At 43.6% G+C, this 72,089-nt stretch overlaps 1 protein-coding gene across 1 annotated transcript; it reads right to left on the minus strand.

Moving 5' to 3' along the window:
• Positions 1–12,036: 12,036 nt before the first annotated feature.
• LOC123995931 (protein cornichon homolog 3-like) lies at positions 12,037–58,967 on the minus strand. Its single transcript, XM_046299590.1, has 6 exons — positions 58,486–58,967; positions 43,400–43,468; positions 36,396–36,443; positions 20,145–20,257; positions 15,850–15,993; positions 12,037–12,771 (listed from the first exon to the last, which is right to left on the minus strand). Exons 1-6 carry the CDS (start codon positions 58,561–58,563, stop codon positions 12,744–12,746), a joined length of 480 nt encoding a protein of 159 aa, XP_046155546.1. The 5' UTR covers positions 58,564–58,967; the 3' UTR covers positions 12,037–12,743.
• Between the last annotated feature and the right edge of the window lie 13,122 nt (positions 58,968–72,089).

Genomic DNA, 72,089 nt, shown 5'->3' on the forward strand with positions numbered 1-72,089 from the left:
TTTGTTAATAGATTTGCTTATGAGTAAACACAGCCCCCTCGGATTGGCTCCCCCAGTGCACAGTGTGTGTTAGTGGGCTAAGTTTTTAGTTTTTGTTAGTTTCTCTGCATGGGGAGTGTATTTGTGTGAGAGGCTGAGTATGTGTATAGGTGTGTGAGTGGGCCAACAATGTGTTTAACATATACATGTGTATGTGTGTGAGGTTATTGTATGGTGAACATCAAGGAGCCAAATATGTACAATATGTGTGTGTAACTTCATGGCCAGCCTTCAGTGGTGGTGGTGGAGCTCTGTATTGGCCAGCCTTCAGTGGCAGTGGTGGAGCTCTGTGTTGGCCAGCCTTCAGTGGCAGTGGTGGAGCTCTGTGTTGGCCAGCCTTCAGTGGCGGTGGTGGAGCTCTGTGTTGGCCAGCCTTCAGTGGCGGTGGTGGAGCTCTGTATTGGCCAGCCTTCAGTGGCGGTGGTGGAGCTCTGTGTTGGCCAGCCTTCAGTGGCGGTGGTGGAGCTCTGTGTTGGCCAGCCTTCAGTGGCGGTGGTGGAGCTCTGTGTTGGCCAATCTTCAGTGGCGGTGGTGGAGCTCTGTATTGGCCAGCCTTCAGTGGAGGTGGTGGAGCTCTGTGTTGGCCAACCTTCAGTGGCGGTGGTGGAGCTCTGTGTTGGCCAACCTTCAGTGGCGGTGGTGGAGCTCTGTGTTGGCCAGCCAGTGTCTTATTTTAAAGTTGCTGCTTTTCTTAGAACAGATCATCAGGAACAATGAGAATTGGCGTCTTCTTAGAAAGGAGTGGCTTTTGACTCACTGTGCTCCCACTGAGAGAAGCAGTGTGTATGTGTGTGTGAAGAAGTGTGATATCAGTGGTGTGCTTTGCACAGTATCATAGTGTGTGTGTTTGTGAATCAGATGGATACAGTAGCACTGGTTGAGGGAACAGTGCTGAAGGTCATCTCAGATCTGTGGTAATTAGCACTCTGACTGAGAGCCCAGCGTCTGTCTCAGCCAGCCACAATACACACACACACACACACAAACGCATGCACTTACACACACGTAGACAAGCACACACACACACACGTCCACCCAGGTGTCTCTTAGATTTGCCTCCACTCTAAAGGATGCTAATCTAGGCTTCTGCTGGCTACGGAACCAACACATGCCTTTCCCACCACTTCTTTCTCGGCATATCCACTTTCAGATCTATATGAACCATAAGAAGTGATATCCCATATTGTTGATCATCCATGGCCCAGAGATGTCTATGATAAGGATCAATAGAGGACATCTGCTCTGGTGACGAGCAGAACATTTTTGAAGTGGTTCTGTTGGAATGGCGTCACTACTGTCAAACAGTAGATACACTCCCTACGAGTCAGACAGTTCTATACAGGGATCCCTGGAGAGTCAAAAACCTAGACAGCCCTATTCTGCCTCTCTGTCGCTCTCTCTCTCACCCCCCCACCCCTCTCTCTCTCCCTCCCCCTCTCTCTCCCCTTACCCCCTCTCTCTCTCCTTCTCTCTCTCTCCCTCTCCCCCTCTCTCTTTTTCTCTCTCTCTCTCTCTCTCTCTCTCTCTCTCTCTCTCTCTCTCTCTCTCTCTCTCTCTCTGTGTGTTGGCACAGCAAGCCTGTCTCCTGACCTTAGATCATATGACAGAGGAGGGATCCAAAGCACACATCTGCATTAATTCAGCTGCAAATATGAACAACAACAGTTACAATGTTAACGTTACTAAGGGAGCCTCCACAGTGGCGCAGCGGTCTAAGGCGATGCTTTTCAGTGTTTGAGACGTCACTACAGATCCGGGTTCAATCCCGGGCTGTGTCACAGCCGGCCGCGACCGGGAGACCCATGAGGCGGCGCACAATTGGCCCAGCATTGTTAGGGGAGGGTTTGGGATGTCCTTGTCCCATTGCGCTCTAGCGACTCCCTGTTACTGCCGGGTGCACTCTGACTTTGGTTGCCAGCTGTATTGTGGTTCCTCCGACAAATTTGTGCGGCTGGCATCCGGCAGGCAGTGTGTCAAGAAGCAGTGCGGCTTGGTGGGGTCTTGACCTTCTCCTCTCCTGAATCCGTACGGGAGTTGGGACTAGACTGTGACGACCAAATGGGGGGAAATAAAAATACATTAGGCAGTGGAATGTTCTAGATACAGCAACGTTCTAGTTGACCATATCCATGTCAACTCAAAAAGTACACTGACAAGACAGCACATTACATCACAGACATTTCAATTTATTCAGGTCACAATGGAAAAGGACGTTACATCCCAACAGGCATTGTGTACGTGGGGGGCACATGTCTACATTGATACAAATTCAATTCAGAGTCCATTGAAGGAAATACAAATAAATCATATCACAAAATAGAATCATGATGATAAAATATGCTCAGTAAAGTGGGCCACATGGCCAGCTTCATTGTTTGCCTGTTGTGCTGCTCCGAGGTTGAAGGAATTGCTGCGCGCCGTAGACATCTATTCCCGTCAGGTTGGTGTAGCAGCTCATAACTCTGCAGTGGTACACTGAGCACAATGAGAGAGGCAGTGGAATGTTCTAGATAGCAGTTTGCTCTCTGTAGGTGATGGGAAGTAAATTGAGACGTTCTTGGCACACACAGTAGATTCATAGGCTGTTGTTTTAATCTGATGCCATCAAATACTCAAAGATGGACACTCCTACTGACTGTTGTGGCTGCTTTGCGTGTTGTATTATTGTCTCTACCTTTCTTGCCCTTTGTGCTGTTGTCTGTGCCCAATAGTGTTTGTACCCTGTTTTGCGCTGCTACCATGGTGTGCAGCTACTATGTTGTATTGCTACCATGTTGTTGTCATGTTGTGTTGCTACCATGCTGTGTTGTCATGTGTTGCTGCCATGCTATGTTGTTGTCTTAGGTCTCTCTTTATGTATTGTTGTGTTGCCTCTCTTGTCGTGATGTGTGTTTTGTCCTATATTTTTATTTAATAGATTTTTATTTCTAATCCCAGTCCCCCCCCCCACCACCGCGGGACGTCTTTTGCCTTTTAGTAGGCTGTCAATGTAAATAAAATAATAATAATAATAATAATAATAATAATTAAAAAAAAATGTTTTGCTCTGTGGAAAGGATCTGATTCAAACCAGCTGATCTGCAGTGAAAGGAAACCAAGCTCACTGGCTCTTCCTAGTGTCACGCCCTGACCATAGTTTGTTTTGTATGTTTATATGTTTTGTTTGGTCAGGGTCTGATCTGAGTGGGCATTCTATGTTGTATGTCTAGTTTGTCTGTTTCTGTGTTTGGCCTGATATGGTTCTGAATCAGAGACAGGTGTTAGCCGTTGTCTCTGATTGGGAACCATATTTAGGTAGCCTGTTTTGTCATTGTGGGTTGTGGGTGATTGTCTATGTGTAGTGTTTGTGTCAGCACGATTGTTCATTAGCGTAACATTGTTGTTTTGTAATGTTCAGACACCTAGCCTGGTTCCAGATCTGTCTGGTTGGGCTATAGTTATGTCTAACTTCTACTCTGGTCTAGGTCATGACAACAATAATGTGTGTAAATAATCACCTTATATTCTTATAGAGGTGTCTCCTTTTTGGGTTCATGAAATGCTCAACCTACATAGATGCACCAATGTGGTTCAGTATATATGAATGACCTCTGTGTCTATGCCACATCTAATAGACAGACAGTGAGAGCCTTGTGCCATTGGACAGGTACCTTACAGTATATTTGAGAGTCCGCTTCACCACTGACTGATAGGCTGTACACCACTGTGTGTTTGAGGAAACCACTTAGAGACAGGCCTGGGTGGTGTCACAGACAGACCAGACACTCATTCTGCTCATTAATGGAGAGAGAGACTGCACTTTAACTTTACCCAGTCTGGCTACAGCTCAGAAGACTTCATCATTACTGCTGGAAGAAACTACTGTATAGCTGAGAGTATAGGAGAGAAAAACATTTTGGTCATTTAGCTAATCCTGAACACTAAGCCAGAAAGTGTTGTAAAGTGATTAATGATAAGCCTCCCAACCGGTTCATATTATTTCCTAATTAATCCATCTTTTATGTCTCTGCATCCGGACTCTGTAGGCTCTTTTACTAGAAGGAAAAGTGATGTTACTGGAATGCTAATTCTCAGAACATTCAGAGGTTAATTAAAAGCATCAGGAAGAGTCTTAGCTGCATATTAATGTAGTCTTTGGTGTGATGATGATCATTTAAAGAGGCAACGAGACAATCACTTGTCATTATGGGATGACTCTTGTCTGACAGGTTTTCTATGTGATTTATTTTACAGCCTTCCTTAAAACTAACAGCGGTTATTACTGTATAACTTTCTGACAAGATGACTGCTGAAACTATTGAAGATGTCAGGTTTACCCAAATAGCAAACAATATGTCTGATTCCTGCTGATTTATATGCCTTTTAGTCAGATTTCAGTTTTGATCTAAGGCCAGGAGTTATGTTAGCATTTCAACTATTCTGCTATTTAAACTCCTTCTGAGAATGACAGCGTTATTACGTTGTTATGGACTACCATTTACTGTGTATCACATCCCATGTAAACCAAAGCCATCGGAGTGGACAGTACGAGACAGTTTCTGACCTGGACCGGGGGAGAAACTGTACAGGGTGTCACATGTGTTCAGATCCAGGGTTAGAGGGAGTGGAAGGAACAGGCAGGTGAAATTCTCTCTCCCAGGGGCTGCTGGGTAATGCGAGCTGACAGGATGGGCATCTAAAACAGCCAGGACAGGTTGTCCGTCTGCTGCAGCAGGGGGCACAACCACACACGTCAAGCCCCATAATGCTCAGCAACAGTCTCCCATCTAAGGATATTACAGGAGAGGACAGTAACACACATCGAGGGAAACGCAATGGAAGCAGGAAAGTGTAGAATTCACTTCACCAGGAAGATAGCATTTGGTTGGCTTTAGACTTTAGGGGGTATTTTCAGGTCAGTCTGGCTGTGTTGGTAGAAAACTGAAATCCAGACGTGATGAGGATTTAGAGAAAAGCTGTGATCTGGAATCTGTCACTGCTGCGGGAAGAGGTGAGACATTACTGAGTAACCAGACATGACACCATAACATCTCAGTCACCTGATCACTCTAAAATGAATATATCAAAATGAGATGTCCTGTACAGAGCCTCTTAACACACATAGCTAATCTACTGTACGAAACAGAAGCATCTCTTTCAGTGGGTAAGAGGTGTCTTCTGAGTGGGGCCGCGGAAGCAGGTTAAGAGAATTTCAGTTTGAGTGCCAGAGCCGTTTGACATGAGCTGAATGTCATTTCACGGCTTTAAGTGAGGAGCGTCAGATGCTGGCAAGGGGAGCAGAGAAGGAGGCGAGGTAGAAGAGAGGGATGCAAGGGAGAAGAGAGGAACGGCGAGGGGAACGGCAGTCTGAGTGCAGTTTAATTAAGAGGCATGTGGTAGTGATCAGGTGCCCCATGGGAAGACAGGCTGTCACCGATCTGTCACCGCCCGCAACATTGGGCACAGCTCTGACATACTGACATGGGCAAAGTGCTCAAACACACACATAAAAGCATGCATGAGAATTTCAGTGCCAGAGCCGTTTGACATGAGCTGAATGTCATTTCACGGCTTTAAGTGAGGAGGTATTTTATAGGTCCCAATAAACAAAGAGATCTTCTGTTAGTTCTAGGTCTGTAGAAACAAAGAGATCCTCTGACAATGAATCTTGATGGTTGTACAGTCGTATCAAATAAAACTGTGAAGGACCTCGGCGTTACTCTGGACTCTGATGTCTCTTTTGACTAACACATCAAGACTGTTTCAAGGACAGCTTTTTTCCATCTACACAACATTGCAAGAATCTGAAAGTTTCTGTCCAAAAATGATGCAGAAAAATGTATCCAAGCTTTTGTTACTTCTAGATTAGACTACTGCAATGCTCTACTTTCCGGCCACCCGGATAAAGCACTAAATAAACTTCAGTTAGTGCTAAACACGGCTGCTAGAATCTTGACTAGAACCAAAACATTTGATCATATTACTCCAGTGCTAGACTCTCTACACTGGCCTCCTGTTAAGGCTAGGGCTGATTTCAAGGTTTTACTGCTAACCTACAAAGCATTTCATGGGCTTGCTCCTACCTATCTCTCTGATTTGGTCCTGCCGTACATACCTACACGTACACTACGGTCACAAGACGGAGGCCTCCTAATTGTCCCTAGAATTTCTAAGCAAACAGCTGGAGTCAGGGCTTTCTCCTGTAGAGCTCAATTTTTATGGAATGGTCTGCCTATCCATGTGAGGGACGCAGACTCTGTCTTGACCTTTAAGTCTTTATTAAAGACTCGTCTCTTCAGTATGTCCTATGATTGAGTGTAGTCTGGCCCAGAGGTGTGAAGGTGAACTGAAAGGCACTGGAGCGACAAATCGCCCTTGCTGCCTCTGCCTGGCCGGTTCCCCTCTCTCCACTGGGATTCTCTGGCTCTAACCCTATTACAGGGGCTGAGTCACTGGCTTACTGATGCTCTTCCATGTCGTCCCTAGGAGGGGTGCGTCACTTGAGTGGGTTGAGTTACTGATGTGATCTTCCTGTCCAGGTTGGCTCCCCGCTCGGGTTCGTGCCGTGGAGGAGTAGTAAGTTGGTGGTTGGAAGACATCCTTCTAGTGGTGTGGGGGCTGTGTTTTGGCAAAGTACGTGGTGTTATATCCTGCCTGGTTGGGTCCTGTTCTGGGGTATAGCCTCCAGTATTTATGCTGCAATAGTTTGTGTCGGTAGGCTAGGGTCAGTCTGTTATATCTGGAGTATTTATCCTGTCTCATCTGGTGTCCTGTGTGAATTTAAGTATGCTCCCTCTAACTCTCTCTCTCTTTCTCTCTTCTCTCAGCAGACCTGAGCCCTAGGATCATGCCTCAGGACTACCTGGCGTAATGACACCATGCTGTCCCCAGTCTACGTGTTCGTGCTGATGCTCCAGTTTCAACTGGAACTCTGACCTGTTCACCGGACGTGCTACCTGTCCCTGACCTGATGTTTTCAACTGTCTCTCTCTCTCTACCGCACCTGTTGTCTCTAACTCTGAATGATCGGCTATGAAAAGCCAACTGACATTTACTCTTGAGGTGCTGACCTGTTGCACCAACTACAACCACTGTGATTATTATTATTTGACCCGGCTTGGCATCTGTGAACGTTTGAACATCTTGGCCACGTTCTGTTATAATATCCACCTGGTACAGCCAGAAGAGGACTGTCTACCCCTCAGAGCCTGGTTCCTCTCTAGGTTTGTCCCTAGGTTCCGGACGGTTTTCCTAGCCACCGTGCTTCTACATCAGCATTGCTTGCTGTTTTGGGTTTTAGGCTGGGTTTCTGTATAGCGCTTTGTGACATCAGCTGATGTAAAAAAAAAAGGCTTTATAAATACATTTGATTGATGAAAGCACGTATGCGCGCAAACCCACTATGCACACGAAAGCATGTTCGCAAGCCAGCAAGCACACACACGTGCACGCAGAGTTGTATAATCACACAGGTGAGGAGAACCAATGACATCAGCAGGAATCACAGCTTCTCTTGCTCTTCACACAAATCATCACAGAGAAGACAGACGGATTCTACATCTCTGTGACCACGTTAAGGAACTGATACAGATGCCAGACAGGTGGGCAGGATACAGCAGGAGACGGGAGACGTGGTAGTAGGGCAAAGTGAAGTAAGAACACTGCAGAATCTGACAGTGTTACTGTGCAGTGATGCCCTCATATCCACATCAGATATGGTTACCAGGATACAACTAGTCTCTCATGACAGATTTGGTTCCGGGTGATGAGATTAGCAAACAACAAATGAATGTGTGCTCACAGTGAATAGGTTATAGCGAACATAGTTGACTGTAATAGAGAGATCTTTGGGGAAATGGATTCTTTCTGCAGTTCTTTAGATCACCACATCATTTCTTCCCCCTGACAGTTATAGTCCTCCAGCCATTTCAAAACCTACATCATGACAGGAAAATCATTTCAGGAAAAGAGAGAAAAAAAAGAGACACACAGTTTAAAATAGTCATACTTTATTTCATAAACAATTATCTAAATGAATCCTGGATTGCGCATACAGAGTTTAAGACTGTGCTCTTACATCATATAACAAGACAGGCATTCCTTTCTAAACCTTGCTAAAGGTTGATGAAATACTTCTGAGCAAAGATACATATGACCTATGCAGCTAACTGACAGCATGGGTATAATGAATTATCTGACAGACAATACAATGAAAAAGCATTGCCAAAGGCTTTGAAGTCCATAGTTGTTTTCAGACAGTGTTTAGTTATTGCCAGCATCTGGTAATGGCAGTGGGACCACAGTTAGAACCTATATACTAGACATCTTGCAGTGGAGGCAGATATTCAATTCACTTATATTTATGATGACATTTTTGGGGGATAAAGTATGAAGGGTAGCAGTTAACAATTACATTTAAATTACCATGAATAAATGAAGTAAATCAGTCCAACATTTGGTACATTATGGAAATAGTGGCAAAAAGAGTCACGATTTCTCCCCATTTAAAAGAGGGTTTATTAAATCTTTATATACCGGAAGACCTTGACCCATTTGGGTAGACGACAGAGTATTTAAACTTAACGAAACATTCTAAACATTGTACAAAAAATAAAATACAAATAATTTTTGCTTTTCTAGTTCTCCGAAAAAAAATCTTTAATTTCTCCACCAAATAGCGTCACTAAACTACAGAGAATCCCACAATATTCCATTTGTATATAATGCTTTGTCAACCATATTTAATCTTGAATTGCTTTTGTTAAGAATACACAAAGTACACACACACATCACAAAAGCCATTCACATAGTCATGTAATGTTGTATATAAACACACAAGCCATGTAGTGTAATGCGGCGGGCAAAAATGCAACATTGGCTGACCTGGTTTCCCTGAGACAAGGATGTTCACCTTGTCTCTGTACAGGATGTTCACCTTGTCCCTGTACAGGATGTTCACCTTGTCCCTGTACAGGATGTTCACCTTGTCTCTGTACAGGATGTTCACCTTGTCCCTGTACAGGATGTTCACCTTGTCTCTGTACAGGATGTTCACCTTGTCCCTGTACAGGATGTTCACCTTGTCTCTGTACAGGATGTTCACCTTGTCTCTGTACAGGATGTTCACCTTGTCCCTGTACAGGATGTTCACCTTGTCTCTGTACAGGATGTTCACTTTGTCTCTGTACAGGATGTTCACCTTGTCCCTGTACAGGATGTTCACCTTGTCCCTGTACAGGATGTTCACCTTGTCCCTGTACAGGATGTTCACCTTGTCTCTGTACAGGATGTTCACCTTGTCTCTGTACAGGATGTTCACCGTGTCCCTGTACAGGATGTTCACCTTGTCTCTGTACAGGATGTTCACCTTGTCTCTGTACAGGATGTGTCATCTCCCCTTCCCACCAGTAAAGAAAAAGCTACTGTCAGTGAGACTCTAAGGGCAGATGGGTGAAGAAGAAGACCTGTTTGTCCCACTGACAACCACAACTGTGCTGTGTACAACTGTGCTGTGTCTGAGACAAACTGTGCAAAATCATGTAAAATATACTGTGTCTGTAAAAAAATGTACAGGTTCAGGACTTTTGTGAAACATAATTGCACAGTTGAAAAATACATGGCAAATAGAAATCAAAACTGGATTCTCTTCAGAGATAGATGGGAGGGGTTGAGTATGTAGAAGCTGGAAGTAAAAGCCTAAGTGTTGTTGTTCATCAGTTTACTCCAATTAGGGGAGGAATGGTAGGGTTAGGGGAAAATAATAAAGGAATACAAATAAAAAATTATATGCATTACCGTTCAAAGGTTTGGGGTCACTTAGAAATGTCTTTGTTTTTGAAAGAAAAGCACATTTTTTGAACATTAAAATAACAGAATTGATCAGAAATACAGTGTAGACATTGTTATTTTTTTATGGAATATCTACATAGGCGTACAGAGGCCCATTATCAGCAACCAACACTCCTGTGTTCCAATGGCACGTTGTGTTAGCTACTCCAAGTTTATCATTTTAAAAGGGTAATTGATCAGTTGAAAACACTTTTGCAATTATGTTAGCACAGCTGAAAACTGTTGTCCTGATTAAAGAAGCAATAAAACTGGCCTTCTTTAGACGAGTTGAGTATCTGGAGCGTCAGCATTTGTGGGTTCGATTACAGACTCAAACTGTACAGAAACAAAAGACTTTCTTCTGAAACTCGTCAGTCTATTCTTGTTCTGAGAAATGAAGGCTATTCCATGTGAGAAATTGCCAAGAAACTGAAGCTCTTGTACAACGCGGTGTACTACTCCCTTCATAGACCTGTGCCAACTGGCTCTAACCAGAATAGAAAGAGGAGTAGGAGGCCCCGGTGCACAACTGAGCAAGAGGACAAGTACATTAGAGGGTCTAGTTTGAGAAACAGACACCTCACAAGTCCTCAACTGGCAGCTTCATTAAATAGTAACCGCAAAACACCAGTCTCAACATCAACAGTGAAGAGGCGACTCCGGGATGCTGCAAAGAAAAAGCCATATCTCAGACTGGCCAATAAAAATAAAAGATTAAGATGGGCAAAAGAACACACACTGGACAGAGATATAGCTTTTTCTTTGCAACTCTGCCTAGAAGGCCAGCATCTTGGAGTCGCCTCTTCACTGTTGACGTTGAGACTGGTGTTTTGCGTGTACTATCTAATGAATATTTTTACTATTTTCTACACTGTAGAATAATAGTGAAGACATCAAAACTATGAAATAAAACATATGGAATCATGCAATAACCATAAAAGTTTTAAACAAATCAAAATATATTTTCTATTTTAGATTCTTCAAAGTAGCCACCCGTTGCCTTGATGACAGCTTTGCACACTCTTGGCATTCTCTCAACCAGCTTCACTTGGAATGCTTTCTTGAAGAAGTTCCCACATATTTACATTTACATTTATGCTGAGCACCTGTTGCTTTTCCTTCACTCTGCGGTCCAACTCATCCGAAACCATCTTAATTGGGTTGAGGTGGGGTGATTGTGGAACCCAGGTCATCTGATGCAGCACTCCATCACTCTCCTTATTGGTCAAATAGCCCTTACACAGCCTGAAGGTGTGTTGGGTCATTGTCCTGTTGAAAAGCAAATGATAGTCCCACTAAGTGCAAACCAGATGGGATTGCGTATTGCTGCAGAATGCTATGGTAGCCATGCTGGTTAAGTGTGCCTTGAATTCTAAACAACTCATGTTTATTTGTTTACCTGATACTAGGTGTCACCAGCAAAGCACCCCACACCGTCACAACTCCTCCATGCTTCACAGTGGGAACCACACATGCGGAGATAATCCGTTCACCTACTCTGCGTCTCTCAAAGACACGGCGGTTGGAACCAAAAATCTCAAATTTGGGCTCATCAGACCAAAGGACAGATTTCCACTGGTCTAATGTCCATTGCTCATGTTTCTTGGCCCAAGCAAGTCTATTTTCTTATTGGTGTCCTTTAGTAATGGTTTCTTTGCAGCAATTCGACCATGAAGGCCAAATTCACGCAGTCTCCTCTGAACAGTTGATGTTGAGATGTGTCTGTTACTTGAACTCTGTGAAGCATTTATTTGGGCTGCAATCTGAGGCTGTTAACTCGAATGAACTTATCCTCTGCAGCAGAGGTAACTCTTCCTTTCCTGTGGCGGTCCTCACGAGAGCCAGTTTCATTATAGCACTTGATGGTTTTTGCGACTGCACTTGAAGAAACTTTCAAAGTTATTGAAATTTTCCATATTGACTGACCTTAGCAATGATGGACTGTCATTTCACTTGGCTTATTTGAGCTGTTCTTGCCATAATATGGACTTGGTCTTTTACCAAATAGGGCTATCTTCTGTATACCACCCTTACCTTGTCACAGCACAATTGATTGTCTCAAATGCAATAAGAAGGAAAGAAATTCCACAAATTAATTTTTAACAAGGCACACCTGTTAATTGAAATACATTCCAGATGACTACCTCATGAAGCTGACTGAGAGAATGTCAAGAGTGTGCAAATTTGTCATCAAGGCAAAGGGTAGCTATTTTGATGAACACTTTTTTGTTTACTACATGACTATGTGTTATTTCATAGTTTTGATGTCTTCACTATTATGACACAATGTAGAACATTGTGCAAATAAATACATACCCTTGAATGAGTAGGTGTGTCCCAACGTTTGACTGGAACTGTATAAATATTAACCCCCAAAAATACATATTATCCCCCAAAAATATATGAGATATTGGCAACGACGCAGACAATTCCATTGATTAAAGCCTCAATCTATCTGCAATATTAAAGTGGATTCACCCCCTAAAAACAAAAACAAAAACACTACTGTGTCCTACCATGGTAGTGGTGGTGCTACTGTACTTCTCCAGGACAGGCTGTGAGTACAAACATTGGCCAGGGAGTGACAGACAAAAGTAGATATGGTGGTCGCTGTGACTCATCATGGGCTGTTGACCTACAGAGCACTGTAAACAGTACTGTAAGGTCTCGTCACACGAGGAGACGACTGGGACTGGTGCTGAAACCCTTCCTTTCCCCCCCAGACCAGACCAGCACAGCCCAGACTCAACAACTGTCCTTCTTCTCATGAAACAGAATAGCTGTGACACAAAGTGCTCTTTTTTTGCTCCAAAGTTGTTGTTTGCGCTAGCTAACTCATATTCCAGAAATCAGTCTCTGATATCCGGAGGATGGCTCAAATACAGAGAGTTCTGCTGTTATGAGGTTACCAAGGAGTAGACCATACTGGAAGAGAAGAGAGGAGGAAAAACACAAGATAACAAATCAATGACTGAGACTACATGATTGGACCAAACAGAAAAAAAAACCAACAACAACTACAAACAACATTGACAAAAACTATTCGATTATAAGCTGGTCCAAAGGAATTAATACGCATTCAAGAAAGGAGCATTCAAGTTAAAGTGTTTAAGAAACGTCTGATAAATCCATGCTTGGTTTAGTAGTGGTTGATGTGTTCAGGCTGGGTGTCTGGGTGGCTGCCAGATTCACTGAGACATTGTTTGTGTTTGTTTATTTGAAGTTGCAATTAAAATAGCTCTTTAACATTGTGCATATGGGCTTTTCAACTAGAAAGGATCCACATTTTGCCCGTTTAAAACACAAGCAACTAAAATAAGCAAGAAATATATGTCAGGCTGCGGTAAAGTTCTGCCTGAGTAATCTTATCGATAAATCAAACGTAAATATGAAATATTTATTTGACGAACTGGCCTCGAAATAAGAGGTGGGGCGACTGTATGTCCTAGCACACACAACACTTCTCATGAAATACACAATCTGATGGTTTATTCAAATGAGGACAGTTTTGTTCTTTACAAACCATGATTCATGTTAGCATAACAACATCTTGTGAACTGGTCAGACGAGCGTAGGTTTCCAAGAGGCCAACACCTAACATTTGTTCTTAGCATCAGGTGAACGAATAAACATCTTTGAAAATTAGATAGCCTCCTAGCTAACTCTACTACAACAGCACATTTAGTGCTTAAACTAAGCATGATCACCTAGCTACTCCAAAATGGAGACATTTGCATGAATCCTGCTATCTTCTGGCATGTGCGGCACTAATCCCTGCTGTGGTGAAGCCTGAACTCTCTTTGTCAGTCTGGGTTATCAATATCCATTTTTCCTAATGTAATGGAGGCACAATAAGTATGGTGGCCTGGAGGTGTCTTACACCCAGTGTTAGGAGAACCAGAGGCAGATTAGGCAGATGATGTCTCTCTAACAGCCAATCACCTCTCAGAGCTGTAGCTAGATGAATTAGTAGTCTTAGCCCAAAGCTACTTCTCCTCACCACGGCATCTACTTATTGTACCTCATCACAAGATCACTGTTCCTAATCTACTCTAAAAACATCTCCATTATGACTCAGCTGTTAGGTGAAAAAAGACTGGTTTAGTTCCCTGGTCATTTGATGAAGACCAAACCTAGTATCCAAACAGTGAGACAGCAAGCTGAACAACAGCTGAGGAGATGTGTGGAACAGGCACTCTCTAGCTATTGGATCTCCCACTTGCGGGTACTGTTAAACACCTTCAGTGTAACAAGCCCTGTACTTGGAATGTTGGCGAGAGTTACTATAACTGCACTAATATTCCATTGCCGTTAGATATTACATTACAGTATGAGATGTGAATTAGATCACATTTACTCTCCAGACTGTTCATCATGGTAGAGGGGACAGACATGCTTCATATGTCCTTGCTGTCAGCTAGTCATCTGTCTGAATGTCATTGAGGTTGTTTTAATTCACCCAGTAGTTTGGCTTCCATAGGCGAACACAGCATATTCCTCAGTGAGCTAATAAACTTGTATATTGAGCTCGGCTTCCTTATCAAAGCAACATAGTAATTTCTTGTTCCCTTATATTTAAACGGATGTTGGGCTAATGAGCCGAGGCCAACCTGGCCATTGTAATTGAGAGGGTTATGCCTCCAGAGTCTTTGATTTCCCATCAATCTGTGAGTGGGAGAGCATTATGCAGCTGATGCTCGATAGTTTCAGGCAGTGTGTGTGTGTGTGTGTGTGTGTGTGTGTGTGTGTGTGTGTGTGTGTGTGTGTGTGTGTGTGCGCGCGTGCGTGCGTGCGTGTGCGTGTGTGCGTGTGTGCGTGTGTGTGAGTGTGTGCCTCTGCATTTGTTTGTAAGTGTGTATGTATGTAAGGAAAGGTTTAGAGATCATGCCAAAGACAAGTGGAGATGTGAGTGAGAGTGGGTAGGCTTTGGAGCAGTATTACAGTAGTAGACAAAGAGGGAAACATTCATATACAGTAACGTAACATAACATCTCTAGCAGTGATTAAACATTAGGAAAAATCACACATCTCATCAAGGTTAAACAATAGAGGACTCCATATTATTATATTGCTATGTTATATTCCATATTAGACTCCACTAGAGTGATCGTCTCCCCTGTGACAAACACCAGCAGGTCAGGGGAGCGGGAGTAATGTAGGTCAGAGGTTAGGGGTTAAAGATGATCTCCTTCAGGAGGCTCATTCTCCAGGCAAGGTTGTGCATCAGTGCTACAGTATCGCTGAGGGGGGAGAAAGAGAGAGAGAAAAAGTGTGTGCAGGGGTCAGTGGGTCAGTGAGGGGGTCAGAATCACAAGGTGACAAACCCACTGAAGAGAGACTCACTAGTAGAAGGCCAGCGGAGCACCAAATGGCAGGTCAGGTCCAGTACACGCTACAACCGAGGGGAAGAGAGTCAAATGACCACATTCACCACTTCCGACTGGTCAATTACAAATTCACTGTGCCTCTGGTGAGATGTTACTACTACCAGGGGCTGTAGGGTCAATTCCATTTAGATTTGGTCAATATAAGTGACTGTTTAAAAGTTTTAGTTCAGGAATTGAAAATGTCCCAACCAGAACCTGAATTGGCTAAACTGAAAAGACAATTTACCCCTGCCCTTAGGGCTGCAGGGCCAATACATTGTGACTGGAGGATATACTATGTAATGGCTATGTAAACATCAACAAGAACTGAGCCTCCTAGATAAATGTGAAAAAGAACAGGTATCTAGGAGGCTCACTGCTGGCTGCATAGCATACTGAAAGGACATAATGTCCTTGTGAATTCAGATGCTGGTTGAGGACCAGTAGAAATCTACACTTGGGATCTTTAAACTTTAAACAGCCAATACAGCATGTATACATGTCTGAAAAGCATGTAACAGCCCTGAAAAGGAGTAACAACTATACTGTAGTTAGTCACTTTGAGGTGAAAGATGATCGTTGTCTGCATCTTAACACCTTACCAAAAAACACAGTGGAAAGTGCCTTTGTCACTCACCAGTAGAGATAGTAGAAGAAGGAGAGGACGAAGAAGGACATCTTGCACCAGGCCTCTTTTTGGCAGAACTTGAGCGTGTCCCCGTTCATGACCGAGGCTGGGTCGTAGAGGAGCTCCTTAGTGTCTGTGGGGCTGTGGAAGTACCTACCGAATAGGGACACGACACACGAGGGGTAGTTGACCCGTAGAGACAGAAGGTAAGATGAAAGGAAGAATGGAGAGATGGAGGATGAGTAGGGGGGGGGGCCTCTTTCCATGAAACATCTGACTGTTCATGATTAGTATGATTATGTTGTGCATGACTACAGGTAGTAGTAGTAGTTGTAATGCATGGTTTATAAACATAGGTCCATGTATTTACTTATGTAAATAGATACATGAACAGATGGTTTATAATGATTTACCAATAGTTTGCTAATGGGCAACAAACTATTCAATAATGGTTTATAAGTCATTTGTACTATAGACAGACTTAAAGAAATGATGACTGGGTTTTTGTGGAACAAGATTGCTACAGTATAAATGAGAATGTGCGTGAGAATGTGTTTTCAGTCAGCTTAATGTACCTGGTAAAATAAAGGTTAGTCAATAATAAACATTCCAGAATCACAACCATTCTGCCCATTCCATTAACACATCTGTACCTCTCCCATCGGGGGGGCTGTCTGTAACCTCAGCTCCACTACCTCTCACACTACCTGAAGAAGAGAGAGGTACAGGTACAGAGAGAGGGACTCAGGTGGAGGTTGATAGAGAGAGACACTGAGGGGGAAATGGTGGGGGCATAGTGGGGACAGGGGGGCAGCTGTCTATGTCTGTGTCTGCTACCAGGGTGAGTTCAGTCTCAACACAGAGAGACAGAGGGATCCCTTCTACTTTAGCAGTGCGCTTCCAGTGGACCCAGCTGGGGGGGGGGGGGGGGGGGGGGACCAGCTCAGTCTGACTAGTGAGGTGCTCTGCTGGGCACTAAGAGCCAGAGGGATTAGTTTCACTGGCACATTTTGGGGGCATTGGAAGCCAACCACACTTTTGGGAATGCGTAATGGTCCTCTTATGATGAGGCTATATGGAATTGGCCTTAAACTGAGACATTTTTCACAGAAATGTAGCCACCGCTTTTCATCTGCAGTACCCAAATCCAGATAGCTGATGTTCTGATAGAGCTGCAAAAACTGGACCCCTACAAATCACCTGGGCTAGTCAATCTGGACCCTCTCTTTCTAAAATGATCTGCTGCAATTGTTGCAACCCCTATTACTAGCCTGTTCAACCTCTCCTTCGTATCGTCTGAGATCCCCAAAGATTGGAAAGCTGCCGCAGTTATCCCCCTTTTCAAAGGGGGAGACACTAGACCCAAACTGCTACAGACCTATATCTATCCTACCTTGCCTTTCTAAGGTCTTCGAAAGCCAAGTGAACAAACAGATCACCGACCATTTCGAATCCCACCATACTTTCTCCGCTATGCAATCTGGTGTCCGAGCTGGTCATGGGTGCACCTCAGCCACGCTCAAGGTCCTAAACGATATCATAACCGCCATCGACAAAAGACAATACTGTGCAGCCGTATTCATCGACCTGGCCGAGGCTTTCGACTCTGTCAATCATCGCATTCTTATCAGCAGACTGGTTTCTCAAATGACTGCCTCGTCTGGTTCACCAACTACTTCTCAGACAGAGTTCAGTGTGTCAAATCGGAGGGCTTGTTGTCCGGACCTCTGGCAGTCTCTATGGGGGTGCCAGAGGGCTGACTCTTTTCTCTGTATACATCAATGATGTCGCTCTTGCTGCTGGTGATTCTCTGATCCACCTCTACGCAGACGACACCATTCTGTATATTTCTGGCCCTTCTTTGGACACTGTGTTAACTAACCTCCAGATGAGCTTCAATGCCATACAACTCTCCTTCCGTGGCCTCCAACTGCTCTTAAATGCAAATAAAACTAAATGCATGCTCTTCAACCGATCGCTGCCCGTACCTGCCCGCCCATCCAGCATCACTTCTCTGGATGGTTCTGACTTGTATGTGGACAACTACAAATACCTAGGTGCCTGGTTAGACTGTAAACTCTCCTTCCAGACCCACATCAAACATATCCAATCCAAAGTTAAATCTAGAATTGGCTTCCTATTTTGCAACAAAGCATCCTTCACTAATGCTGCCAAACATGCCCTCGTAAAACTGACTATCGTACCGATCCTTGACTTCGGCGATGTCATTGGCAAAATAGCCACCGACACTCTACTCAGCAAATTGGATGCAGTCTATCACAGTGCCATCCGTTTTGTCACCAAAGCCCGATATACTACCCACCACTGCGACCTGTATGCTCTCGTTGGCTGGCCCTCGCTTCATATTCGTCGCCAAACCCACTGGCACCAGGTCATCTATAAGTCTTTGCTAGGTAAAGTCCCACCTTATCTCAGCTCATTGGTCACCATAGTAGCACCCTCCCATAGCACGAGCTCCAGCGGGTATATTTCACTGGTCATCCCCAAAGCCAATTCCTACTTTGGCCGCCTTTCCTTCCAGTTCTCTGCTGCCTATTACTGGAACAAATTGCAAAAATCACTGAAGCTGGAGACACATATCTCCCTCGCTAACTTTAAGCATCAGTTGTCAGAGCAGCTTACAGATCATTGCACCTGTACATTGCCCATCTGTAAATAGCCCACCCAACTACCTCATCCCCATATTGTTATTTTTTTTCTTCTCCTTTGCACCCCAATATCTCTACTTGCAATTATTTCACCACTATGGCCTATTTATTGCCTTACCTCCCTAATCTTACCTCATTTGCACACACTGTATATAGACTTTTATATTGTGTTATTGACTGTACGTTTGTTGTTGTTTGTGTTGCACTGCTTTGCTTTATCTTGGCCAGGTCGCAGTTGTAAATGAGAACTTGTTCTCAACTAGTCTACCTGGTATGTGTCTGCTTTACATAGGTAGTGATGCTCTGTTCCACTGTGTTGCTGCTGCTAAACCTAAATCTAAAAATCTCCCCTGTTGATGTGGCTGTGTGTCACTGAGCCCCTTCTGCATGTGGGGGCTGATAAAGGAGGAGGGGGACGAGCTGAAGACATTAGGCATCAGCTGTACTCACTGGGAAGGAAATCAGACGGACAGATCTATAGCTGCTGTGCGTATCCCACCCCCATATCTCCACCTCTCTTTCGTTCACTCTTTCTTTCTTTATTTCTTGCTCTTTCTCTCGCTCTTGTGCGCGCTCTCTCTCTCTCTTTCCATCTCTTTCCAGCTCTCCCTGTCTCCTCTCAGCTGTGCAGAGAGAACAGCATCTGTAGCCACTGGGCATCTGGCAGTCTGCAATTAATGAGTCAGAGAGCACTGCTGCGTAACTTCAACCGGCTGAGCAAAACAATCACAGAGTTCTGCAAGTGATTCACATCAAATAACGAAGAACAAGTCAAAAGAAAATAAGAATATAACGTGTTAATGGGAGGGAGCCGTGACAGGTGACCCATTTTCAGGGTGTGATATTGTCACGTTCTGACCTTAGTTCTTTTATTATGTCTTTGTTTTAGTATGGTCAGGGCGTGAGTTGGGTGGGTTGTCTATGTTCTTTTTTTCTATTGATTTGGGATTGCTGTGTTTGGCCTGGTATGGTTCTCAATCAGAGGCAGCTGTTAATCGTTGCCCCTGATTGAGAATCATACTTAGGTAGCCTGGTTTCACTTTTGAGTTGTGGGTGTTTATTTTCCGTGTTAGTGTTGGTGCCACACGGGACTGTTTCGGTTTGATTTCTCACGTTTATTGTTTTGTTCATTGTTCATTACTTTATTAAAACACATGAACACTCATTAACACACTGCGCTTTGGTCCTCACCTTCTTCCACCACAGATGATCGTTACAGATATCAGATAATCATTACCAAAGTCACATACAGCCTGTCTGTCAAATTACAATTTCAACTTATTGAAGTGTTCAATTCATTTAAAAAATACAATATTTTTCTTTATTGCGGTAACTTTTGAAAAGCTCTATAGATTTTTACAAAGGATTTCTAACAAAAACGCAAGGTATTGAAAGACTGTTTGTCCCTTTGTTGCGCAGAGACAAAACAATCTGTTCATATTTACAATGACGGCAGACTCCACTAAACTCTACTTTGTCAGTCAAATTTATGTCCATGTTTTATGTTGGCCTCTGTCTATGAATGTCTCGTGAATATTTCAATATCATTGCTTATCTTATGGGCACCACACTGAATTCATGATATCTTACAAATGAGAGAAACACAAAGTAGACTGGTCCAGCTTCGATAGTTACCTCCATGTGTTGTAGAAGAGGAGGGGGATGTTGAGGCCTACTGTCAGCCACTCCTGGGCACACAGGAACATGATACAGAACAGCCCATGGATAGAGTACTCTGGAAGCACCAACTGGCAGGGAGAGAATGAGGGACAAGGGGTCATTATAGACAAGGGGTCATCGTAACGGTAACCTTGCGTGCTAGCCAGGCTTCTACAGCTTTTGAAAGACACTATCTCTTCGGCAATCACAGATAGCTTGAGACAATTACACGTAAGGCTTCATGAGGTTATGCATGGATAATGACTTATGTCAATACATTGGCAATTATCCTAAACTTAATTGTTATTGTGCCATGTCATGTGTCTAAGCATTACTGTATTTAGGTTTTATCAAATGTAATCAAAATGGCAAGATGTGACACAGCAACTTCATCATCAGGGTTTTGAAACCTTCAACATAAGCTACATCATGTATTGCTCAGTAAGACCAAATGTTGTATTTTAGATAGCAGAGAAGATTAGTGAGTGTGGTTCAACACAAGATGGCAAACCTCCATCAGTCACATGAATGAATCCAACAGCAGCCGATAGTCATTAGAGCAGAGCTCCAAACATGGTTAGAGTCTGGCAAAGAGTGAGCACCGATATTACAGAGTAGTCATTAGCGCTCGCGGCATCACATACAGCATCTCACTCCCCAAAGAGCCAGCGCTGAGCCGAGCCTCATCTTTCATGTGGTGAAATTAACGCTGTGTGAAATTAAGATTTTGGAAGCAGCTCGGAGCCTTCCCAAAGAAAGTTGCAAGTCAAAAATTAAAGCTGTGGTTTAAATTGAGTCTGCTCTGAAGAGATTTAAAGCACTTCGTGGGTATGATTATGACATGAATCACGCAAAATGTGTGGGCAGAACTGAAAAATTGTGTTCGAGCAAGGAGGCCTACAAACCTGACTCAGTTACATCAGCTCTGTCAGGAGGAATGGGCCAAAATTCACCTAACGTATTGTGGGAAGCTTGTGGAAGGCTACCCAAAACGTTTGGCCCAAGTTAAACAATTTAAAGGCAATGCTACCAAATACTAATTGAGTGTATGTAAACTTCTGACCCACTGGGAATGTGATGAAAGAAATAAAAGCTGAAATGAATCATTCTCTCTGCTATTATTCTGACATTTCACATTCTTAAAATAAAGTGGTGATCCTAACTGACCTAAGACAGGGAATTTTTACTAGGATTAAATGTCAGGTACTGTGAAAAACTGAGTTGAAATGTATTTGGCTAAGGTGTATGTATACTTCCGACTTCAACTGTATCTATGTTTAATGCTATTCCCGAAGCCCTTCAGAAGTTCATGAATATTTAACACACTACAGGCATAACTGGAGCCCTGTCTGAAACACCTGGACTACATTCTTCACAGCACTACATGCAGTACTTCCTAATAACATAAAAATATATTGGAGCACAGAGGAGGAGCTCTTTAACTACAGGTAATGGAGTAACTGCTCCTCAAACAGAACTATACACACACACACACACACACGCACACACACACACACACACACACACACACACACACACACACACACACACACACACACACACACACACACACACACACACACACACACACACACACACACACACAGACACACACACAGACACACACACACACACACACACACACACACACACACACACACACACACACACACACACACACACACACACACACACACACACACACAGACACACACACACACACACACACACACACACACACACACACACACACACACACACACACACACACACACACACACACACACACACACACACACACACACACACACGCTCATTAAAACACAAATAATCACGCTAACCTTTTAATTACCCCCGCTAATTCTCAGCCCCCATCCATCAAGTCCCTACCCTCGTTGTCGCTGGCTAAACTCCTGCTGAACGCAGACAAACATTATGAACCGCTCCCATGCTAATGTACCAGGCATAACGGAATTGAACCTACAACACAAAGTACATTATGAACACATAAACCAAAAAGAATCCAATAAAATAATATACATTTGATCAGAAATACAGTGTAGACATTGTTCATGTTGTAAATGACTATATTTACAGGTTTACTTGTAACCTGTGAGAAAGACGAGTTCACATGATGGAGCCGCAGCCCTCAGGGAGAAGGGCACAACGGCCACTGGCCACAAAAGGCATGGATTTTTTTAGGGTGCATTATGGCCACACAAAGGGGATGCTGTGTCACGTTCTGACCTTTATTTCCTCTGTTTTGTATTTATTTAATATGGTCAGGGCGTGAGTTGGGGTGAGTTGGGGTGGGCAGTCTATGTTTGTTTTTCTATGATTTGGGGATGTGTATGTTTCGGCCTAGTATGGTTCTCAATCAGAGGCAGGTGTCATTAGTTGTCTCTGATTGAGAATCATACTTAGGAAGCCTGGGTTTCACTGTTTGTTCGTGGGTGATTGTCTATGTTGATTGCTTGTGTCAGCACAGTTCTCATTTAGCTTCACGGTCGTTATTTCGTTTATTGTTTTTGTATAGTGTGTTTCAGTGTTCAGTGTTTTCTTTATTAAATATCAAGATGAACACAAACCACGCCGCATTTTGGTTCTCCTCTCCTTCCCAGGAAGAATCCCGTGACATGCTGCTGAGAAATTCTAGGCATTTTCAAGTGCTGATGTAGTGTGTACAGCCTGCGGAAAACATAAAGCAGCGCTCATGCCTTTCAAGCGACTTGTTTCAAACCATCATTAGAGTCGCATCATGCAGCCTTATAAATGTATTAATCAATCAAAATCAAAAGATATAGCTCAATGTTTGTAGAACAACTAATGTTACATTAATAACTCTAAATTAAGCATATAGGAATTCCTATTTCTTTGTTAGCTGCTCAACACAGAATAGCTGCATGTGTGCAAGATCCTTTATATTTTGTTTAGCTTTGTTCAATTGTATTCTTCATACTATAAAATAATGCCACGGAATTCTAAGCTAATCTTGTCTGCTAAATGAACTAGTGTAGCCCACAGACATATGGCTTACGGACATCAGGACTTAACGTAAGGACAACTCAGGGTATGCTATTCTGTTCTTCTGAAACAGACTACATTTTCTTCATATCATGATTCTTTAGACCTGTCTAAATTAAATAATGGATTTATTGTGAAGATGTAGGCTGTGTTACATAGATGTATTAGACTTTTTAATATGTAGATGTTCCAAAGGTCAGCACCTGTGGAAGCCAGGAGATGCTAAATGTGTTTATGTTAATTAACGGTCAATTACCGTGAGACCGGCTGACAGAATGTTGTGACAGCCACAGCCCTAGTAACAGCCCTAGTAAAAGGTAATTGAAATATGGAGTGGCAATATCGTACTCTATTACCTTCAGTCATTTTCCAACCAGGTTGTCAGACCCTGGTGGCTTGTCATTGTTGATAGACAACAATCTTTTTTTTTTCACTTCCTCACACTCACTTTACGGAATTCAAAACTACTCTGCTTGTCTTTCATAATTTGGTCAGATATACTTGGATGTGTAGTGTCAGCATTTGTTGCTGGCATACAGTATCATGCCTAAATTTGCTTAACTTGCCAATGAAAAAATAATGAAAGCAGTTTGCAATATCAGTGGGTTTTGTGATGAATGAGACATCTGATTCAATGAATGATGGAGCCGAGTTTGCCTTATTGTTTCATAGAATAGTTTTGTCTTCTTTTTATTTGCAGTACGTTTGCCAATCGGTTGTGCTGCCAGACTTATATACCATACCTTATCCCAAATCACTCTCAACAAAACACGTTTTAAATTCCTCACCAATCCAAGGGGATTTAACGTTTTTTTTTACAGTTATTTTCTTATTAGTACCTGGAATAGTGCAGCGCCTGGTTTCTCCTCATTACACACCACAGACCAGCAAATATTCTTTACATAATCAACATAAGAATCACTACAAAACTTTTTGTTTGTACACTATATTGGGCCCAGCCTTTGGCACTTTGGTTTTCCTAGATATGGCTATTATATTGTGATCACTACAGTACATCCTATGGATGTGGATACGGCTTTAAAGCACGTTTCTTTCTGCAGCATTCGTAAAGATGTGATAAATACATGTTGATGCTTTCATTCCTGTGCTGTTTGTAAACTACCCTGATATCCTGAACCAGGTTGCAGGCACTAGTTACCATTTGAAGCTTTTTCTTGAGTGGGCAGCTTGATGAAAGCCAGTCAATATGTCAATCACCCGGAAAATATATGTCACACATGCGAAGGAAAGTTTACTTTGTGCATCTTGTCTTTGTTGTCATAAACAATCCTTGGTTCCTGCCTGTGCCTGGTAAAGGTATGAGGGGCGGGGGGGGGGGGGGGGGAACGTGACTGCCCAGTGAGAGCTCCTGACAGACGTTCACGAGCCTCTCCAGCATGCTGACAATAAACAATGATTCATTTAGGATTGACAACGAGTGTCCCTGTGTAAGAATTTCCACGACACATTATCCCGATATTGACTGTTAGCACTTGGTGGTCTATAGCAGCTTCCCATCAGAATGGGCTTTAGGTGAGGCAGATGAACCTGTAGCCATATTACTTCAACAGTATTTAACATGAGATCCTCTCTAAGCTTTAAAGGAATGTGGTTCTGAATATAGAGGGTATAGGGTTGATCCAGCAGCTGTGTGGAGCTCGGGGCTCATCTGGGACGAACGAGGCTAGGATCAGGGCTCTGTGTCTGGGATTTGAGCCCTGAAGGGTTCCTCCCTCCCTGTCTTCCACATCTGACCACCCCGGGGTACATACATATTCTTATATCTCCACGACTCGACTCCTCGACGAGAAGTCAACTTGTAGCTATCTGTAAGAAGTAAGAACTAACTGAGGTCGTTTGTGCATCTCTCTCTCTCTATCTTTACTCCAAAAAGGAGAGGAACCCCAGAAGGTGACACATACACACCAGCAACACCTATTGTACATCTGCTGCAGAGCTACTGCGAGGTTTTTCTTTCTTCCAAAGATCACTCTTTACATTTACACCCCACACTACATACTATCTTTAATTCCATCTCATTCATTCTAATGCAATACAAACACCCACATTTCCCTCTAACATGCCAAGCCAATATTCCAATAACAGCCACTGCTGCAAGCCAGAGCCAATCCACTCCACAGCCCCAGACAGTGGCAAGGCAGGGTTTAACCTGTTGACCAATTCGAGCTGATGTCTGCAAGGGCCCCATTCAGCAACAGTTCAAGAGGTCAGAGTCCTTTTCAAGTGTGACTTTTAATGCGAACTGATGTCTGCAAGGGCCCCATTCAGCAACAGTTCAAGAGGTCAGAGTCCTTTTCAAGTGTGACTTTTGATGCGCCCCCCTGGGAGGGAGAGCAGAGCAACACGAGGAGGCAGGCTCTCTACAGCACACAGTTAATGAGAGAGCTGGCTGCTGCTGCTGCTGTGGACCGACTGCTGGTCCTCTACTCCACTCAGGCGATCTACAGAGCTAGCACCCACTCTCCTCTACTCCACTCTCATCCTCTTCTCCCTCTCCTTGACAGTCCTTCCCTCATTCTCTGCTTGCTGACTGTGAAGTTATTAGGCTGTGGAGTTATCGTCATGCCACTCGACGGCGGGTCGCTTGCAACAGCCAATTAGCACCACTTAACGGTGATTATACATCCCTCAACAGAACAAGGGCCCCTTATGATGTAGCCTTCAGTACGCTCCCAGTACAACGGAACCAGAGGATCATACGGTTCAAAAATACGTTTTAGACAGACTAAGAAGTTTCATTTTCAGAGATCATACCCCTTCTGCTCCTAAAATCCTGCCTGGGTTTGAACTGCTATCATAGCTGAGAGAGAAAGGCTAAAAACAGACCAAACATGAAATGGAAGAAACAGGGTTTACTAACTGAGGCCAAAGACAAAACCCAGCAAACTCATCTCGTGTCAAGGGCCATGACAGTGTGAGGTCCTTTATTCAGTGTTCATGTTCATAATTATACAGTAGCAGTATGTTCATTATGGAATGAATACAATCAATTCCTCTTGGTAACTTGATGTAGAAAAGGGGCTGAAACTAACTAAAGGTCATCTGGTAACAGATATACAATCATGTATGAAATATTGCTCTTCCTAGCTCCTTTACGCTCATGACTAACCTGGATATAGCTCCCATTTAAGCAGCAGAAAGTGTCTTCTGCTGTCGCCAGAGATCAAAAGAGCTCCTACTCTCCAATTACTGTCTCTCCCCTTACAACAGCAACGGTAATTAAGTGCGGCAAATAATTATACATATTTTCTCTTTAAAAGATACGTATTCCTCTGAGACCTGGGAGCAGATCAAGCCACAGTACATTTAGTTTGTCAAATTTTGCGGGTAGATGAAAAGTTGGCCACAAAGGCTAGACTGAAACGCCTCTGTAGCACATTAGTGTACACGTGCATACACGTCAAATCAAATCAACGTTTATTGGTCACCTTCACAGTTTAGCAGACGCTATGTATGTTACCAGCTCCTAAGACTGCAGTAAAATGTCAAACAGGTACACAAATAATACCTTAAATTTTTTTTTTTTAAACAGAAAGCATAACAAGAAATCAAAACATTTCTAAACGAATCCAATAACAACCCAAATAACAGTGTAACTGTAATCCAAATGCAATCTATACGAATTTACACCAGATATACTAGGAAGGGTATGTACAGCAGTAGATATACTAGGAAGGGTATGTACAGCAGTAGATATACTAGGAAGTGTATGTACAGCAGTAGATATACTAGGAAGGGTATGTACAGCAGTAGATATACTAGGAAGGGTATGTACAGCAGTAGATATACTAGGAAGGGTATGTACAGCAGTAGATATACTAGGAAGGGTATGTACAGCAGTAGATATACTAGGAAGGGTATGTACAGCAGTAGATATACTAGGAAGGGTATGTACAGCAGTAGATATACTAGGAAGTGTATGTACAGCAGTAGATATACTAGGAAGGGTATGTACAGCAGTAGATCTACTAGGAAGGGTATGTACAGCAGTAGATATACTAGGAAGTGTATGTACAGCAGTAGATCTACTAGGAAGGGTATGTACAGCAGTAGATATACTAGGAAGGGTATGTACAGCAGTAGATATACTAGGAAGGGTATGTACAGCAGTAGATATACTAGGAAGGGTATGTACAGCAGTAAATATACTAGGAAGGGTATGTACAGCAGTAGATATACTAGGAAGGGTATGTACAGCAGTAGATATACTAGGTAGGGCATGTACAGCAGTAGATATACTAGGAAGGGTATGTACAGCAGTAGATATACTAGGAAGGGTATGTACAGCAGTAGATATACTAGGTAAGGTATGTACAGCAGTAGATATACTAGGAAGGGTATGTACAGCAGTAGATATACTAGGAAGGGTATGTACAGCAGTAGATATACTAGGAAGGGTATGTACAGCAGTAGATATACTAGGTAGGGTATGTACAGCAGTAGATATACTAGGAAGGGTATGTACAGCAGTAGATATACTATACTATGCGGTGTGTATAAACAGCCTAGTAGAAATATTAGAATGATGAATAATGTCGATGAATAAATACAGAGCGCAAAACCTCATGGCAAAATTGATACAATTGCAAGAAATTAGTCTGATATATAAATAATATACAGTATATGTATGTGAGTGGTGTGTATAGACATTATGGACAGTATGTGAATAGAAAAAGAGTGAATAGCAGTAGTTAAAAAGGATGAGCCATGACTAGAATATAGTATACTGAACAAAAATATAAACTTGGAATGTAAAGTGTTGGTCCCATGTTTCTTGAGCTGAAATAAAAGATCCCAGAAATGTTCCATACGCACAAAAAGCTTAATTCTCTCAAATGTTGTGCACAAACGGGTTTACATCCCTGTTAGTGAGCATTTCTCATTTGCCAAGATAATCCATCCACCTGACAGGTGTGGCTTATCAAGAAGCTGATTAAACAGCATGCTCATTACACAGGTGCACCTTGTGCTGAGGACAATAAAAGGCCACTCTAAAATGTGCAGTTTTATCACACAAAACAATGCCACAGATGTCTCAAGTTTTGAGGTAGAGTGCAATGGCATGCTGACTACAGGGATGTTCACCAGAGCTGTTGCCAGATAGTTGAATGTTAATTTCTCTACCATACGCTGCCTCCAACGTTGTTTTAGAGAATTTGGCAGTACATCCAACTGGCCTCACAACCGCAGACCATGTATATGGCGTTGTGTGGGCGAGCGGTTTGCTGATGTCAACGTTGTGATCAGAGTGCCCCATGGTGGCGGTGGGGTAATGGTAAGGGCAGGCATAAGCTCAGACAATGAACACAATTGTATTTTATCGATGGCAATTTGAATAGACAGATATACTATGATGAGATTTTTACGCCCATTTTCGTGCCATTCATCTGCTGCCATCGCCCCATATTTCAGCATGGTAATGTTGCAAAGATCTGTACACAATTCCTGGAAGCTGAAAATGCCCCAGTTCTTCCATGACCTGCATACTCACCAGACATGTCACACATTTAGTATGTTTGGGAAGCTCTGGATCGATGTGCAACTTCGCCCAGCCATTGAAGAGGAGTAGGACAACATTCCTCAGGCCACATCCAACAGCCCGATCAACTCCATGTGAAGGAGATGTGTCGCGCTGCATAAGGTGGTCACAGGGGATTCGGACTGGTTTTCTGATCCACGCCCCTACCTTGTTTTAAGGTATCTGTGACCAACAGATGAATATCTGGATTCCCAGTCATGTGAAACCAATAGATTAGGGCCTAATTAATTTATTTCAATTGACTGATTTCCCTATATGAACTGTAACTCAGTAAAATCTTTGAAATTGTTGCATGTTGCATTTATATTTTTGTTCAGTATACATATAAAGTGGTAAAACTGTATGTTAACATTATTAAAGTGAGCAGTGTTCAATGACTCTATGTACATAGGGCAGCAGTCTCTAAGGTGCAGGGTAGAGTACTGGGTGATAGTCGGCTAGTAACAATGACTATGGTTCAGGGCAGGGTACTGGGTGGAGGCAGGCTAGTGGAGATAGAAGCTTTTTATCAGTCTCTCAGTCCCAGAATTCCTTGATGATCTTCTTGGCCTTCCTGCGACACTGGGTGCTGTAGCCCAACAGGATGCTCTCAATGGTGCATCTGTAGAAGTTCATGAGAGTCTTAGGGGCCAAGCCAAATTTCTTCACATACCTGCATTTCCAACTGATTTCACAGAAATGTATGTTTTCATTATAAAGATACAGAGTTGCCACTGCGTTGACAGTCCATCATACAGTAACTCCAAAGTCTTGTCTGACTTATTTTTTCTACTCAGCACCTCAGCGAATATTTTACATGCTTGAAGATAGAGTAAATCAGGAAAACCGGTTTCTAATCAGGTTAAACATTGTCCATGTTCTGATGACCAAAGTCTGCTGACCACTCTTGTTTTACAGTACGAAATGTCTTGGGTTTAGAATTCTATTGCAATCCATTCCGGTGAAAGCCATGACCACTATACCCCAGAGTAATAGGAATGAAACCGAATCCAAACTCTGTGTCTATATAGCATGAGCTAGCGTGACTTCAGATGGCACTTGACAATTAAGTAGCCGACTGGTATCTCTGCAATATTCTGCTACTAGACCTTTCATCCTAGAATATATCAGGAATATATCAACACTCTGAAGTGCAAATGTCTAGGCAGTATGCTGCTGCTAGCCCCTTTGGTCTGGTGTCCAGGGACAAAGCAGAAATATGCAGGGACCTGCTCTGCTCCTCACACCTCTTCTGGAAGAGTCATGGGATCATGAACACTAAGCTCAGACATGCCTTACTCACTCTTATAGACTACTAAGAGAGGAAGAACAAGATAAAATGACATAAAAAGTATGGGCAAAGTGTAGACTGATAATGTGAAGACTGACAATGTGCAGACTATGCTAGAGGATCATATTGATCAAGACAATAGTTGGAACAGAGGTGTAATGCCCATAGGGGGCACAGGGGCACGTGCCCCCTCAGATGTGTCCTGTAAAAAAACAATATATTTAGATATATATATTTTTTTGTTGTTGTTGTTGTTTCTCTGTAATACTACATGCTTCTACACCTGCATTGCTTGCTGTTTGGGGTTTTAGGCTGGGTTTCTGTACAGCACTTTGAGATATCAGCTGATCCAAGAAGGGCTATATAAATACATTTGATTTGATTTGAGTTACTAGCCACCTAGTAGTGATTTTATGAATTTGGCTTTAGCTTGCCCAGAAAGGGCAAGAGTTGCTTTCCAACGAGATATCCGGGATTGTAGCTCTGGAAACATGGCTAGCTGGGGACATGCTGTCGGAGTCTAAACGGCAAATAGGATTTTCAGTGCATCATGCCGACAGGAATAAACGTCTCTCCAGTAAGAAGAAGGGCGTGGTGTATGTTTCATGATTAACAGCTCATGGTGTAATTTTAACAACATACAGGAACTCAAGTATTTTTGTTCACCTGACCTAGAATTCCTCACAATCAAATATCTCCCAAGAGAACTCTCATTGGTTATCGTCACAACCGTGTATATCCTCTCGCAAGCGGATACCAAGACGGTCGTCAAGGAACTTTAATGGACTTTGTGCAAACTGGAAGCCATATATCCTGAGGCTGTATTTATTGTAGCTGGGGATTTTAACAAAGATAATTTGAGAACAAGGCTACCTAAATTCTATCGGCATGTCAATTGCTGCACACAAGCGAGTAACACAAATGAACATTGCTACTCTAACTTCCGCGATGCACACAAGGCCCTCCTCCACCCTCCTTTTGGCAAATCTGACCATGACTCCATCTTGTTGCTCCCCTCCTATAGGCAGAAACTAAAACAGGAAGCGCCCATGCTTAGGTCTATTGAATGCTGGTCTGACCCATCGGATTCAACGCTTCAAGATTGCTTCGATCACGTGGACTGGGATATTTACGGGTAGCCTCAGATATTAACATTGACATATACGCTGACTCGGTGAGCGAGTTTATAAGGAAGTGTATAGGAGATGTTGTATCCACTGTGACTACTAAAACCTTCCCCATTCGCACAAAGCTGAAAGCACGTATCACTGCATTTAATCATGGCAAGGCGAGAACATCCTTGCTTCATGGCCTGAGCTACAGGCAGCTAGATTTGGGTATGTCATTTCAGGCGAAAATTGAAAGAAATGCGCCCTGCTCATTCAAATCATGCACAGAGAAATGACAGTGAGATGAGCACTGATTTTATGCAGTTCACAATATCCACCAAAGTGAGTTAATGTGCTCAACAGTCTGAACCGATGATTTGGGGGATTTCCAGTACGACTGTCTCGCTCTGTCTAACTATGTCTGTGACTGTCTATCAGTACATTGTAAGTGAAGTATCCTAAGCATACTGTAGCATATATGCAGCCCGAGGTCCTCTACACAAACATATTTTTCTCAATCAGAGCACAGAAAAAATGTTATGCATGTATTTATAGTAACTCAAATTGGGCAAATATGTTAATATACTGTATATATATGAAGGAGATGATCGTGGACTAGAGGAAAAGGAGGGCCGAGCACATCCCCATTCTCATCGACGGGGCGGTAGTAGAGCAGGTTGAGAGCTTCAACTTCCTTGGTCTCCACATCACCAACGAACTGTCACGTTTTCCAAGACAGTTGTGAAAAGGGCACGACAATGCCTATTCCCCCTCAGGAGACTGAAAATATTTGGCATGGGTCCTCAGATCCTCAAAAAGTTCTACAGCTGCAACACTCCAGCCAACCCAGTCATAGACTGTTCTCTCTGCTACCGAGCGGTATCGGAGCGCCAAGTCCAGGTCCAAAAGGTTCTTTAACAGCTTCTACCCCCAAGCCATAAGACTGCTGAGCAATTAATCAAAATGGCTACCAGGACCATTTACACTGACCCCCCCATTTTTAAGCTGTTGCTACTCTCTGTTTATTATCTATGCATAGTCACTTTACCTCTACCTACATGTATATATTACCTCAATTACCACAACTAACCTGTGCATATTGACTCTGTCCCGGAACCCCCTTATATAGCCTCATAGTGTTATTTTATTGTTGCTATTTAATTATTTGTTATTTTTCTATTTTCTTATTTTTTAAATTAAATTTTTTATTTATTCAATGTTTAACACTTATTTTTTCTTAAAACTGCATTGTTGGTTAAGGGCTTGTAAGTAAGCATTTGACTGTAAGGTCTACACCTGTATTTGGCGCAGGGGCGACAGGTAAGCTAGTGGTTAGAGCGTTGGGCCAGTAACTGAACGTTTGCTGGATTGAATCCCCAAGCTGACAAGGTAAAAATCTGTCATTCTGACCCTAAACAAGGCAGTGTAGGAATATGTCGAAGATACACAACGCAGAGGATGAGAAGACTAAAAACTAGAGTATGAGCAGGATACTTGTTATTTGGCAATTGGCCAAGTTGTACTACAAGGACTTCTGATTGGTCAACCCCAGGCTAGAGTGGGGCATCCTGTTCCTTTGTTCGAGGGGGAAAAGCTGAGGACAGGGAAGAATGAACATCTGACAACATCTTGATTTGTCCTCTCTGAATAAACCTATTTTTCTCCCCCTGATTTGCTTTGGAGTTTGAGTTATTGAAGAATAACATAAATGGCTAACGACTTGAAATAACACACATAAGGTCCCAGTGTGACAAGAAAGCCCTGAATCACAGTAAGTATAGCCCCAGGTCCTCAGTGCAGTGTACCATGTTGTACTTCCTGCTCCACATCAACAGTCCTTACAGGGGCTTCGTCAAACCAGCAGCTCCTCTGTAGCTACATCATCTGATTACACCACAAGCCACTTGTGTCTGTACCCTGGTAAACATCTTCTTTCCCATCTAGCAGCACTCATCTCATCTGTCAAGCCAAACCCACCCTGCCTCCCCACTCCTCTACTAACTGAAAATCCTTTAGGGGGGGAGGAACCTTTGTACTTAAACATCAAAAGTAGCTCCTTGTTTGAAGAATAAACACGTAGCGCTACGGCAACCACCGGGGACAGTTCCGTGCTACTCCGCTCGCTGGGCACTGATTGGGTGTGAGGGAGATTCACCATGACACTCACATTGGAGAAGAAATAAAAAAACAAGGCTTCTTCATCCAGGAGGTTTTGTGTGACCAGGACATGAACCGTACTCCATTAGGGAGGAAAAGAGGACTGAACAAGGGATAAGAAGCAGAGACAGAGGTGTAATGGTATGTGCTGGAGAAGTCTTCCTGCTGGGGACGTTTCTATTCTTCAACAGCCCGAGCATCAAAGCAGAGCAGTAGAGTAGCACTAAAGCAGCGGCTCAATCAAAATACTGGAGGCTACAGGAGCAACACCTACACAAGTTACCCAAATCAATGAATGACTTGGAGAAATAATAAATGGAAACATGAGTGAATCGATCCAAGATTCAATGTGCAGTATTAAATTCATTAAATTAACGATTAGATAAATGCAAACCTCATTCATCCACTGGGTTGCAAGAAAACAACACCAACACCTATGTCCTGTACTCCTCAAATCCCGGTTCCATTTCCAACGCCCAACACAATGCGCTGGCATGATTATTATTCCTTTCAATTTCTTAAAGGTGGCTGTGAATTGCCAGTTGAGTGTTATTTCCCTCTCTGCCACTGACTGGGATCAGAGTAGCCGTTCTTTTGCATAAAAGCTCTGATTATTCTGGCGGGGGAGAAGTGCGCAATTTCACGCACCTGGGCGAGGGACAGAGGGAGGGTGTTGAGGAAACACTCAGTCCTATTCCTTATCAGTGCTGAGCTCACAAGGATTTGTTTGTTCTGTCAGTATGCTGCATTTCCACATGCAGGATTTGAGGAAGAGTCTTTAAAAAAATGTATTTACTTCTTTTTACATGTCCTACTGTAGTGTGATAATATGGCTCTGGGAACTGGGGAGACCTGCTAGAAACACAAGAGGACTATTCAAAATCAGTTCAAAATCCATTTTCAATATCCTGTGAAGACAGATCCACAAACACAGCTATCTTCCAATACTTTCTAATGCTAATCCATGGTAATCCTCTCCTCCTTGGTTGTGTCATAGATTTACATTAATATTTCATCATCATATCTGTGTGCAACATACAGTACCACCTTGCTCCATTAATAGCACAAACTGCAACATGCAGACACACACAAAGAGGATATATGCTTCTTTGACTAGTAATGGCACTACCTATCACTTTCTACCCCATTACATTAGGAAACAGCATAAGAGGAGAAGTGCGAACAGCTTGATGTGCTAAACTTCTGGTAACATAGTAGGACAGATTAGAAGGATTATGCTCCTTATCACTTTATAACTCCTTACATTGGGAAACAGCATTCGAAGTGTTCTGAGAACTCTCCATGAGCTGAACTTTGCTTGGGAGTAAAACAGTAGGTTAACATGACACTCCCCATCCATTTGCCAAAGAACCTGTTGAAGTGTTGTGAGAAGTCTAGTTTGCTGTGCTAAATAGTCTGTGGTAGAGCTGCCTGAAGGACTGGAGGCTGTCTGTTCAGTCTGTGGTAGCGCAGCCTGAAGGACTGGAGGCTGTCTGTTCAGTCTGTGGTAGCGCAGCCTGAAGGACTGGAGGCTGTCTGTTCAGTCTGTGGTAGCGCAGCCTGAAGGACTGGAGGCTGTCTGTTCAGTCTGTGGTAGCGCAGCCTGAAGGACTGGAGGCCGTCGGTACAGTCAGACATGGTGGCATGGCATGGGTCCAGCCAAGAGCTGTGGGAGGGAGTGGAATCCTCCATGACTCAACACCATACAGGCTCTCTGATGGTGTTGAATCACCAGAGCGCAGCAGCTCTCCCTCATCTCCCTCTCTCCCTTTCTCTTTCTACCCCCCTCTCTTCATCTCTATATCCTTCTCTCATCTACCTCCATTACTCTCTCCTTCTCTCTAGCGCATCTCCCTCCAACAAAAGAGGAGAGAGGAAACGGTCCTCCTGTGTATTTTAGGATCAGGACGAAGCGGTGATGCAAGTCCCAGAGCCTTGCTGCTGTGAGTCAACTTCAGTACTGGTATGTGTGGGGACTGGGGAGGGAGAATGAGACCAAAATAAAAAGAGAAAGATAGATGAGCAGCACTCTATGATTGGTTCTGCTGCTGTGACAACACCGCTGCTTCGCACCCTCAAACCAAACCGTGTGAAATAAAGGCACAAGCTAGTGCTTCTCTGAGACTGTATCGCAACGCACAGCACCTGCTGCCAAAAACAAGCCCATATAAAAAATAATCACCACAATCTATCAAAAACAAGATCAATATAGTATTTTATGTAATTTGGCTCAGATCGACAAATGCTGAAGGAATACATTTGGAACATACAAGGAGTAAACAATAACCATATCTTCAGTAACATTGTCCATTCAGTGCTGAAGAGCTTCTAGAAACGATGAACTCTCACAAATGAGCTCTATGATTCCAGGCAGGGAAGGACAATAAGAGTCAACCACTGTTCTGATGTAGTGTTGGTGTAGCTCCACACTGTAGTCTCCAGGGGTGACAGATGAGCCTCAGGCACAGTGTCCACAACAGAGATAAAGAACAACAACAGCGTCCACTTCATCAGCTCAAGGCACACACACACACACACACACACACACACACACACACACACACACACACACACACACACACACACACACACACACACACACACACACACACACACACACACACACACACACACACACACACACACACACACACACACACACACACACACACACACACACACACACACACACACTGACAGAGAGAGAGACAGAGAGAGCAGAGGTAGGGTGAAGCCTCACAGGCCACTGAAACAGATGTCACGCTGAGACTGAGCTGAAAGAATCCTTTTGTCTCTCAGTCCCAGACGGTAACCTCAGGCTCACAGACCCCGGGCACTGGACACACACTGTCTTTTTATAAAGACAAGGTAGCTGTCTGAAGGCAAGGGCAAGCTTTAATCTTCACCAAAAATGTTTCTCATTCATAATGTTGGTTGACTAAACAGGAATATGAATGTTTTGACATACAGTAAGTACAGCACTGTACTCACCCCTGTGCATAGTGTAGATATAGACTTTGGTGGCTCTAAAATGTAGGCTAAATGACATAATCATATGAAGTATGAAGGAAGTGTTTTAAATAGGACAGTGTTCAGTAACTATTTACCTTTCTCAGCAGGCAGCAGATTCTCTCAATGTTCCGGAGTCGCTCTCTCTGAAGAGGCCAAACAGGAAACAGGAAACAGTTACATCCCTACATTAAATATACATATGGAAACACAACAGGGTAGCATGGTTTGACTGGCCTGTGAGACTGGACTTGCACTGTGCAGGCCTACAGTGAGACATGGAGGAGGCTGGTTCCTTCCTCCCCACCTCTGCTGAGCTCTAAGCAGACGCTGCATTTTCCTGTGTCTGTCTGTGTGTGGTGCTGGGGCTTTGTCAAGCCAACCCAGCAATGCTTAAAGCACTTGTCTATCAAGGGCCATATTTAGAAAAAACAATGCCAGACGAGCCGAGGAGGCGGGCAATACTTATTGAATGGCGCATGTGAGCAGCATGGCATATGGCGATTACATAGAAACGGTTCCTCTTTTAGTCTCCAGCAGAGACTTGGTTGATGTGCTATCTGGAGGATGAATGGTATATGAATGTCGTCCAAACAGGCTTATCTTCCACTGCGGGGTATTCGTGAAAAGGCCTCCCAAACCGGGAGGGGGGGTTGAATATTATTCCCTAAAAGCTGTATTAATGAAGACTAAACATACACATTTGATTAGTATTTTTGAAAAATCCCCCCACTACAGAATAACCTCCTCTGATGGATATAATTCATCATGAGGCCCACTGTACGCCTCTAAATAATGTCATCTGAGGTAACACTACTGTAGAAGAGCCAGGCCAGCGTACGTTGGAACTCAGACCATTGTAGTGGTTCTACGGGCCCACTCTGTCGGGGAAATGTGCAGTCTGGTGGCTCATCTTCATTTGAGCATCAGACAGCTAGTCTCTGCCATTTTTATCTCTCATCTCAAAATCCGATAGGACACACTATCTACACTTCAGCCTGATTGAAATTGTTTTGGGTAAAGACGGTGGAACGTTTCTTAAATTACCTCCTGTTACTATACTGTTATTCAATTTTAAAAGTGCAAAGTATATTGATATGTTTTAAATTCACTTTAAATTTTCACTTTAACTTAAGTCCAATCCACTGTCTTTAAAGTGGAGAAAGGTGCTATTATATTAGGTAGAAGTATGAAAGAGGTTGGGGTTGAGGAGATATGAAATTGAGCTGCGGGTAGTCTCATATACATTCATGAACTCAATCTGCAGAGTACTTTCATGTTCTCCAAACAGATATTGCCCCCTCCCCCTGTCCTCTCACGACCCACTGCAGCACATCAACATAAGAAAACCACAACATCTATGAGAAGATACAGTGAATTAGTTCTATTATGAGACTGCAGCACCTTATTTGGGGCGAACCCGAATTAGCCTCTGACATGTTTTCCTCTCCTCTCTCCATCTCCAGGAGGAATATGAACGAGGCCTCGCTAATGTATTCCAGTGGCAGCCATGGAGGCGGCAGATAACTGACAAGGTATCAAACACTTCTCATTAGCAAGCAATTAGATTTGGGTTGGCGTTGAAATGTTACTCAGCAAGAATTTGCTTGACAACCAAGTGTGCCGGGGCACTGTAAATATGATAAACAAATGTAAACTGAGGCTGAGAAGGGAGAGGAGAGATGGGGAAGTCTGAAGGAACTTTTGAGAAGAGAAGAGGAGTGTTTGTCAGGTCAGAAGGCCTTCTCTGGAGTGTACCTTCACAGAGTACACTAAAGTACACACAGCGCTTTGTCGGAGGACTGAATGGTTATGGGCTAATTACTGGTTCACTTCCTGCAGGAGAGGAGAGGTGAAATTATGATCCAGTAATAGGGAGGTTGATGTATTGTCAGTGTTGTGCAGGTAGTTCGCTTCCTATTGTGACCGAGGACATGAGATCTGAGGTTTCCGTGCTTCTAACACCTCCAAAACAAGCCTTTATGAACCCTTTTCTCTAAGGGAGTAGGGTGAAGGCAGTGAGCCAACAACCCAAGTTCAGTATCCGGTCGATTACATGGGCCAGTGGTTACCTAACCTGTAAAGCTTTTGTAGTTTTCCTGTGTCCAAACAAGTGAAGAAACCCACTGATTCTAGCCAGGACCCAGTCGTACTGTAATCTAAACCACCAGGTCCTAATTCACCATTTGTGGAAACACTAATGTAGAATTTGACTAAAGAATGAATTCAAATGTAACCTGTACAGTAGTATGAGCAATTCCATGACCAGTCTAGGGTAATGAAATCATAGCACAAGAAACACTCCTCACTCTGCATGATAATGATACTCTGAGCACTTCTTCCCTGGAATTCATTTATTCATTGTTTTATCAGTCAGATTCATCAGTCAGATTTGAAAGCTGATAGAAAGTTAGTCCTGAGTCGGAGAAGCAACAGATGTAAATCAGCATCACAGAGGACAAGCAGGGCCGTGAGCGCTGTGGGGAATATTAAAGCATCATGTTTTCGCATCAGGCGCTGCACTGGTGTGTCGTCTGAGAGTCTCAGAAGAGATAGGTATTATTATAGGTAGCTAGGCACTGATCTCCTCAAAATAAACAGCATTGACAGGGCTGAAATACACCCGGGCCTAGAGTGTGTCCCCATATTCTACAAGACCCAGAGGATTTACTGTATATACTAACACGCACGCACGCACGCACGCACGCACACACACACACACACACACACACACACACACACACACACACACACACACACCAACTCTAGGAATTAACCTACTTTTTTTCAGTCCACTGTTCTCTGTGTTGGTGCTCCTACCTATTCTGGTCCCAATGAAACGAGGCCTTGCCTTCATACCTGTGCCTGTAGCCACAGAACCATAGAGACTCACAGCTGTATGTTTGTGTTTGTGGTTCGTGGTTTGTGTATTTGCCTCTGTGTGCTTGTGTTTGCCTGTGTGTGTATGTGTTTTCCTCTGTGTGCTTGTGTTTGCCTGTGTGTGTGTGTGTTTTCCTCTGTGTGTGTGTGTGTGTTTGCCTCTGTGTGTTTGTGTTTGCCTGTGTGTGTGTGTGTTTGCCTCTGTGTGTTTGTGTTTGCCTCTGTGTGTTTGTGTTTGCCTGTGTGTGTGTGTGTTTGCCTCTGTGTGTTTGTGTTTGCCTGTGTGTGTGTGTGTGTGTGTGTGTGTGTGTGTGTGTGTGTGTGTGTGTGTGTGTGTGTGTGTGTGTGTGTGTGTGTGTGTGTGTGTGTGTGTGTGTGTGTGTGTGTGTGTGTGTGTGTGTGTGTGTGTGTGTGTGTGTGTGTGTGTGTGTGTGTGTGTGTGTGTGTGTGTGTGTGTGTGTGTGTGTGTTTGTGTTTGCCTCTCTCTCTGTGTGTGTGTGTTGTGAGAGCCCGGTGGATCCTCCCTGCGGTTCCTCCAGGGTCAGCCCTGACTCCCAGAGTACCCCCTGGGGGAGGGGATGAAGACAGTCAGCCACTAATTAGCTTGCTGCCTGGGTGTGAGGCTGAGGTAGCAGAGGTGGCAAGGGTGGTGCCCAGGGAGGAAGACATCAATCTCCAACACTCCCCTCAGGACTCATGATGTGGTTGAGGTGGAGAGTGGGAAGGAGAGAGATGGAAGGAAGGAGAGAAAGAGGGAGGGTCGTATCCATGTCACAGTGGATAGGATGGAGGCCATGGGGAGAAAGACAAGTTGTGCAGTGGACTTCACTAAAGACCTTTCTATTTCAAAGTACAGTATTTAATGTTGCACAGTGATAAAGTATTTAAGTTGCACAGTGATAACGATGCATTTTGACTTACTGTTAGTCTCTCTCTCTGAGATCAGAGGGATTTGTATCAAGTGTAGCATCCAGATGCAGTTCATAATTACATGCAATGCAAATGAGGCAAAATCTGACAGTGTTGCTGTAATTTGAGATAATTTTCAAAGCTACGACAATAACTTCCAAGAAAAGTCATTCATAAATGTGCATTTGAAACTGCTCAGCAATCCCGTTCCATGAATACGTTGTCTCTCCATCCAACTTTTCTCTCTCGTCATCTCAAAGGACACACAACTGTCAAAATTCAAGTGCTGCGACAGTACAGTAAGTCAAAGTCACTTTCAAACTACAGTATGCTGTCACAGGGACATCATAGATAAACTGCTCAAATCACTAAGGGAGTAAGAAAGATTAAAAACCAAGAAACCCCAGAGGGAATCAAAGGAGAGGAACGATAATTGATTCAGAGTGTGCATCTGAAATGGCATGACATACTGTAGCGCATCACTTTCGACCATAGCCCTATGTGGGCCCTGGCAGCCTTATGTGGGCCCTGGGAGCCCTATGTGGGCATTGACAGCCCGGTGTGGGCCCTGGTAGCCCTATGTGGGCCCTGGTAGCCCTATGTAGGCCATGGTAGCCCTATGTGGTAGCCCTATACCTAATTGTCCCTAGAATTTCTCAGCAAACAGCTGGAGGCAGGGCTTTCTCCTAAAGAGCTCCATTTTTATGGAACGGTCTGCCTACCCATGTCAGAGACGCAAACTCGGTCTCAACCTTTAAGTCTTTACTGAAGACTCTTCAATCTCTTCAGTAGGTCATATGATTGAGTGTAGTCTGGCCCATGAGTGGGAAGGTGAACGGAAAGGCTCTGGAGTAACGAACCGCCCTTGCTGTCTCTGCCTGGCAGGTTCCCCTCTTTCCACTGGGATTCTCTGCCTCTAACCCTATTACAGGGGCTGAGTCACTGGCTTACTGGGGCTCTCTCATACCGTCCCTGGGAGGGGTGCGTCACCTGAGTGGGTTGAGTCACTGATGTGGTCATCCTGTCTGGGTTGGCGCCCCCCCTTGGGTTGTGCCATAACGGAGATCTTTGTGGGCTATACTCAGCCTTGTCTCAGGATGGTAAGTTGGTGGTTGAAGATATCTCTCTAGGGGTGTGGGGGCTGTGCTTTGGCAAAGTGGGTGGGGTTATATCCTTCCTGTTTGGCCCTGTCCGGGGGTGTCCTCGGATGGAGCCACAGTGTCTCCTGACCCCTCTTGTCTCAGCCTCCAGTATTTATGCTGCAGCAGTTTATGTGTCGGGGGCTAGGGTCAGTTTGTTATATATGGAGTACTTCTCCTGTCCTATTTGGTGTCCTGTGTGAATTTAAGTGTGCTCTCTCTAATTATCTCTTTCTCTCTTTCTTTCTCTCTCTCGGAGGACCTGAGCCCTAGGACCATGCCTCAGGACTACCTGACATGATGACTCCTTGCTGTCCCCTTGCTGTCCCCTGGTTGCCCTATGTGGGCCCTGGGAGCCCTGTGTGGGCCCTGGTTGCCCTATGTGGGCCCTGGTTGCCCTATGTGGGACCTGGGAGCCCTATGTGGGCCTGGTTAGCCTAATGTGGGCCATGGTTACCCTATATGGGACCTGGGAGCCCTATGTGGGCCCTGGTTGCCCTATGTGGGCCATGGTAACCCTATGTGGGACCTGGGAGCCCTATGTGGGCCCTGGTTGCCCTATGTAGGCCCTGGTTGCCCTATGTGGGCCCTGTTAGCCCAATGTGGGCCATGGTAACCCTATGTGGGACCTGGGAGCCCTATGTGGGCCCTGGGAGCCCTATGTGGGCCCTGGGAGCCCTGGGAGCCCTATGTGGGCCCTGGTTGCCCTATGTGGGCCCTGGTTGCCCTATGTGGGCCCTGTTAGCCCAATGTGGGCCATGGTAACCCTATGTGGGTCCTGTGAGCCCTATGTGGGCCCTGTTAGCACAATGTGGGCCATGGTAACCCTATGTGGGACCTGGGAGCCCTATGTTGGCCCTGGGAGCCCTATGTGGGCCCTGGTTGCCCTATGTGGGCCCTGGGAGCCCTGTGTGGGCCCTGGTTGCCCTATGTGGGCCCTGGTTGCCCTATGTGGGACCTGGGAGCCCTATGTGGGTCCGGTTAGCCCAATGTGGGCCATGGTAACCCTATGTGGGACCTGGGAGCCCTATGTGGGCCCTGGTTGCCCTATGTGGGCCATGGTAACCCTATGTGGGACCTGGGAGCCCTATGTGGGCCCTGGTTGCCCCATGTAGGCCCTGGTTGCCCTATGTGGGCCCTGGTAGCCCTATGTTGGTCCTGTTAGCCCTATGTGGGCCCTGGTTTCCCTATGTAGGCCCTGGTTGCCCTATGTGGGCCCTGGTAGCCCTATGTTGGTCCTGTTAGCCCTATGTGGGCCCTGGTCAAAAGTAGTACACTATAGAGGGAATAGAGTGCCATTTCAGATGCAACCAGGGAGTTGTGGCCTTTTAACCTGTGATGTGAGGTATCTACCAGTCAGTCAGTCCCAGTCCGGAGGAGGAGGTAAGGAGGAACAGAACAACATGCAGCCAACTGGTTCCTGTATTATTAATGCAGAGCTGCAGATCACACATCTCTGCCAAGCCCATACACACACACACACACACACACACACACACACACACACACACACACACACACACACACACACACACACACACACACACACACACACACACACACACGCACACACGCACACACGCACGCACGCACGCACGCACGCACGCACGCACACACACACACACACACACACACACACACACACACACACACGCACGCACGCACGCACGCACGCACGCAAACGCACACGCACACACACGCTCACACACACACACACACACACACACACACACACACACACACACACACACACACACACACACACACACACACACACACACACACACACACACACACACACACACACACACACACACACGCACACGCACGCAAACGCACACGCACACACACGCTCACACACACAACACAGTTGCACACATGCGCAGACCCACACACGTACGCACGCAGACACACACAGATGCAAACACACGCACCACATAATTCCCCAAAACAATCATCACACACACCCAAACTCACACTAACGCACAATAGATACGCTGCACACACACACATATTCCTGAAAATACACTCATGACACATCATACACTAATTCACAACACTTGTCACATGCTCACATATTCCACAAACATTCGCCACGCTGAACTGAGAGCATGTCTGACAGTAGTACATGAGTAACATGTGAGTGTACTACCACAGCAGAGAAACATACATACCGCATGGAGTGGATTGCCCTGATCGATGGGGACCTTAAAGTCTGCCTGCAGCTCATCAAAGGCTGTTATCTGAGAGAGAGTGAGAGCGGGAGAGAGGGGGGAGACGTGTTTTAGATCTCTGTTAACATCAGTCTTTCTCAGTCACAGTGGCGGTGTTAGTACCTGTGTCACTGTCTGTGTCAGTGGCTGTGTTAGTACCCGTGTCACTGCCTGTGTCAGTGGCTGTGTTAGTACCCGTGTCATTGTTTGTGTCACTGGCAGTGTTAGTACCCGTGTCATTGTTTGTGTCACTGGCTGTGTCAGTACCTGTGTCAGTTTGTGTCAGTGGCTGTGTCAGTACCTGTGTCACTGGCTGTGTTAGTACCTGTGTCACTGTTTGTGTCAGTGGCTGTGTCAGTACCTGTGTCACTGTTTGTGTCACTGGCTGTGTTAGTACCTGTGTCACTGTTTGTGTCAGTGGCTGTGTTAGTACCTGTGTCACTGTTTGTGTCACTGGCTGTGTCAGCACCTGTGTCACTATTTGTGTCAGTGGCTGTGTCAGTACCTGGTCACTGTCTGTGTCACTGTCTGTGTCAGTACCTGTGTCACTATTTGTGTCAGTGGCTGTGTCAGTACCTGGTCACTGTATGTGTCACTAGCTGTGTCAGTGGTTGTATGGGCCGTCTGAGAAATAGCACAGTGTTCACAACACAGAGTGACCAGCAGGATTAATTAGACAGACAGACAGAGCAGCAGTAGGACTCTATGGAGACAGTGGTTATTACAGTGTTATCCCTGTAGCCATACGGAGGCACAGCAGAGGCAGAGGCAGGGAGTCTACAGTATATGTTCGTGTGTGTATGTAGCTGAGTCCTCTGGGTCGTGTGTGTATGTATGCCTTTGTTGTGGGGTTATTGGCAAATATCTGTGCATAAGTACGTGGTAGAGGGGTTTTACTGAAGACAGAGAGCAGTTGGAACAGTAGCATGAAGCTGGGCTCCCACAACACACAGTAGAAGGAGCATTGATGTCAGACAGCATGGACGGACTGTTTGTAAACACCTGAGGCAGTGCGGCGTGATGAGTAGAGCTGTTGACTGTGACTGTATTACTGCCACATCGGCGGTCACGAGTCATGAAGGCAGTCAAATTCCTCATTACCATTTAGTCAGGGTAATTAGACTTCTCCAAGCTCTGATGCTGCTTCTGGTCATTAGTAGCCTACCAAACGTCCTAACTGCCTGGTACTCTATTGTCCCTCTAATCACTCTGACATCAATGCAAATGTATTCGAAAATATAATCGAACACTTCATGCGAGCCCATGAGCTCATGTTGCGCAACATTTCTATAAGCTATGCAATTGCGGGAGAAAATAAAAAGAGGAGGATCCCATCAGCTTTTTATAGGCTAGGCCTACTATATTTATTTATCAACCTTCCTAATATTAAGCACATTACTTAACTTTACAACAGGAGTATAGCCTACATGGTTGGCTTGAAAATAAACCACGGGGAAAAGTGTCCTCCATTCGCTATTTAAGTGCAAAGATTACATGCATTTTTTTTTACGATGACACTGTTGCAAGACAGGTGCATGATAATGGTCTATTCGAAATGATAACAAATGCCACACATATATTATTTAGTATATGTAAAGACAAGATTAACTCAAGAAAGTTTGATGGGTGACAATATTAGCCTATCATTTGTGAATTATATATTATCACTTGTGAATGATGACCAGCATAAGAAATAATGCCTTTTTTTGCTACTTTTTCTAATCATAGTCACGCACCTCATGTAGTCTAGCATATAGGCCTATATGTTTTAATATGGTTTGTATCACAACTAAAGTGGCCAAATAGCTTCTTAAAGTTAAGCACATTAATCATGAATCATGAATCCCCTTTCCAAGGGGTGTGGAGCCTAACTGGCATAAATAAGGGGTGTAGAGCCTAACTGGCATAAATAAGGGGTGTAGAGCCTAACTGGCATAAATAAGGGGTGTAGAGCCTAACTGGCATAAATAAGGGGTGTGGAGCCTAACTGGCATAAATAAGGGGTGTGGAGCCTAACTGGCATAAATAAGGGGTGTAGAGCCTAACTGGCATAAATAAGGGGTGAGCCTAACTGGCAGCCTAACTGGCATAAAATAAGGGGTGTGGAGCCTAACTGGCATAAATAAGGGGTGTAGAGCCTAACTGGCATAAATAAGGGGTGTAGAGCCTAACTGGCATAAATAAGGGGTGTAGAGCCTAACTGGCATAAATAAGGGGTGTAGAGCCTAACTGGCATAAATAAGGGGTGTAGAGCCTAACTGGCATAAATAAGGGGTGTAGAGCCTAACTGGCATAAATAAGGGGTGTAGAGCCTAACTGGCATAAATAAGGGGTGTAGAGCCTAACTGCCTAACTGGCATAAATAAGGGGTGTAGAGCCTAACTGGCATAAATAAGGGGTGTAGAGCCTAACTGGCATAAATAAGGGGTGTAGAGCCTAACTGGCATAAATAAGGGGTGTAGAGCCTAACTGGCATAAATAAGGGGTGTAGAGCCTAACTGGCATAAATAAGGGGTGTGGAGCCTAACTGGCATAAATATAAATAAGGGGTGTAGAGCCTAACTGGCATAAATAAATAAGGGTGTAGAGCCTAACTGGCATAAATAAGGGGTGTAGAGCCTAACTGGCATAAATAAGGGGTGTAGAGCCTAACTGGCATAAATAAGGGGTGTAGAGCCTAACTGGCATAAATAAGGGGTGTAGAGCCTAACTGGCATAAATAAGGGGTGTAGAGCCTAACTGGCATAAATAAGGGGTGTAGAGCCTAACTGGCATAAATAAGGGGTGTAGAGCCTAACTGGCATAAATAAGGGGTGTAGAGCCTAACTGGCATAAATAAGGGGCATAAATAAGTGGCATAAATAAGAGCCTAACTGGCATAAATAAGGGGTGTAGAGCCTAACTGGCATAAATAAGGGGTGTAGAGCCTAACTGGCATAAATAAGGGGTGTAGAGCCTAACTGGCATAAATAAGGGGTGTAGAGCCTAACTGGCATAAATAAGGGGTGTAGAGCCTAACTGGCATAAATAAGGGGTGTAGAGCCTAACTGGCATAAATAAGGGGTGTAGAGCCTAACTGGCATAAATAAGGGGTGTAGAGCCTAACTGGCATAAATAAGGGGTGTAGAGCCTAACTGGCATAAATAAGGGGTGTGGAGCCTAACTGGCATAAATAAGGGGTGTAGAGCCTAACTGGCATAAATAAGGGGTGTAGAGCCTAACTGGCATAAATAAGCAGCGAGTGACTTTCAAGTTTGGGGAAGATCATTTTTACCATAAAAATTCCATGTGAGAAATTGCCAAGAAACTGAAGATCTCGTACAACGCTGTGTACTACTCCCTTCACAGAACAGCACAAACTGGCTCTAACCAGAATAGCAAGAGGAGTGGGGAGGCCCTGGTGCACAACTGAGCAAGAAGACAAGTGTCTAGTTTGAGGAACAGACACCTCACAAGTCCTCAACTGGCAGCTTCATTAAATAGTACCCGCAAACCACCAGTCTCAAGGTCAATAGTTAAGAGGCGTCTCCAGGATGCTGGCAAAGAAAAGGCCATATCTCTGTCCAGTGTCTGTGTTCTTTTGCCCATCTTAATCTTTTCTTTTCATTGGGGAATAATATTTTTACCATAAAAATGCACTTTTATAATAAAAGCATTACATGCATGATTGCTGTGTGGTCACGTTTGAGGTCGAACCTTTGTACTAGGGGTGATAATCGATTGACATAGGCTAGTGCTTTTGTTGTTTGTTAGGCTTACTCATCTTGTTGACTGATGAAAAGTAAATGTGGACAGTTTTTCCAATATCTTCAATATGCACCTTGGAATTGGATAAGGATGCACACAGTTGTGTTTGTCTTCACCTGTAGCCTGTGAACAAAATGTGAATGAGAGACTATTGGAGTGTGTACATCCTGCTTAAAGAACAAAGCAGAGCTCGTTCCTTTCATGTCATCATGCATCCTTACAATGTATTAAAAGTGTAAACATATAGCCCAACATTTGTAGAACAACTAAAGTTACATGAATAAATTAATGTAAGGGTGCGTGCTGGTGGCAGGGAAGTCAGGCACAGGAGATTGAACTTGGTATAAAAAGGAGTAGTTTAATAAGTGCTCAAAAACTCTGAAAACCAAAATATACAAAATAATACAAGTGGGTACAAAACACCAGAACATATCTTGCACATATCTGACAAACAAACAATCACCGACAAGGACAATGAGGGGGAACAGAGGGTTAAATACACAACATATAATGATTGGGATTGGAACCAGGTGTGAAACAAGACAAGACAAAACCAAAGGAAAATGAAAAGAGGATCAGCGATGGCTAGAAGGTTGGCGACGTCTACCGCCGAACGCCACCCGAGCAAGGAGAGGGACCAACTTCGGCGGAAGTCGTGAGAATTAAGCATATAGGAATACCTATTTCTTTGTTAACCACTCAACACAGAAGAGCCGCATGTGCGCACTCCCTCAAATTGTTTGGAGAAAATATTTATATTTTATTCAGTTTTGTTCAATTGTATTCTTCATACTACAAAATAATATAAAATAATGCCACAGAATTATAAGCAAATCTTGTCTGCTAAATTAACTAGTGTAGCCCACAGCCATTTGGCTTACAGATATCAGGACCTAACATAAGGACCTAATGAAACAGTATAACTTTAGTCCGTCCCCTCGCCCATACCCGGGCTCGAACCAGGGACCCTCTGCACACATCAACAGTCACCCTCGAAGCATCGTTAACCATCGCTCCACAAAAGCCACGGCTCTTGCAGAGCAAGGGGAAACACTACTTCAGTGTCTCAGAGCGAGTGACGTTACCGATTGAAACGCTATTAGCACGCACCACCGCTAACTAGCTAGCCATTTCACATCCGTTACACTAACATAAGGACAACTCACGAGTATGCTATTATTTTCATCTGAAATACACTACAATTTCTTCATATCATGTTTCTTTTGACGGGTCTAAATTAAATAATCAATATATTGTGAAGGTGTAGGCTATATTACATGGATGTATTTGACTTTTTAAAATGGCTTGTAGGCTATGTGTGTAAGCCAAGAGATGCTAAATGTGTTTATCTTAATTAAAGGTCAATTACCGTGAGACCGACAGTTATTTGCTTGACAATCACCAGCTGACAAAATGTTGTGACCGCCACAGCCCTAGTGATGAGAGGATGAAATATTCTGTAACTACACACCATATACAGTATTCATGCTTATCATCCTCGTCATATGAGGAGACATCTTGGATGCACACAGTTGACATCAGGTGTATGTGTACGTTACATCCATTCATGTGCATGACTGGCCACAGACTATGGTTGACTGGCAACTCAACTGTTGTTGTCTGCTTGTTTGTGGGAGACCCTGGCCCTCTTTGAACACATCCCCTACCTTATGTCACTGCCATACTGCTTGAGGCATTTATATAGAAAATAATTACATTAAAAATAACCCCTCAAACATGATGCAGAGAACATCAATTCCGATGCAAAGACTACAAGTTTCGTGTTCATAATATTAAGCAGCTTGAGATGGGTTCATTTTCTCAAGGTACATTTTTAATCAACCCTGAGCAGAATACAATTGAAACGGTTTGATGACTGGGTGCAGTACATCTCTAAAACTGGAAATGTCATCATGGACTGAAAGGTCTGTTCTGGACTGCACACAGTCACTGCAGGCTGATGCTCTACATGTGTGACATGTGCCCAGTGCAACCACTTGGAAGCCTCACAAACGTTTCCTCGGTGAGTGGAGATTGCCCATTTGGGGATTGCTGCTCTTTTTGAAGTGGCAGCCGGTAGCAGTAGCAGTGCTACATGAGGGGAATGGACTTTATACTGTGTTTTGATTTATTTTGCGTTTACTGAAGCTTTCTATCCAAAATGATTTAAATGACATTGTGCCATATGTGGAGAGGGATGGTTCAGCTTCCTCATGATTGACTGGCCTTATTAAACATGCTCACATCTGTGTAGGCCTACAGTATATCTCCAAAGACCAGCAGGGCAATGTTGTTCTTTCCCCCAGATCAGAATAACAAAATCCCTACCTCCTTTTGCCAGAAAAATAAAATAGAATAAAACTGTATTGTCCATTCAGGATGGGACATTTTTCTATGGCATCACCTTATATTTCAACGATCACATACACATACAGTACCAGTTAAACATTTGGACACACCTACAGTACTCATTCAAAGGTTTTTCTTTATTTGGACTATTTTCTACATTGTAGAACAATAGTGAAGAAATCAAAACTATAAAATAACACATATGGAATAATTTAGCAACCAAAAAAGTGTTAAATCAAAATATATTTTATATTTGTGATTCTTCAAAGTAGACACCCTTTGCCTTGGTGATAGTTTTGCACACTCATGGCAATCTATCAACCAGCAGCGTGAGGTAGTCACCTGGAATGTATTTCAATTAATAAGTGTGCCTTGTTAAAAGTACATTTGTGGAATTTCTTTACTTCTTTAATGTGTTTGAGCCAATCAGTCGTGTTGTGACAAGATAGGGGTGGTATACAAAAGATAGCCCTATTTGGTAAAAGACCAAGTCCATATTATGTCAAGAACAGCTCAAAGAGAAAGAGAGACGACTGCTATCTATCAACCAGCAGCGTGAGGTAGTCACCTGGAATGTATTTCAATTAATAAGTGTGCCTTGACGACTGCTATCTATCAACCAGCAGCGTGAGGTAGTCACCTGGAATGTATTTCAATTAATAAGTGTGCCTTGTTAAAAGTACATTTGTGGAATTTCTTTACTTCTTAATGTGTTTGAGCCAATCAGTCGTGTTGTGACAAGATAGGGGTGGTATACAAAAGATAGCCCTATTTGGTAAAAGACCAAGTCCATATTATGTCAAGAACAGCTCAAAGAGAAAGAGAGACGACTGCCCATCATTACTTTAAGACATGAAGGTCAGTCAATCTGGAACATTTCAAGAACTTTGAAAGATTCTACAAGTCCAGTTGCAAAAACCATCAAGCGCTATAATGAAACTGGCTCTCATGAGGACCGTCACAGGAAAGGAAGACACAGTTCTCTGCTACAGACAATATGTTTATTAGAGTTAACTGCTCCTCAGATTGCAGCCCAAACAAATGCTTCACAGAGTGCAAGTAACAGGCATATCTCAACATCAACTGTTACGGATGATCTTCACATATGTGGTTCGCACTGTGAAGCATGGAGGAGGAGGTGCGATGGTGTGGGGATGCATTGCTGGTGACACTGTAAATAAATCTGTGATTTATTTAGAATTCAAGGCATACTTAACCAGCATGGCTACCACAGCATTCTGCATCGAAATGCCATCCCATCTGGTTTTGCACTTAGTGGGACAATAGTATAATTTGTTCTTCAACATGACAATGACCAAACACACCTCCAGGCTGTGTAAGGACTATTTGACTAGTAAGGAGAGTGATGGAGTGCTGCATCAGATGACCTGGCCACAATCTCCCGACCTAAACCCAAGAGATGATTTGGGATGAGTTGGACCACAGAGTGAAGGTAAAGCAGCCAACAGGTGCTCAGCATATGGAAACTCCAGTTGGAAAAGCATTCCAGGTTGAGAGAATGCCAAGAGTGTGCAAAGGGCAAAGGGTGGCTACTTTGAAGGATCTATAATCTAAAATATATTGAGATTTTTAAAACACTTTTGTGGTTACGACATGATTCCATATGTGTTATTTCATAGTTATGATGTCTTCACTATTATTCTACAATGGAGAAAATAGTAAAAATAAAGAAAACCCTTGAATGAGTATGTGTCCAAACTTTTGACTGGTACTGTATTTTCTCACATCATACACGTTTAAATGGGTTTCATGATGACAACTATTTCATACAGTTGAAGTCGGAAGTTTACATACACTTAGGATGGAGTCATTAAAACTCATTTTTCAACCACTCCACAAATGTCTTGTTAACAAACTATAGTTCTAGCAAGTCGATTAGGACATCTACTTTGTTCATGACACAAGTAATTTTTCCAACAATTATTTACAGACAGATTATTTCACTTATATTTCACTGCATCCCGATTCCAGTGGGTCAGAATTCTACATACACATGACTGTGCCAATAAACAGCTTGGAAAATTACAGAAAATGGTGTCATTGCTTTAGAAGCTTCTGATAGGCTAATTGACATAATTTGAGTCAATTGGATGTGTACCTGTGGATGTATTTCAAGGCCTACCTTCAACTCAGTGCCTCTTTCCTTGACATCATGGAAAAATCTAAATAAATCAGCCACGACTTCAGAAAATAAATTGTAGACCTCCACATGTCTGGTTCATCCTTGGGAGCAATTTCCAAACGCCAGAAGTTACCACATTCATCTGTACAAATAATAGTACGCAAGTATAAACACCATGGTACTAGTCTGATGAACCAAAAACAGAACTGTTGGCCATAATGACCATCGTTATATTTGAAGGAAAAAGGGGGAGGCTTGCAAGCCGAAGAACACCATCCCAACTGTGAAGCACGGGGGTGGCAGTATCATGATGTGGGGGTGCTTTGCTGAAGGAGGGACTGGTGCACTTCACAAAATAGATGGCATCATGAGGCAGCAAAATTATGTGGATATATTGAAGCAACATCTCAAGACATCAGTCAGGAAGTTAAAGCTTGGTCTCAAATGGGTCTTCCAAATGGACAATGGACAAAGTTGTGGCAAAATGGCTTAAGGACAACAAAGTCAAGGTATTGGAGTGGCCATCACAAAGCCCTGACCTCAATCCCATAGAAAATTTGTGGGCAGAACTGAAAAAGCGTGTGCGAGCAAGGAGGCCTACAAACCTGACTCAGTTACACCAGCTCTGTCAGGAGGAATGGGCCAAAATCCACCCAACTTATTGTGGGAAGCTTGTGGAAGGCTACCCGAAACGTTTGGCCCAAGTTAAACCATTTAAAGGCAATGCTAGCAAATACTAATCGACTGTATACAGTGTGTAACGGTTTTCTAGGTGTGAAGGAGAGTCGGACCAAAATGCGGCGTGGCTATTGAGATTCATGTTTAATAAAAACAAAGTAAACACGAATCAATACAAAAAACAATAAACGTAATGAAAACCGAAACAGCCTAAACTGGTGCAAACTAACACTAGACAGTTACAAGGACACTAAGGACAATCACCCAGAACACAACCAAAGAATATGGCTGCCTAAATATGGTTCCCAATCAGAGACAACGATAAACACCTGCCTCTGATTGAGAACCACTTCAGACAGCCATAGACTTACCTAGAACACCCCACTAAGCTACAATCCCACTACATACACACCACATACAAAAACCCATGTCACACCCTGGCCTGACCAAATAAATGAAGATAAACACAGAATACTTCGACCAGGGCGTGAGAGAACTCCCCCTTAAGGTGCGGACTCCCGAGCGCACCTCAAAACAATAGGGAGGGTCCGGGTGGGCGTCTGTCCATGGTGGCGGCTCCGGCATGGGACGTGGACTCCACTCAAACACTGTCTTAGTCCCTCCTCCTCGCGTCCTTGGATAGTCCACCCTCGCCACCGACCATGGCCTAGTAGTCCTCACCCAGAACCCCACTGGACTGAGGAGCAGATCGGGACTGAGGGGCAGCTCGGGACTGAGGCAGCTCGGGACTGAGGGGAAGCTCAGGGGTGAAAGGAAGCTCAGGAGTGAAAGGAAGCTCAGGAGTAAGAGGAAACTCAGGAGTGAGAGGAAGCTCAGGAGTGAGAGGAAGCTCAGGAGTGAGAGGAAGCTCAGGAGTGAGAGGAAGCTCAGGCAGGTAGATAGCTCTACCAGATCCTGGCTGGCTGGTGGTCTCAGCAGATCCTGGCTGACTGGCAGATCCTGGCTGACTGGCAGATCCTGGCTGACTGGCGGATCTGGCGGATTCTGGCAGACTGGCGGATCCTGGCAGACTGAAAGATCTGGCTGCTCCATGCTGACTGGCGGCTCTGACTGCTCCACGCTGACTGGCGGCTCTGGCTGCTCCATGTAGGCTGACAGCTCTGGCGGCTTCTTACAGACTAGCAGCTCTGGCGGCTCCATGCAGACTGGCAGCTCCTTGCAGACTGGCAACTCCTTGCAGACTGGCAGCTCCTTGCAGACTGGCAGCTCCTTGCAGACTGACAGCTCTGGCTGCTTCATGCAGACTGACAGCTCTGGCTGCTTCATGCAGACTGACAGCTCTGACTGCTCCATGCAGGCTGGCATCTCTGGCTGCTCCATGCAGACTGACAGCTCTGGCTGCTCCCTGTAGACTGACAGCTCTGGCTGCTCCATGCAGACCGACAGCTCTGGCTGCGCTGAACAGGCAGGAGACTCCAGCAGCGCTGTAGAGGAGGAAGGCTCTGGCTTCGCTGAACAGGCGGGAGACTCTGACAGCGCTGGAGAGGCGGGAGACTCCGACAGCGCAGGAGAGGCGAGGCGCACTGTAGGCCTGATGCGTGGTGCTGGCACTGGTGGTACTGAACCGAGGACACGCACAGGAAGCCTGGTGCGGGGAGCTGCTACCGGAGGGCTGGGGTGTGGAGGTGGTACTGGATAGACCGGACCGTGCAGGCGCACTGGAGCTCTTGAGCACCGAGCCTGCCCAACCTTACCTGGTTAAATACTCTCGGTCGCCCTGCCAGTGCGGCGAGGTGGAATAGCCCGCACTGGGCTATGCAGGCGAACCGGAGACACCGAGCGTAAGGCTGGTGCCATGTAAGCCGGCCCAAGGAGACGCACTGGGGACCAGATGCGTAGAGCCGGCTTCATGGCATTTGGCTCAACGCTCAATCTAGCCCGGCCGATACGCGGAGCTGGAATATACCGCACCGGGCTATGCACCCGCACTGGGGACACCGTGCGCACCACTGCATAACCCGGTGCCTGCCAGGTCTCTCTAGCCCCCCGGTAAGCACAGGGAGTTTGCGCAGGTCTCCTACCTGGCATAGCCATACTCCCTGTGAGCCTCCTCCCAATACATTTTTGGGGCTGACTCTCAGGCTTCCATCCGCGTCCCTGTGCTGCCTCCTCATACCAGCGCCTCTCCCCTTTTCCTCCTCCAGTTCTTCCTTGGGGCGGCGATATTCTCCAGGCTGAGCCCAGGGTCCTTTTCCGTCCAGTTCGTCCTCCCATGTCCATTTCTCCAGGTAGTGCAGCCTCTCCCACTGCAGCTGCTGCTGCTCCTGCTGCGGCTGCCTCTGTTGCCTCTCCTGTGGCTCCTGCCTGTTGACACGCTGCTTGGTCCGTTTGTGGTGGGAGATTCTGTAACGGTTTTCTAGGTGTGAAGGAGAGTCGGACCAAAATGCGGCGTGGCTATTGAGATTCATGTTTTTTTTTAAACAAAGTAAATACGAATCAATACAAAAAAAAACGTGGCAAAAGGTCGCAAAGTTCAAGGGGGCCGAATACTTTCGCAAGGCACTGTATAAACATCTGACCTACTGGCAATGTGAAGAAATAAATAAAAGCTGAAATAAATAATTCTCTCTACTATTATTCTGATATTTCACATTCTTAAAATAAAGTGGTGATCCTAACTGACCTAAGACTTTTTACTAGGATTAAATGTCAGGAATGGTGAAAAACTGAGTTTAAATCTATTTCGCTAAGGTGTATGTAAACTTCCAACTTCAGATTGAGCTGGATTAAAAAAAATTTTTTTTTTTATAACCTTTATTTAACCAGGCAAGTCAGTTAAGAACAAATTCTTATTTTCAATGACGGCCTAGGAACAGTGGGTTAACTGCCTGTTCAGGGGCAGAAGGACAGATTTGTACCTTGTCAGCTCGGGGATTTGAACTTGCAACCTTCCGGTTACAAGTCCAAAGCTCTGACCACTAGGCTACCCTGCCATGTTGTGGGAATGAGAATTTCAGCAGAAAATGCAATAAAATACAAAAATAATTCATTCCTAAATTGAAATGACTGTTTGTGCAAGGTAGAGAACACTATAATCTTTATTATAATATTTTGTTACATTACTAAATGACATGTTTTTTATTTAAAATCATTACTGCCATGGTTTTTAATGGTTTCATGAGAATGACCCTTATGTTTTGTACACTCACAGCCTGCAAGATTAAGATAAATGTTATTACACTGCACATAGATCAAAATTATAAGCAATATTTCCTTCCCACATAACACCATGCTCAGAGGCCAGTAGCATTGAGTGGAGGAGTCAGTGTGAGGGTTCGTTAGACTTGTGAATGTCCTGTACTTGCTAGAGGCTCCAGTATGAGGCACACATTGAATCAGCAGGAGGGAAACCACTAATACATATGACTCCTTCACAGTTCCCACCTACGCTTACTTACCGGCATCCATTAAATGTCAGAAAAACAAAAACAACATATGGCCACCATGAGATTGAATGATGTTAACTTAACGTATGCCTTCTTCGCCAATGGGGCTTAACACATCATATGGGTATGGGGTGGGGGGGGGGGTTCCCATAATTTACTGGTTCCACAAGAGACGTTCACATGGACCTGTTAATGGACACTCATACTGCATCATGACAGACCTGGATGACATGGACAAAAATACATTGACTGAATAATCATGATAACAATCAATTGAACGATACGTTTATAACATTAATGTGCATCATTTACTTTTTTATACCACTCTTAAAACTACTACGACTACTACTATGTTATGGCTATTATTGGCCCGTTTCATTTCAAACTTCACATTCTAGTAAAGGTTACTTTTCGTTATTATCGATATCAGTAAATTGTCCTCGATAAATGATCGGGATCGATCATTTTCGGTTTATTGTCACCCAGCTCTACATTAGGGGCTCTAGTACACCGAGGGAAATCACTCAAGCATTTTGTGACTGTGCGTTTCGGAGCAGTGTGGAGTTTAGGAGAACACAGTTAACCTTGTATGTTAATTAAAACACCCTCTAATCTGTTACAAGCAGTCCCAGTAGTGATGGTGTAACTGGGATCACATGATTGACTAACGATATTTCAATTTGGACAGAACCTAGCTAACTAACCAGTGAGGAGTGACTTGTAGGAGCGTTGATCAACCTTGAGCTAGTTTGCCATGAATTAATCGATTAGGATTCATCTAAAGTGCATCCGTTACAACACGTTAAAGTACATAGATTCAAGGGTTTCAGATCATTCAAAGAACTTGACGACTGAACGTCAGCTTGTCTTTGGCACTAACATAAAAATGTTATGTGTGGTCTGGACTTGTGAAGAAGTGTCATCACCGAGACTGAAATGATAGTTTCTTGGACACGACATCTCAACAAATCATAGACATCAGTCAATGTCGTGTCTGACAGGGTTCTCATCAGTCATCCCCCAGTATAGTACATGCCCTGTGAGAGATGAGGCTGCTTGTTAACAGGCAGTGATTAATAACAAGACATGTCCTGATATTCCAAACGTCCTTCCTTCTGAGTACCTTTCCCTCTGTAAATATGAGAGCTCAGACAGAGGAGTTTAGAGCATGTCAGGAGAGGACAGAGGAGGATGTATAGGCCATGTTAAACCTGCCAGGTCCACTTAAAAACAAGCAGAACTATAGTAAAACTGTCAAGTAGAGGGATAAGATAATGGGCAGGACACTTAGATGACAGACTGTTAAAAAATATTGTTTCTCACTGTAACACGTATGGGCACATTTCACTGTCAAACTGCATGGGACCATGTATTGCAATCACTTAGATGGTGTCTAGATGATAGCCATGCTGTAATGTGAAAAGGGCTGGTCATATAAAACCTTTTTTTCTCTATAAATGTGATAGTAGACTGCATAACAGGCTATTCCCATTATGCTCACTTACTGTACAGTGAATACTATAGCTTTGTCTGTAGCTTATGCCCGTGTTTGTGAATGAGAATCAGGTTGCTAGAGATATCTCCACCCTGCCATCATAAGCATTGTGGTTCCCATATGTCTCAGTTTGGTTTGGAACATGGTGCTTTAAGAGACCACGTTTGTGGGTCTGATTCCCGCATGGCCAGAATACATTGAAATGTGTATGAGTTGTAAAGTCATTTCGGAAGACACTGTGTTAAATGACCACAATACAGTATATAACAGTGATATAAACCTAATGAAAACAGCTATGTGGGAGAATAATGTTCTAGGTATAAACTGTATAACTGTAATGTGTTCTTCAAATCGTGAGTTGCAGACAGTCTCATTATATGCTAGATGGGATTTGTCCACTGCTCTGTAGTCCTACATGGGCCTGACAGACAGACAGATGCCATGCCTCCTCCTGTAATTGCTGGGGCTCAGTAGAACACCTGAAGCTCTTCAATCTCAGGTCTGTTGCTATGCAAAGGCACGACGGGGGCCAAGGGCATTGCGACCTGACCCAAATCTGCCGTCACATAAAACGCCGCAGGAGGGCGCGAAGGCTTTGAGAGTAAATATTTCGATTATTAAAATATTGTAATGCATTCATATTGGAGTTTCTGTATTGCAGGGATTTTAACAAAGACAATAACAAACAGATACAAATATGAGGGAGGTAATTTGTCTCAGTGGGTTAGAACAGCGTGTCCAACGTCTCCAACAGCTTTCCCCAAAATTTCAGAGCGGTGCGTAATGCCTGAGTCAAGCTAATTATTGTAAAACCTTTTGATAAAACTATATTTAACAAAATTTGCAATAACAGAATAAAACCGATATGACCATCATGTAAGTAGAATGAAGTGAAAATGCAAGCCAAGAATTCTGTGTTGGGCTGAACGTCCGAGATATGGGTGCACACCTGTCAATTTTGTGATTTTCTTCCCCCTGCCCGTTAGAGATGGTGGATTTACAAAGGAAGGTTGGGCATTGAAACTGCACCTTTCGAAACATCAAAATACGTATTCATTATCTTGAGCAAGGCACTGGGGATGTGAGCAGGTAAATACATACATTAGCCTACGCACTATTACGCAATATTATCCATAACCATTCAAAATCCCCAAAAAGGCTGTGAATGTATTTTTTTAAAACTCATAACACAAATCATAATTATATAGCAATAAAAAATTCCACTTACATGCCATATCGCAAAGAAGATCAGAGAAGCACAGAGGACCAGCGACAGCATATAGCAGAAGGCAGCGAAAGTGAACATAATTGAACACCACGAGAAATATCACCCAAAAGAGAACTCGGCTGAATTTTTTTTTTTAAAGGATTATGATGCCATGGCAAACCGAAGTGATAACGACACCATCACTTTGCCCCAAATGTTGCAACAAATTGTTGCAGAACGTCCAACGAAACGCTCGTCCGCGGTCTCACTTTGAAGTCCAAACGTGTTGCCGCCAAATGTTTTAATTGGAAATTAGACCAGTGGACTCGATGTGGTGAAAACGGACAGACATTGTTACACAATAGGAAAGTCCAAGCGATGTCTTGAAATTGATATCAAGAGATTCAAAATATGCACAAAAGCATCCAGGAATACTGCTTTTGACAGGTAAATGTTATCCATACAGTGACTAAAGAGAATCTTGTCGGCTACTATGTGATGGTATCTCCCCAACAATCCTGGCACTAGGCATAATAAACAGCGTCTTCAAACCACAGTTAACCTATAGCTCCACCACACCGTAGGCGCAGAGTCTGGCGCCCCAACAGGTGGATTTAAAGGGCCAGCGTTCAAGCTGTAGGGTTTATCAACTGTATCTTCCCAATTCCCATCCAAAAGCACATGCTTTTTAAGCTTTTTTTCAACTATAGGCTACTCTAGGCAATATGGTTGTCATGTGAATAGTAGACGGAGCATCCCAAATAAGCCACACATTCACACAGACAGGGTTTAAAAATCAAAGAACGCCTAAAATGATTCCACAGATGATTTAAATGTTGAGTATGGTTTGGATGGATATATTGTGATGGAGTTACAAATTGTGATTGACTCTGCCAAAGCCTTTGCCAATTTACGGACATTTGACAGGGCACCATTATGAGAAAGTCAAGTTGTAGGTCTTGACTATAAAAAAGGTTTAATAGCCTACCACTATTATACACTATATATACAAAAGTGTTAGTGGATTCGGCTATTTCAGCCACTCCCGTTGCTGACAGGTGTATAAAATTGAGCACAAAGCCATGCAATCTCCATATGCAAACATAGGCAGTAGAATGGTCTTACTGAAAAGCTCAGTGACTTTTTAACGTGGCATTGTCACATGATGCCACCTTTCCAACAAGTCAGTTCGTCGAATCTCTGCCTTGCTAGAGCTGCCTCGGTCAACTGTATGTCCTGTTATTGTGAAATGGAAACTTCTAAGTGCAACAACGGCTCAGCTGTAAAGTGGTAGGCCACACAAGCTCACGGAACGGTATTGCCGAAACATGTAAAAATCTTCTGTTGTCGGTTGCAACACTCACTACCGAGTTCCAAACTGCCTCTGGAAGCAACTTCAGCACAAGAACTGTTCATCGGGAGCTTCATGAAATGGGTTTCCATGGCCGAGCAGCTGCACACAAGTCTAAGTTTACCATGCGCAATGCCAAGCGTTGGCTGGAGTGGTATAAAGCTCGCCACAATTGGACTCTGGAGCAGTGGAAACACATTCTCTGGAGCTTCACCATCTGCCAGTCTGAAGGAGGAATCTGGGTTTGGCGAATGCCAGGAGAACGCTATCTGCCCCAATGCATAGTGCCAACTGTAAAGTTTGGTGGAGGAGAAATAATAGTCTGGGCAGTCTTTCATGTCCCGGGCTAGGCTCCTTAGTTCCAGTGAAGGGAAATCAAATCAAATCAAATCAAATCAAATCAAATCAAATTTATTTATATAGCCCTTCGTACATCAGCTGATATCTCAAAGTGCTGTACAGAAACCCAGCCTAAAACCCCAAACAGCAAACAATGCAGGTGTAAAAGCACAGTGGCTAAAAAACTCCCTAGAAAGGCCAAAACCTAGGAAGAAACCTAGAGAGGAACCGGGCTAACCAGTCCTCTTCTGGCTGTGCCGGGTAGAGATTATAACAGAAAATGACCAAGATGTTCAAATGTTCATAAATGACCAGCATGGTCAAATAATAATACAGTTGAAACTGGAGCAGCAGCACAGTCAGGTGGACTGGGGACAGCAAGGAGCCATCATGTTTCCTGGGGCACGGTCCTAGGGCTCAGGTCCACATGGTTGAATAATAGTAAGGCAGAACAGTTGAAACTGGAGCAGGAGCATGGCCAGGTGGACTGGGGACAGCAAGGAGTCCTCATGTCAGGTAGTCCTGGGACATGGTCCTAGGGCCCAGGCCAGTAAACTGGAGCAGCAGCATGGCCAGGTGGACTGGGGACAGCAAGGAGTCATCATGTCAGGTTCCTGGGGCATGGTTCTAGGGCTCAGGTCCTCCGAGAGAGAGAAAGAAGGAGAGAAGGAGAGAATTAGAGAACTTTAGATTTACACAGGACACCGAATAGGACAGGAGAAGTACTCCAGATAAACAAACTGACCCTAGCCCCCCGACAGCAATAAATACTGGAGGCTGAGACAGGAAATCTTAACGTTACAATGACATTCTACAATGAACTTTGTGGCAACAGTTTGGGGAAGGCCCTTTTCTGTTTCAGCATAATTTTTTATTTATTTAACCTTTACTTAAGTAGGCAGGTCCGTTAAGAACACATTGTTATTTACAAACTGACCCTAGCCCCTCCATCAAAAACTATGACAACGCCCCCGGCGAATGACTTTCTAGACAATTTCGTGCTTCCAACTTTGATGGCAACAGTTTGGGAAGGCCCTTTAACTCTTGTTTAGTGGTTGTGACAGCATAACTTTTTTTTTATTTAACAAAATTCACCATGTTAAGTGCACAAAGCGAGGTCCATACAGAAATGGTTTGTTGAGATCAGTGTGGAAGAACTTGACTGGCCTGCACAGACCACTGAACTCAACCCCGTCGAAAACCTTTGGGATGAATTTCGAATGCCGACTGCGAGCCAGGCATAATCGCCCAACATCAGTGCCTGACCTCACTAATGCTCGTGTGGCTCAATGGAAGCAAGTCCCCGCAGCAATGTTCCAACATCGAGTGGAAAGCCTTAGCAGAAATGTGGAGGCTGTTATAGCAGCAAAGAGGGAACAACTCTATATTAATGGCGATGATTTTTGAATGAAATGTTCGACGAGTAGGTCGTCCACATACTTTTGGTCATGTAGTGTATATATGCCTAGTAATTTGTCGGTTGGCGCCATCTAGTGATTATTGTCTGACCATACAAACTGATGGTCAGACACTGATGTTCAGACCATAGAATTAGGAATTAGAATAATTCTAGTAAAAAACTAGTAATAGTGATCTCTATGGTTGTGACACATAAGACAATTATAACGTTTTTAATTAGTACAAAATATCTCCATGATTGAAGCCTTTATAAACCCTTTGAAATACCAACATTGATGCTTCACAAATATTGAGCAAATTCATAATCAAAGCTGTTATGACAGGTCATACATCTGCCACTTAGCAACGTAGCATAGGCCTAACCCTTCCATGCTTTGCACAAGTAACCCTTTTCATACCTCTCAGAGAAGTTTGTAATTTTCCCAGAGCAACAGCTTGTAACTTGCATGTGACTGGAGTTCTTTTATCCTAGGTTACAAGCTTTTCTTACAGGCCTATTGTCAGTGCCACCTTTAGCCTTTTTGCAGTTTTAAAGCTGATTTCCTGCAAATCTTCACATTTTATCACAACTTATGCCATGTTCAACTTCTATCTGAGTGACAGTGACTAACAAAAGGCCCTTGGAGGTCAGGGCCCCTGAGCACATGCCCTGTGCGCCTGGATGGTAATTTGGTGATGATTACTACAAGGTTTAGATAGCTGGCTGGACTAACTTACCTAGAAATCTACATTTCTAAATGGAACCTTGTGTATTCTACTTTTCTAACTCTTAACAGTAAGTTGAGACCCCGACTGAGTTTTTGTTTGGCCATGTTCCCCTATGTAGAAGAGCTCTGATACCCGACCCAAGCCCGACAGGCCCCAACATTATACAACGAGTTCGGGTTGGGTAGGGCCTGTTTTTTCATCAATAACTAGGGTACGGGCAGGGCTTGGATAACCATACATTGATCATTAATATTTTGAGGCTCGTGCTCTGCTGAGCATTACATTCACAGCTGACTAAAACCATAACATGGTATCAGAAGTGCTTTAACCTCGTCAAATATAAGACAGGAGAGTTTAGATTGATGAAAAGTAGCTAACAGCTGCTGACTGCTCTCTCACATCTTTTCACTGAGCAGAGCAGCCCAAGTAGAGCCGTTGCTATGGATACTCACAGACTCAGAGCAGAGAGCATGCAGAGTGAGCAGCGCTCAGGGAGCGAGTGACAGACAGGAGCAGCTAATGGATTTACTAATGGAGGAAGTTAGGGCAGGGTCGGACAGGTCCTTAAATTTGGCAGAAACAATCGGGCCTGGATAGGGTAGGGCCTGAATGTCGCCGGCATAGGTAGGTCCCGGGCTTAAAATACATGCCCGTGCAGGGCTCTAGCGAATAGTCTATGGAATTACTTTTGTGCCTTTAATATCAAGCAAACCTGAATTAGATAACTAAATTCTTAGTACTGCAGACAAAAATAATGATATTGATAGCAAACATTATTCCAAAAGAGAGCAAAATAAATACAATTGCAAGGAACCAATTTGGAAAATCAAGAAATCAAGAACAAATGAACCCCCCTCATTATGTGAATCCTTTTCAATGATAGTGTGTTTGCATTGAAACGCTTCCCTCTTTGCCTGCACACTTTGGTTACATTACCCTGCCCTTTGCTTTCCCTACCTTTTTTGTGGTTGCAACGTTTTGGTGCATTCATTCCATGTAGGCAGGGTTAAGAGGGAGCCTAAGATGATGTGCTTGTATTTGTTATTTGTTATTTGTGACAGTTTAGCCCAGGGTCGCCATGTCCAGTTTTTCTGCAAATTGTGCAACTTTGAAAACGATGTTGCGGTACCTCTAAATTGCATTGGCAGCGGCCACCATGGCATTTCTCTTTAAAAAAATTGATAATTTCACTGTGACCTGCTACTGCTGACGATCAGGGAGTGAGGCAGACTGCTGCTGGGTGAGTGAGTGAGTGAATCAGTGAGTGGTAGGGAGGGAGAGAAAGGCTCCGGGCTGTGCGTGTGTTGACACAGTCGTTGGTGTTGAAAGACGCCTCAGCAGGCAGTCATCACAAATGATGTGAGAACAACAATTTAATTAACTAGCACTAGCTGGCTACATACTAGTCCCTCATAATTCTAGTTTTCCGTGTTCGCTGTATCCTGACCGCCCCCCCCACACTCTTACCAATCATTACTAGAGCCAACACAGCAAGGAAGAGAAACTGATAAATGATCATCCAACAGTCAGAGAGAGGGAAAGATGTGCTTTCTCTCTGGGTAGCCTATGTAGCCAGAGTTCGAAATTAAGGTCGTCCTGTCGTCCTGCGGATACAAAATAAATACATGCCACCTGCTGGAGGAGACAGATTTTGGGTTGAGTTACCCCTCTCACTTCGTCTCTTCCTCTCTGATTCAATTCACTTTTGCGTATAGTCAATTATAATTAATGACAGAGGTACATATTGTCATAAAGGATTGTATACGTACAAATCGGTCAGAGTTAAAACGTAGGCAACAGTAAAAAATAAAAAAAGATTGATTTGGAAACTGTTGGAATACCCGCCCATTTATCATAGTCCAAAACGTGTACAGAGATTAGGACAGAGAGGATCTGATAAACTCCATTACTAATTATCAAATTATAATAGTAGTGATTGATTGATTTATAGTAGAATACAACTCTCTTGATGTACTGGACTCATGATGGAGCTCCTCTCTTTCCTTTCCATCTTGCTTTAAATATTCTCTAATGCAGCAGTGGCAATTTATACCACTAGAGGTTCTCATACACAAGTGAACAGCAGAGTTGTAAAAGACAGGAGAGCAAAGGAGAGCAAAATCGAATGAAAAACCCCAAAACCCAAAACCCAAACGTGCAACAAGCATAAAAAACATTTATGTAAGGAATTGGAAACTCGTTCTCATTCTGAGAAATAAGGTAGGCCACTTAATAACAACATCTGAACAAAGTGGACAGGCTAGCATGCTGTTCAAACTGAGACGGACAGAAGGGTGTGTTCATAACAATGATACTGTTCTACCTTGTTAGCTAGCGAATAGAATAAAAAGTACACTTTTTCTATCAGCATGTAGTCATAAAAATCCCCCAAATGGGCATTGGCAAATATATTAACCCCATAGTGAATTTTACCATTTGATAGTATATTGACACCTCTATAGCCAACAGAAACACTATTTGATGGCCCATTTATCCATCTGTATGGTTTTCACTTTGTAGATCAACATGAAAATCACCCAAAATGGTCTCGGAGACATTTATCAACCATAGAGAACCGTTGAATGATATCCACTATTTGATTCAGAGGCGTTGGGTTAAATACAGAAGACACGTTTCAGTTGAATGTATTCAGTTGTATTATTGACTAGACATCTGTAGCCAACAGAAACACTATCTGATAGGTCCTTTATCCATCAGTATGGGTTTCACATTATAGATAAACATGAAAATCACCGCAAAAAGGTTTTGGACACATTTATCAACCCTATAGTGAGCTGTTGAATGACATTTCATAATTTGATAGTGTATAGACCTACAGTGCCTTCAGAAAGTATTTGATTTATAGTCTTGTTTAGTAATCTCAAATTAGATCATGCAAAATGTATAGAAGATGTGCAATTACCATTTTATTACGGTATATATGGTATACGGTATATATTTTGAACTGGGTGATCATAAAGTCATAATAACATCATAAAACACAATACTGTATCGATGTAAAATAATTTCTCAATAAATAGTTTGACCGTTTATCAATTTGAATCCAGAAAAACGGATGGCTTATCAATAAAAATACATATTTCTAATCAAGGAATTCACTAATAATGTCTATCACGGCTCAGGATATGACCCAGATGCAGATATAGGGGGCGGATAGATTGATTCTCAGAATATTTATTATGACAAAGGGGCAGGCAAAGGGCAGGTCGAGGGCAGGCAGAGGTTCGTAATCCAAGGCAGAGTCAATCAGGGACTGGACGACAGGCAGGCTCAGGGTCAAGACAGGCAGAAAATTCAGAACCGTGAAGACTGGAAAACAGGAACTTGAGAACAGGAGAAACGGGAAACACGCTGGTAAGACCTGACAAAACAAGACGAACTGGCAACTGACAAACAGAAAACGCAGCTAAGGCCACCAGAGACTCTGGGTTCGCGCCCAGGCTCTGTCGTAACCGGCCGCGACCGGGAGGTCCGTGGCCCAGCGTCGTCCGGGTTAGAGAGGGTTTGGCCGGTAGGGATGTCCTTGTCTCATCGCGCACCAGCGACTCCTATGGCAGTCCGGGCGCAGTGCACGCTAAACAAGGTTGCCAGGTGCACGGTGTTTCCTCCGACACATTGGTGCGTCTGGCTTCCAGCTATAACTGCACAGGGGATAATGGAGAAAAATAGGAGACACCTGGTGGGCGGTGGAGACAAGCCCAAGACATGTGAAACAGATCAGGGTAAGACAAATGGCAGTGATACAAAAAAAGTTATTAATGCAAAACAACATGTCATTTCATTCAAATAGGGAAATTGTTTCTCAGTAAGCCTTTGAAATACAAAGACAAAGACAATGTTCAATGTATTTTCAATCAAGCAAGAATGTATTTTCAACTTTGATAGAAAGAACAGGGAAAAAGAAAAAGTGTCAAACTGACTGAAGCATGTAGCGCAAATAAGGGTGTTTCGTCATGAGAGCGACCAGTATATCGAGCGAGCTGATTTCAGATCTCCAGCAGGCACTGATGAAATCAATATTTGGACAGAGTTTCTAGGGCAGAGGTACTCAACTCTTACCCTACGAGGTCTGGAGACTGCTGGTTTTCTGCTCTACCTAATAAATAATTGCATACACCTGGTGTCCCAGGTCTAAATCAGTCCATAATTAGAGGGGAACGATGACAAAATGTAGTGGAACTGGCTTCGAGGTCCCGAGTTGAGTTTGAGGGCTCTAGGGGAACATTCCTTGACAAGGTAACACAGGCTGACACTGCCTATTGTCTCCAACAGATTTTTAGATTACATGCAATAAACTTGATCTAGATAACACAAATGACCACTACTACATACAGTGTATTCGGAAAGTATTCAGACCCCTTCCCCTTTTACACATTTTATTCTAAAATTGATTAAATAAAAAAAATCCTCATCAATCTACACACAATACTCCATAATGACAAAGCGAAAACATATTTATATAAGTATTCAGACCCTTTGCTTTGAGACTCGAAATTGAGCTCCGGTGCATCCTGTTTCCATTCATCATCCTTGAGATGTTTCTGCAACTTGATTGGAGTCCACCTGTGGAAGATTCAATTGATTGTACATGATTTGGAAAGGCACACACCTGTCTATATAAGGTCCCACAGTTGATATGTCATAGTGTATGTCATAGTGTAACTCTGCGTTGTGTGTGGTTGATTGAAACTATAAACGTGGACTTTGGAGATCAGGTAGTTTTAATTAAGCAGAATTCACTCTGCATCCTGCATCTGCATCCAAAAGAAAATAAAACATTTGTAGAGCCACATATGTTCTGCGAACGAATCGTCACCTCTTTCTCTCATAGTGCATCAAAATGATTTTCGAATACAAAAATGAGTACAGCCTCTCCTTATTATACATAACATATTTTACATATATAAAACCACATACCTGCATCCAAAGGAAATAAAACATTTGTAGAGCACATATGTTCTGAGAATCGTCACCTTGAGGACACAGTGGTAGATTGACACATGGTGGCCTTCCTGTGGCGTTCATGTTCATAGAATCTCTCCTGTACTTCCCTCGCAGTCCATTTCTCAGCAGACTTGTATTGGAATAGTGCTGCCAGTTTGGGGTCAGGGCAGAATGTTACAAACATCCTAACCACATCGGAGTTGGAGCTGTCAATCTTCTTACCTTGTCTCTTAAGGCCCTCGTCAGCGACATTTACGACCTTGTTCAATCGAACCCAATACTCCATAACAGCCTCTCCTGGTACAGGTTTAATATTGTACAAATCAGCCAAAGGCATGCATGAATAGGCAAATTCGCTGAAATTCTGTTTCAGAATGTCCAATACAATCTCTGGCTTCTCTGTAGGATCAACTGTTGTCTCATTGTGTAAATGTATCTTTACCATGTCTCTTGCTTTGCCAGATAATTGACTAATCATCTCATCTGATTGTTCCCCAACAGGACATCCCTTCCTCCTCAAGTATATTCTCATCAACTCCTCCCATTCATAATATATAATAATAATAATATATGCCATTTAGCAGACGCTTTTATCCAAAGCGACTTACAGTCATGTGTGCATACATTCTACGTATGGGTGATCCCAGGAATCAAACCCACTACCCTAGCGTTACAAGCGCCATGCTCTACCAACTGAGCTACAGAAGGACCACTATTCATGACTGGAGCATTTGTCTGTACCATCTCCTCTATATGTAGGAGGCTCCTTTATGTTTGATTGCATGATGAACTTCATTTTACTGAGGTCTACATATCCTACCGACTCTGAATGATGATCACTTATCTTTTCTGTACTTACTAGTGGCTCATAAGTACTGGACCTGCCACTCTGTAGTTCTTCCCTAATGGGTTCCCTATTCCGCAGGCTGGCTGAGTGACCAGCTCAGCTAGACCATCTACAGGGGTGTTTGGATTAACACTAGATGAAGGGCTTTCATCCACATTTTTTAGTGGAGCAAAACATGGGGGGAACCTCCTGCACCTACAGCTTTACAGGGGTTTGATCAGAGTAAGAGAAAAACCTCCTCTTCCCAGCCGTGAATTTGGGTTCATCACCATTATAAGATGCCATGCCACTAAACCACTAATGCTACGTTAAAATGTCTGTTGATGAACACACTTCTATGTCAGTTAACTATAAACACCGCTCTCAGTACATCGTTGTCAGAAAAAAATAAACAGGAAAGAAAAGTTACGCAGTTACGCTTTTTGCCACAAGGCGGCAAGAGTACCTCAATGATGTAATTAGTCTCTGGAGCAGCAGCGCCGCGGTGATTGAGCTGACGTCGATCAACGACGAATCCGGGTCGAGAAGGCACCAATGTAACCGGTGCTGTACTGCACCGCTGTAACTCTGCGTTGTGTGTGGTTGATTGAGACTATAAACGTGGACGTTGGAGATCAGGTAGTTTTAATTAAGCAGAATTCACTCTCTGCATCCTGCATCTGCATCCAAAATAAAATAAAACATTTGTAGAGCCACATATGTTCTGCGAATCGTCGCCTCTTTCTCTCATAGTGCATCAAAATTATTTTCGAATACAAAAATTAGTACAGCCTCTCCTTATTATACATAACATATTTGACATAGATAAAACCACATACGTGCATCCAAAGGAAATACAACATTTGTAGAGCACATATGTTCTGAGAATCGTCGCCTCTTTCTACAACAGATGCACAATAGGGGTAGACTCGGATAATTCGAGGAGCTAGCCATCATTCACACATACAATAGCCTGCTAATACCTTAGCTAGTTATTAACCACATGTTGAATTCAGAATGTTGATATCATCCTAAAAAGTACAATTACAAGTGCATCTTAACAATACCATCCACTTATGAGTAACCTATAATATACGCCATTATTCATGAACAAAACACTGTGTGACTTTGTGATTAAAAGAATCAAACTTCTGAAGAGGACAGAAAAAGCATGCCTTCCTCTCATAGTGCATCAAAATGATTTGAGCACGCAGGGCAAAACGTAAGTACACACTCCCCTACTCCCAGGATGCAGGCATGCATAATAACAAATCAACATGACATATTGATATATGAACCTGGTGAAATTCACATAGTACTTTAACAACTGTTACAATAGCAAAAACCAAGCCATGAGGTCAAAGGAATTGTCCATAGAGCTCCGGGACAGGATTGTGTCGAGGCACAGATCTGGGGAAGGGTACCAAAACATTTCCGCAGCATTGAAGGTCCCCAAGAACACATTGACCTCCATAATTCTTAAATGGAAGAAGTTTGAAACCACCAAGACTCTTCCTAGAGCTGACCGACAAACGTCTGTATACTCTGAACAGAAGAGTATCCATGTGGTTAGACTGTACTTTGTCCTGATAGTGGGCCTACCCCTAACCTGATTCTATCCTGTTTTGGATTGACTTCAATTAGATTTCTATTTTTGTTCATTGTTTGTTTTTGACCAGTCCTTTCCCCTATTATTCACTACTTCCACTAGCCTATTCCATTATGTTTATGGATAAAACCAGAAAGGTTGAACCCATCCTTTTTAACATTTATAGGCAATAGATCAGCTTTAATAGCTTTAATTGCCAATCCCTCATATATACAAATACATATAAAAAATATATATACATATATACTGTATATATGCTATTTTAAATATATTTTACTTGATTATTTTCCCTTAACCCTACCATCCCTCCCCTAATTGGATTAAACTAATGGACAACAACACTTCAAATCAAATATTTTTGGTCACTTACACATGGTTAGCAGATGTTAATGCGAGTGTAGCGAAATTCTTGTGCTTCTAGTTCCGACTGCAGTAATATCTAACAAGTAATCTAACAATTTCACAGCAACTACCTTATACACAAGTGTAAAGGAATGAATAAGAATATGTACATATAATATATGGATGAGTGATGGCCGAGCGACATAGGCAAGATGCAGTAGATGGAACAGAGTACAGTATATACATATGAGGTGAGTAATGTAGGGTATGTAAACATTATATAAAGTGACATTGTTTAAAGTGACTAGTTGTAATGGCAGATCTCCTCTTCGTCTGAAGAGGAGTAAGGATCGGACCAAGATGCAGCGTGGTAAGTGTTCATGACGATATTTTAATTAAGACAAATGAACACTCGAACAAAAACAATAAACGATAATGTGAAATCTACAAAAACTGAAAAAGTACCGTGTGGCGACAAACACACACACAGAAACAAACACCCACAAACCAACAGTGAAACCCAGGCTACCTAAGTATGATTCTCAATCAGAGACAACTAACGACACCTGCCTTTGATTGAGAACCATACTAGGCCGAAACAGAAACCAAACATAGAAAAACAAACATAGACTGCACACCCTAACTCACACCCTGACCATATTAAATAAAGACAAAACAAAGGAAATAAAGGTCAGAACGTGACACTAGTGATACATTTATTACATCCAATTTGTAATTATTAAAGTGGCTAGAGATTTGAGTCAGTATGTTGGCAGCAGCCACTCAATGTTAGTGATGGCTGTTTACCAGTCTGATGGCCTTGCGATAGATGCCGTTTTTCAGTCTCTCGGTCCCAGCTTTGATGCACCTGTACTGACCTCGCCTTCTGGATGGTAGCGGGGTGAACAGGCAGTGGCTCAGGTGGTTGTTGTCCTTGATTATCTTTTTGTCCTTCCTGTGACATCGGGTGGTGTCGGTGTCCTGGAGGGCAGGTAGTATGCTCCCGGTGATATGTTGTGCAGACCTCACTACCCTCTGGAGAGCCTTACGGTTGTGTGCGGAGCAGTTGCCGTACCAGGCAGTGATACAGCCCGACAGAATGTTTTCGATTGTGCATCTGTAAAAGTTTGTGTTTTTGGTGTCAAGCCAAATTTCTTCAGCCTTCTTAGGCTTCTACTTCCAGTTTATATCAAATCAAATCAAATCAAATCAAATTTATTTATATAGCCCTTCGTACATCAGCTGATATCTCAAAGTGCTGTACAGAAACCCAGCCTAAAACCCCAAACAGCAAACAATGCAGGTGTAAAAGCACGGTGGCTAGGAAAAACTCCCTAGAAAGGGCAAAACCTAGGAAGAAACCTAGAGAGGAACCGGGCTATGTGGGGTGGCCAGTCCTCTTCTGGCTGTGCCGGGTAGAGATTATAACAGAAAATGACCAAGATGTTCAAATGTTCATAAATGACCAGCATGGTCAAATAATAATAAGGCAGAACAGTTGAAACTGGAGCAGCAGCACAGTCAGGTGGACTGGGGACAGCAAGGAGCCATCATGTCAGGTAGTCCTGGGGCACGGTCCTAGGGCTCAGGTCCTCCGAGAGAGAGAAAGAAAGAGAGAATTAGAGAGCATATGTGGGGTGGCCAGTCCTCTTCTGGCTGTGCCGGGTGGAGATTATAATAGAACGTGGCCAAGATGTTCAAATGTTCATAAATGACCAGCATGGTTGAATAATAGTAAGGCAGAACAGTTGAAACTGGAGCAGGAGCATGGCCAGGTGGACTGGGGACAGCAAGGAGTCCTCATGTCAGGTAGTCCTGGGACATGGTCCTAGGGCCCAGGCCAGTTGAAACTGGAGCAGCAGCATGGCCAGGTGGACTGGGGACAGCAAGGAGTCATCATGTCAGGTAGTCCTGGGGCATGGTTCTAGGGCTCAGGTCCTCCGAGAGAGAGAAAGAAGGAGAGAAGGAGAGAATTAGAGAACGCACACTTAGATTTACACAGGACACCGAATAGGACAGGAGAAGTACTCCAGATAAACAAACTGACCCTAGCCCCCCACACATAA

The sequence above is a fragment of the Oncorhynchus gorbuscha genome, linkage group LG14 (assembly GCF_021184085.1).
Source record: "Oncorhynchus gorbuscha isolate QuinsamMale2020 ecotype Even-year linkage group LG14, OgorEven_v1.0, whole genome shotgun sequence".
Taxonomy (NCBI): Eukaryota; Metazoa; Chordata; class Actinopteri; order Salmoniformes; family Salmonidae; genus Oncorhynchus; species Oncorhynchus gorbuscha.

Excerpts from the sequence above, each read along its gene's own strand:
- LOC123995931 (XM_046299590.1), bottom strand. The coding sequence starts at position 58,563 with ATGTTCACTTTCGCTGCCTTCTGCTATATGCTGTCGCTGGTCCTCTGT. Across the intron at positions 43,469-58,485 it reads TCTTCTTTGCGATATGGCAT|ATAACAGCCTTTGATGAGCT; the intron begins GTAAGTGGAATT and ends ACTCTCTCTCAG. Across the intron at positions 36,444-43,399 it reads AGGGCAATCCACTCCATGCG|AGAGAGCGACTCCGGAACAT; the intron begins GTATGTATGTTT and ends TGGCCTCTTCAG.